The 72,089-nt window shown below is 42.9% G+C and overlaps 1 protein-coding gene across 1 annotated transcript; it reads right to left on the reverse strand.

Moving 5' to 3' along the window:
* Positions 1 to 3,477: 3,477 nt before the first annotated feature.
* Positions 3,478 to 47,025, reverse strand: LAT2 (linker for activation of T cells family member 2). Its single transcript, XM_030185788.1, has 11 exons — positions 47,000 to 47,025; positions 44,817 to 44,860; positions 33,314 to 33,356; positions 32,697 to 32,725; positions 29,579 to 29,617; positions 24,748 to 24,778; positions 22,336 to 22,391; positions 19,850 to 19,912; positions 12,489 to 12,560; positions 8,087 to 8,162; positions 3,478 to 3,988 (listed from the first exon to the last, which is right to left on the reverse strand). Exons 7-10 carry the CDS (start codon positions 22,376 to 22,378, stop codon positions 8,089 to 8,091), a joined length of 252 nt encoding a protein of 83 aa, XP_030041648.1. The 5' UTR covers positions 22,379 to 22,391; positions 24,748 to 24,778; positions 29,579 to 29,617; positions 32,697 to 32,725; positions 33,314 to 33,356; positions 44,817 to 44,860; positions 47,000 to 47,025; the 3' UTR covers positions 3,478 to 3,988; positions 8,087 to 8,088.
* Positions 47,026 to 72,089: the final 25,064 nt, after the last annotated feature.

The raw sequence follows: 72,089 nt of genomic DNA on the forward strand, positions 1-72,089 counted from the left end.
GGGCTGGATAGATTTGGGAGGCAGCAATCTTAGTATACTGGCCACACTGACATCCCAGTACAGCAGTGGGGTACCCTAGGGGACACTGCAGTGAGCTTCGTATAAAAGGTACCATTACCTCTTTGTCAGATGGTGAGCTCTCCAAAACCCACCAAAAACTTACTGTACCCAACTGTACACCATTACAATGGCCCTTACGCCTGCAGGTGTTGCCGATATGTAGGTACAATAGGTATTTAGTATTTTTTTTTTTTTTTTTGGAGGGCTCAAGCTTTCCACCACAAGTGTGCCAGTTAGAGTGGGATAGGGGCCTGGGTCCCCTTCTCAACAGTTGACTACACTGATCACTTGGCTACGCCTGGGACCTGCTTGCTGCTGTAATAGGAATGGCACTAGTGTCTGAAGCTGTCACAGAGGCTGGTGTGTACTGTCAGTAGCTGGGAGGGGGGTCAGTGACCATTGTGGGAGTAAAGGGGGGTTACGCTTTAATCCCTCCGGTGGTCAGGGCACCTTTTGGTCACTTAGTTGTGATTGAAACAGGTCTAGTCAAAAAGTCTTAATTTTGGCCCTAGACGTTTTCATTTTGTTCCATTATTGCAGAAAAATGTCATCTTTTTGATACTGCCCAAAAATATGCCCTTAAGCCCCCTTGAAATTTGGACAAACTGTAGAGCAAAACATCTAAAATCAGGGTGTCAAATCGCAACTTTGATGTTTTTGAGAGAAAAATGATCTTCTGCCAACTTATGTTTTTTTTTGCTGTTGTTTTGAAAATGAGCCCCTTTCTGTAAATTTTCTGATAAATATAAAATAACCACAAAAGAAAGAATTTGCATAGAAAAAATGGCTGATCTCCCCTTGAATGGCCACAGGGGCTATCTTATCCTCCCTACGTTGAGCCCCTGAAAAGACAGGCAGCACCAAGCATCCGTTCCCTTCCGGCCAGGGCCCAAGATAGGGGAGGGGCTGCTATTGGCGCCCGAGGCCCCCTGGCATTATGCTGATGGAGTAGATAGGTGTCTGCAGCAGCGGTAGCGGGAGAAAGCTGCTTTCCTCATCCTTCCAACTGCCAGAGCTTGAAGGAGACTGTTGTGAATGTCTGCGGCTGGGGCTCCACAGTCTTGAGCAGCAGGCTGCAGCGGGATGTTGTCCATCATATTGGGCTCCAGCCCTCTCTGTCTCCACCTGTCTGCCCACCACCACTACTCTGTAACACTTCCTGTTCAGCTTTCAAATCTTCCTTCAAGCCACTACCGACAGCTCCTGACCTCCATTATGGCTGCTCTAGACTTCCTGTAAAATTTCTGTTGCTAAAGGTGGGGGCAGTCCTTTCGGTGCATCTCTCGGGAATGGCTGTGCATCCCTCCCTCAAAATGCACATTTGAATGCTAAAACAACTTACTTGAATACAGTAGCATATGATCCCCGTTGTCTGCTGCCGTGAATGGTATAAAGCCAGCAGAGCCCCTTTGTGCATCTCCTGCTTAATAACCTGCTTGCTAAACTGTCTGGAACCGGTCATAAAAGCACATTGCTGGACCGGTAAATTTGATACATCTCCTAAGTCATTTAATTTAACAACACATTCACAAAGGTAGCACTTCTGCAATCTAGCTAAAAGGATGCCATCAGAAACATAAAAAGAAAGTTTTTCCAGGAAACATCTGGATACATAGACTTTGTCCTCCACAATAGAAATCACAGACTATCAATCATATAAATGAAGTAAAGCTTCTTTGTCCTGAAGAAACACAAAAGAATTGTTGCACAGTGAGACACTTCTTCATGTGATCTCTTCAGCACGGCTGTTAAATTCAACCTACAGGAAGAATTGTCCTGCAAAAAACTTTTTTAAAGGTGAATACAATACAGGAACCTGTATGCCAGGTCTGAGGAAGTGTAGAAGGGTTAGCTCGTTCTTCTATAATTGGGGTGGAATAGTTAACAGTCTTCATTACCTCCTAATCCCTGATCTCAAAAAGGACCCACTCTCTGCCTCCCCAACACCACCCAAATAATCTCTGTTAGTCTTATTGAACCAACAATAAATTCCTGGTAATCTAAGGGACCCCCCACACACACACACATCTTGAACAAAAGGCAGGAGCAAGGCCCACTTCCAACATGGCAGGGTCTGATCCTTTGTGCACAGGGTCAGTCTATCCAATAAGGGAATTTTCCCCTTATTTGGTAGCCTCTGCTGAGATTAGCAATAAGGGGGAAATTCACATAATTAACAGACGACGCAATGCACTGTGTGCCAGGATACACTGCCATTTTGGAAGATGGTGCAGAGGCAGGAGTGAGTTGGAATTGCTCCTGTCCCTTTTTTTAAGTGCACGGGAAGCTGGGGAGTTCAGGGTCCATTAGACTATCAAGGATCATTTTTGGGGTGCTGGATTGTGGGGGATGGCGGTCCACTAGACTACTAGTAGGGATTTTTGGAGTAGTAGTCGGGGATGAAGATATGGGGAGTTTTTTTTCTGGGGTCCACTAGACTACCAGGGATTTTGTTTTTTTGGGGGTGGGGGGAGGGTGGAAGGGACCCAGAGGGGGAGGCATTGGGCCTTTCTTTTTTCTTATTTAAAAAATATTTGCCTTCCTATCAGTTTGTGAGCTAAGCACTTCTCATGCCCTGACAGAAATGGAGTCATTTTTTGCTCTTCAATAGCAAAGGGCAGCATTTACCGCCACAGTGTGTGCTGTTTTTTCTGACAATAGTAATTTGCACACCATTAGTTTACTGCAAAAATTGTGCATTCAGCTTGTGTTAAAAGCTGCGCACTAAGCTCAATATAAGCATTCTGCATCCAGCTCCAGTCGCGAAGAAAAAGGAAAAGCCAGATGGGAGGGGAAAGGAGAAACGGAACTTGATATACCGCCTTTCTGTAGTTTTTGCAACTACATTCAAAGCGGTTTACATAGTATATACAGGTACTTATTTGTACCTGGGGCAATGGAGGGTTAAATGACTTGCCCAGAGTCACAGAACTGGTGAAGATAAGAGCGATCATCTTCTTCCAACCATGTGTTAGTCTGAAAAAATCTGCAGCTGTTTCCCAGCAGTAGGTCATAGATAAGTGACCTGGTATTCAAGAAACCGGCCTGAATGTTAGTGATGGTGCAAAAGCTGGTGGCAGTCTAAGGCCGGCAGAAGAGCTTGGAACTGAGGAAAGAAATCTCACCGAAGGCTTGGAAGAGTTTGACAGTGATAAGAGCTATCACAAATCATAGGAACAGTGGAGAAAGAAGCCATAATTAAAAAAAAAAAAGTTCCTTGATTGCAAGTAGCAACAGCAGGAAAAATGGCAAAGAAAGGGGCTAAGTATCTGCTGGAAGGACCAAGTTAATTCTGGCTTTGGTGTCATCTGTTCTTTCACCTTGTGTAATCATTAAAAGGATGACGATATAGTTTGAGCAGGAGACTGGTTTTGCTGAGCAGATGCATCAGCAACTTCTGGAGAGCTTCACTTGACTCAAATGCTGCCAGAAAATGCAGAACAGAAAGCCTTTGAGTCCTGACCTGCATTTCAGACAAGGCAGACTGTGTTGTGCAGCAGTTTCACTTGACTCATTTGTCACTGCTCAGGAGAAACCAGCAGGAATGGATTAAGCTGAAGGTCTTGTAAAAGCATTTGAGATAGAATTATGGTCAGCATAGCAAATCCTTTGAGTGATTCTGGTTAGATGCCTCTGCTTATGTTAAATTACTTGAAGATTGCCTCTTTCTTTTTCCCCCCACCATATGTAAACCATTTCGGACCAGGTATTGTCTCTCCATTGTACTTCGAGTTCAGTGATGGAAATCAGCTTCTCCTGGTTATATATTTATCTTGGTTAGCAGTAAATCATATCATACTTAAGTGATTCCTAAGATTCTTTTTTTTTTTTTTGTATATTGAAAAAATAAGTTAGCTCTAAATATTAATGAGTTTTCCAGTCTTCAGCCTGGGTTGTAAGAGTATCTTCTCAGAGTTTTTTCAAGTTCCTAAAATGAGAAAGCACATAGTCATGGATTTTGTCCATTTTCTTTTCATAAACTTGTTCTGTAAAACAACTACTTTTCCTCTCTGAATCTGTTTTTCCAGAGGCTTCTGGAGAACATTATTGTCTCTATGAACTTGTTTCAAGTGTTTGTGTAACTAATTTGGAGGGCAGGGAGTCAAATATCTGGGAAAGCTAGGATTGCTCTTGAGCCGTCAGTAACCAACATGTTGAAATCCAGTCTCATCTGGAGTTTATATATTGCTTTTTCTGGTCCATCAAAGGATCACCCAAAACAGTATGCAACAAAGCAAGCAAAATATATGAATAAATCTACTCAAAAAGATACATAATCAAACATAAATAGATCTATATACATTTTAAAATAATACTTAATATGAAACACTAATAAAAAATGAACAAAAAAAAAACTCCAAACCTCAAAAGATTTGGTCAACCTCACTAAAAATCAATGTACAATATAAAAACGGGCTGATTAGATGATTTGTGCTATTCCAACCTACCAGATCCTTCCCTAATAGTGTGATCTGATCCGATCATCCCCTTTTAACTCCCCTCTCCTAAAGATCCGATCGGATTGGGTACAAAGAGTCTTTCTGGGGGGATTGGATGTTGGCGAGGAATTAGATCAGGTGGAAGAGGTCTTTCAGGGGGGGATGAGATCTTGGGAGGGGTTCAAAGGGGATAATAGGATCAGGCGGGTATATATTTCAGGGGGATTGGATTTTGGGGGGTTCAAAGGGGATGATTGGATTATGTGGGAGAGGTCTTTTGGGGGAATCTAGTCTTGGGGGATTATAATGGGATGATTGGATCAGGCAGACGAGGTCTTTCAGGGTTCTTGGATTAGATAGGAGGGGTCTTTTGGGGGGGGGGGATCAGATGTGGGTTTCAAAGGGGAAGATTGTGTTCAGTACTGGTCTCCGTATCTCAAAAAAGATATAGTAGAATTGGAAAAGGTACAGCGAAGGGCGACGAAAATGATAGTGGGGATGGGACGACTTTCCTATGAAGAGAGGCTGAGAAGGCTAGGGCTTTTCAGCTTGGAGAAGAGACGGCTGAGGGGAGATATGATAGAAGTGTATAAAATAATGAGTGGAATGGATCGGGTGGATGTGAAGCGACTGTTCACGCTATCCAAAAATACTAGGACTAGAGGGCATGAGTTGAAGCTACAGTGTGGTAAATTTAAAACGAATCGGAGAAAATTTTCTTCACCCAACGTGTAATTAGACTCTGGAATTCGTTGCCGGAGAACGTGGTACGGGCGGTTAGCTTGACGGAGTTTAAAAAGGGGTTAGATAGATTCCTAAAGGACAAGTCCATAGACCGCTATTAAATGGACTTGGAAAAATTCCGCATTTTTAGGTATAACTTGTCTGGAATGTTTTTACGTTTGGGGAGCGTGCCAGGTGCCCTTGACCTGGATTGGCCACTGTCGGTGACAGGATGCTGGGCTAGATGGACCTTTGGTCTTTCCCAGTATGGCACTACTTATGTACTTATGAGGGAAATTAATCAAGCTTATAACTCACGCAGTGTAATTGGAAATTAGTGCCAATTAGTGATAAAGCCACATATAGATACTTATGTGCCAATTAAGGGCCCCTTAAATACAGAAGTTATGCACATAAGTGGAAGTATTTTATAACTGTGCACCATTTATAGAATGAGGGGGTAATTTTATGTGTTTCAATTTTTGAGTTTTAAGAAATGTGATCATCATAATCAGAGACAAACATTTACACAAAACTAGAAAAATGTGTCAGTAATGAAGTTAAAGTTGGTCAAATATCATAAGGTTAAATATAATTAGAAACATTTATTGTAAGTCAAGGAGTAGCCTAATGGTCAGTGCAATGGTCTGAGAATCAGGGGAACTGGGTTTGATTCCAACTGGACTCTGGCCAAGTCACTTAACCTTCTATTGCCCCTGGTACAAAATAAGCACCAGTGTATAATATTTAAACACCCTTATTGTAACCACAGAAAAGTGGTATATCAAATCCCATCCCCTTTCCCTTCTGTAAGAAAAGGATTGTATCAATGTCAGATTTTAAAATCTCTGAAATCATATTGGAACAGTTACAAACTTTTCTCCCTAACCCTAACTCAGAAAAGTTTCTCCCGTTCACTTTAAATCTTTATAATCAAAGTATGAAGCAAATATTAATATACTCACAAAAGCTGGACAGTTAGATGTTTCTAAAACAAAGTCAGATCATCAAATGTTCATTTCCTCAAATATTTCTGATAAGGTAGTTATATAGTATGAAATTTTTCTGCTTTGTTTTTTTTTATTATTTGATAAGTATGTTTTTTTCATTAAAAAATTTTGCTGTTTATATTTGAGCTTTGTTTACATAATTTAAAACTTTTTTGCAGGGGTGACGATCTGAGCTTGTGAATCAAGCGCCCCCCCCCCCCCCCCGGGGGTAATTTTATAAATGTTTTTCTGTGTGTAAAGGCATTTTATAAAATCACCCCAAGGTAAATACATATAGTGATAAGGCAGCATTTGCCACTTCTGTTTCAGCATTGTTGCCCCATCTCTTTGGAACTCACTTCCAATGGGGCCCTTTTACTAAGCTGCATAGGCGCCTACGCACGCCCAACGCGTGCCAAATTGGAGTTACCGCCCTGTTACCATGTGGCCCTTTTTGCGGTAATTTCAGTTTTGGTGCGTGTCCGCTACGCACGTCTGAAAATTACTTTTTATTTTCTGGCGCACGGCAGCTAAGCGCGTCAAGTGGCATTTGATGCGCATAGACCATTACCACCTGGTTATTTATTTATTGCATTTGTACCCCACATTTTCCCACCTCTTTGCAGGCTCAATGTGGCTCACATAGTACCGTGAGGTGTTAGCCACCTCCGGTGATGAAACAAATACAGATTGATGTTGTTACAGACACATTAGAGAATCAAGAGAAGAAGAGTGATGTATTGTTTATTGCAGGTTATGGCTTCGTTGTGTTGCTGAGTTCAGTTACTTAAGTTGGATCAGTAGTGTATGCCTTTTCGAGCAGATTGATCTTTACTGATTTGCAGAAATTGAGGTGATCCTGCATTGTTACTTCATGAGACCGTTACCACTAGGTCAATGGCATTTGGTAAGGTCTCAGACCCAAAATGGATGCGCGGCAATATTCATTTTGCCGCATGTCCATTTTCGGCAAAAAAAGGGCATTTTTTGTAGGTGCACTAAAAAATAATTCTGCGTGTGCCCAAAACATGCGTCTACACTACCGCAGGCCATTTTTCAGCGCACCTTAGTAAAAAGACCCCAATGTCCCTTAGGGCAGAACTTTCATATCAGAGATTTCAAGATACCCTGATAACGGCTTTTCAAATAGGCTTCCTCACTAGTATAGCTCCCTTATCCTAAAGGTGCCCTGTAACATTTTCCCCACTATTATAGCTCTTTCTTCTTTTGTTATCATCTTGCGTTAATCAGCAATAGTCAGCAGCTTCTTGACTACTACTACTGACCATGTGTCCTTTCCCCTTTCACTTACCTTAATATATTTCTCTCCCTTCTGTTCTATAGGGCCGTGTTTACTAAGCCGTGCTCTAGGCACACTAACATTTTAGTGCACGCTAATGCTAGATACACCATGGGTGTCTCTAGAATTAGCGCGCACTAAAAAGTTAGCGCGCCTACAGCGCGGCTTTTTTAAACAGGGCCCATTGTTTATATCCCTGTTTATAGTTTTAATTGTCTTTGTTTTGCCTTTCTGATCTCCACCACTTATTTTGGATTTCTTAACCACTTAGACATATTTTTATATGATTTTGCGATATATCAAAAATAAATTGATACATGATACTTGATACAACATTGTCTTATATAAGTACTACGCATCGATGTTCCTGGTGGTGTACTTTGGTGCAGGCAACAGTGGTGTTGCAGTGAATACACAGATGTAAATGTGTGTAGCAACATTTATGGGCTACAGTGGCTCGATCTGGGAAACTATTTTACAAAAATGCATAGGCACCTATGTTTTTGTAAAAGAAGCACCTTTTTAGACTTTTTATTTAGGCATCCGGTTATAAAATCAGGCCCAAATTCTCTTACCTTTATTGTGACACAATCACTGGGATCCCTGTTGTATTGGCGTAATCGGGATCTGAATACTCATTTTCTGGGCTGCCTGCTTTTAAAATGAAAAATGTGTAAATCAATATGTACAACTGTTGAGTTAAAAATGTCTACATTTAGATATGCCCAACTTAGCATAGCCTTGGGCCATTGAGTGTATACACATTTACATAATCAACATTTTTAGCCCCCTGCTTTTCTATAAAGTGGGGAAATGATCAAAATAACACTTTAATACATCATTTTACAAGTAGTCATGCCCATAAGCAATTTATTCCTTTTTAGGCCATCTTTGATGCTTTACCAGTTCTGGCTGTGTTGCTTTTCAGCTGCTCATATTTGTGCATAAGTTGAAATTTAGGTTCATAACCTGGAGAATACTGTGCAAATCTTGAAAACAGATAAATTATATAAAAAAACAAGTTTCAATACATACAGCGTAAGTTGAAGACAGGTGTATTTAACAAACTCCATGCTATCCTTGACGGGGGCAGATTGGCATTCGTGGTTTCAGTTAACCTGTCTTCCACTTTTGATCTTGTGGACAACAGCCTTCTACTAACTAGACTTTCTGACTGGGTACTGTGCTCACATGGTTCACTTCCTTTTTTGGCTGATCGCTCCTTTTCTGCCACTCTACCGTTGACTACTTCTGCAGCTGAACCCCTAAAGTACAGGGTCTCTCAGGGTTCCGTTCTTTCTCCACTTCTTTTCAACATTTTCCTTAGTCCCTTGCAACCCTTATATAGTGACCCCCCCCCCCCCCCCCTCGCAGGCTCTTCAGTAACACCGGATGACTCATTCCATTATCTTGGCATCAAAAACTGAAGTAGTAGTGTAGTCAACAAGACACTTCCAGAGAAGAGACTTGGGAGATAATGCTATATCAAACTCAAGTTTATTTCATAAAAAGACAACATGGCACTGTGTTTCGGCTACTGTGCCAGCATCAGGAGTCTTAAGAAAACATAAAATGGTTTTGAAGATAACTTGTGATTTGAACATCAAGTTGTATAGCATAGTTTTGAAAAAGACTTTTAAATGAAGAAATTCTGGGTCTATAAAAGACGTTCTGACAAAAGGATTCTGTCTGTTTTCATGCGACTCCTGATGCAGGCACACTAGCCGAAACACGATGCTGTGTTGAGTCTCTTTATGAAATAAACTTGAGTTTGATAAACTGTCATCTCCCACGTGTCTTCTCTGGAAGTGTCTTGTTGACATCATTACTCCTTCTATTTTTGACCGCTACTCATAGTGTTCTACATTCCTCCAATTTGTGGTTGATCCTTGAGGTTGTCTTGGCGTTGTCATAAACCAATGCCTCTCCTTTGAACCTCAGGTTGTACATATTGTTCAGCATTCATTCCGGTCCCTGCTTTAATTTAGATCCATATGCTCTCATCTTGACAAGTCAGCTCAGCTCACTCTTCTGAACACACATGATATCTCAGATCTCAAGTGCTACAATGTGGTTTGCATCCTTTCAATAACGGAGTTCTGTTTTCTACTTTTCTCTTTTTAATTGTACATCACTGGTTTTTGCCTAAAGAAGGACAGTATATTAAGCCTCAACAAACATAAAAGTATTGGTTGGTTTCTGTTCATTGATCCTGCATAGTTGAGATACAGCTTGGAGAGAGGGAATGAACAGTAACAAGATGAAAAGTCTTATACAAACTACAGTAGAGAAATGAAACAGGACTTTATGTGGTTCTTGAGTATGTAAAAAAAAAAAAAGACTCGCTCTGTAACAAAAAGGTCACAGGATGCGTTGTGGAAGTCAGTTCGGAAATTAGCATGCAGTGTAAACAGAACCTTTGGCAATGTTGTGTATTCTCCTGGAGTATGTCTTTCCCAATCTGGTCTGCTTCAGGAAGGCTTATGTTAATGGCTTAACAGGAATAATACATTTCTGGGTGGAATGGAGTAGATTGAGGGGTGCAGTTTTTGCCATGGAACATTTTGGGAGAAAAAGCATTGTACAGACAAGATGTTTAAATATGCTAAAGTAAAAGCACTTTAAAAGAGGCAAAGTGCTTCTATTTTTACATAGAGGGAGTAATTGTCAAAGATTCTTATGTGAGTAAGTGCAGGTTTGCCTGCTTAAAACCATGGTTTGAAATTTCTCTTCCACTGCAGCTCCTTATGACCATGGGCAAATCACCTAACCCTTCATTGCCTCGGGTACAAAAACATATTATAAGCCCTCTGGGGATTGGGAAATATTTATTGTCCTTGAATATATAGCACCTTCTGCCAGATGCTCAAAGTTCCAGTGCTGTACAAAACAGTACCAAGATATTACTTCCTAATGCTCGATGGTAATAGTATGCAAAGGATATGCAAGCTATTAGCTCTGAGCATTAGGAAGTAAAGAGGAAGAATGGTGCCTGGCTCAAGGGTTCTAGGTCAGTTCCCACCCACCAATTCCCACCTTTCCAGGGAGGACAATTCCCACCCATAACCCCCAAAATACAAAACACACTAGGACAAGTAATCTCCCTCCCTTTTTTCTTCCTGATAATTTGGGGGGGGGGGGCAGTATCCCCTCCCCCACCCAATATTATCTTACACATCCCTTTCCCCTTCCAGACATGCAATTTGTATATTGGGGGGGGGGGGAATACCGATCAACAAAAAGGAATAGTAGAATATATTAACCGTTTGCAGCAAAATTTTACTTTGTTAACCCAGTCACACTAGTATTCATGAAACGTGGAGAAAAAAAGACTTCAGAAACCATAGAGAGTATTCATTATGCAGGAACCACCTTTCAATCTTAGAGTACTCCTCTTCTTCAATCACTAGTCTTCACAAAAAAAACTCTACTCTTCTTATTCATGCAATACATGCACATACACCTTCCACAATACTACATGGTAGAGGCTTATATGAAACACTATACATCTGGTGAACTAATTGTTACTTAAATGCTCTTGATCGTAGGCGGTCGGTGGCCCAACTGTTTGGGGAGGCTAAAGGGGGTGGGGTTAGGGGTGGGGCCAGGGGTGGTGCTTAAAAATATTTTTTGCCACCCTCAAATGTCATACCCAGCTCCCTGACAGCAGTATGCAGGTCCCTGGAGCAGGTTTAGTGGGTGCAGTGCACTTCAGGCAGGCGGACCCAGGCCCATCTCCCCCCACCTGTTACACTTGTGGTGATAAATGTGAGCCCTTCAAAACCCACCAGAAACCCACTGTACCCACATGTAGGTGCCCCCCTTCACCCCTTAGGGCAATGGTAGTGTTGTACAGTTGTAGGTAGTGGGTTTTGGGGGGCTCAGCACCCAAGGTAAGGAAGCTATGCACCTGGGAGCAATTTGTGAAGTCCACTGCAGTGTCCCCTAGGGTGCCCGGTTGGTGTTCTGGCATGTGAGGGGGACCAGTGACTACGAATGCTGGCTCCTCCCATGAGCAAATGGCTTGGATTTGGTCGTTTCTGAGATGGGCGTCCTCGGTTTCCACTATTGCCGAAAACCGGGGACGACCATCTCTAAGGTCAACCTAAATGTTGAGATTTGCGCGTTCCTGACCGTATTATCGAAACGAAAGATGGACGCCCATCTTGTTTCGATAATACGGGTTTCCCCACCCCTTTGCAAGGACATCCTACGAGGACACCCTCAGGAAAACTTGGGACCCCCCCCATTCGATTATGCCCCTCCAAAGGTTCATCAAGCCCAGCATCCTGTTTCCAACAGTGGCCAATCAGGTCACAAATACCTGGCAAGATCCCAAAAAAGTACAAAACATTTTATACTGCTTATCCTAGAAATAGTGGATTTTCCCCAAGTCCATTTAATAATGGTTTATGGACTTTTCTTTTAGGAACCGTCCAAACCTTTTTTAAACTCCGCTAAGCTAAACGCCTTTACCACATTCTCTGGCAACGAATTCCAGAGTTTAATTACACATTGAGTGAAGAAAAATTTTCTCTGATTCGTTTTAAATTTACTACAGTGTAGCTTCATCGCATGCCCCCTAGTCCTAGTATTTTTGGAAAGCGTAAATAGATGCTTCACAAAGAGTGTAAAATATAAAAGTGGTTAACTGTGCCATATAAATGGTACAAAACTGCAATTAAAAGCATGCACTTTTCCATGATTTCTGCTAATGCTACAAAAAATAGCATGATATGTAAATAAATATCAAACATCTATACAGAATATTATTTCCATGACTTCCCTGACAACTGCTGGAAATGTACAGATCTACTCATGATGACCTTAGTTTGAAAGGGGCTAATTTTTTAGTGAAGTGGGGTTTAGCTCATGCCTTTTTCAATTGCAGTTCAAGGCAAGTTAGGTCAGTTTTGGGGCTTTTCAAAGTAAATACTGGCAGTCCCGATTAAAAAAAAAAGAAAGAAAAAAGATTACCTGCAATTTCTATTGAATTTCTCCATTTCTTAATATTTACAGCATTCTCATAGTCAGAAGAATCATCTGTGGCTGGTAGAGGGATTTGAATAGGAAAATAATTGAATAGCAAAAGGAGTACAGTTGCATCCTCAAGTTTTGCTTTGCAAAATTCTACAGATCCTTGTATAGTTTTCACATTCTTCTGTCTAAGCAAGATGATTTATTTAGAAAGTATAAAAGTAGCAGGTTGCTTCCCTCATCAACACAACATACTCTCTCTATATTTTTTTGTTACATTTGTACCCCGCACTTTCCCACTCATGGCAGGCTCAATGGGGCTTACATGGGGCAATGGAGGGTTAAGTGACTTGCCCAGAGTCACAAGGAGCTGCCTGTGCCTGAAGTGGGAATTGAACTCAGTTCCTCAGTTCCCATTTTCAGTGTGAAAAAACAATTATTGAAATATCCAAAAAGACTTGATTGCACAAATCTTCAAATCCTTTGACTCAGTACTTGGCAGAAGTTCCTTCAGCAACAAAACAGCCATGAGCAGTTTAGGATAAGTGTCTACCAACTTGCATAATGGGATGGTACAGTGTTTGATTATTCTTGGCAAAAAAAATTGTCTTTCAAGTTTTTCTATATATTTTATTTACAGAATATTATTAAGCCATCCATCCAGAGATCATCTGTGGCCTGCAGTCTTCAAGACTTGCCAGAGGTTTTCTGTTGGATTCAGTTCTGGGCTTTGTGTTACTCAAGGACATGCACCTTCTTCTTGAGTCACTCCACTGTTGCCTTCTCTTTGTGCATGGGATCATTGTCCTGCTGAAAGATGAATCCTCTCTCCAGTTCCAGGTCTGTTGTAGACTGCATCAGGTTTTCCTCCAGGATCTGACTGTACCTCTCTCTCATATGAGGAAAGGCTAAAGAGGTTAGGGTTCTTCGGCTTGGAAAAGAGATGGCTGAGGGGAGATATGATTGAGGTCTACAAAATCCTGAATGGTGTAGAACGAGTAGAAGTGAATCGATTTTGTATTCTTTCAAAAAGTACAAAGGGAAAAGGAAATGGTACTTGATATACTGCCTTTCTGTAGTTTTTGCAACTATATTCAAAGCAGTTTACATAGTATATACAGGTCATTATTTGTACCTGAGGCAGTGGAGGGTTAAGTCACAGGAAGCTGTAGTAGAAACTGAACTCAGTTCCCCAGGCTTGAAGTCTGCTGCACTAACCACTAGGCTACTCCTTCACTCTACAAAGACTAGGGGATATTCAATGAAGTTACGTGGAAATTAGTCTAAAACCAATAGAAGGAAATATTGCTTCACTCAATGATTAGTTAAGCTCTAGAACTCTTTGGAGGAGGATGTGGTAATAGCGCTTAGCATATCTACTACTACTTAACATTTCTAGAGCGCTACTAGGGTTACGCAGTGCTGTACAAATTAACAAATAAGGACGGTCCCTGCTCAGAAGAGCTTACAATCTAAAGGACGAAATGTCAAGTTGGGGTAGTTGAGATTTCCTGAGAAGAGGTGTAGTGATTAGGTGCCGAAGGCGACATTGAAGAGGTGGGCTTTGAGCAATGATTTGAAGATCTGCATTTAAAAAAGGTTTGGACAAGCTCCTGGAGGAAAGGTTTGTAGTCTGCTATTGAGACAGACATGGGGAATCCACTGCTTGCCCTGGGATTGGTAGTATGGAATCTTGCTGCTATTTGGGTTTCCGCTAGATACTTGTGACCAGAATCGGCCACTGTTAGAAAGGAGATACTGGGCTAGGTGGACCCAGTATGGCTATTCTTATGTTCTTATCTTTCCTTTAATCTTCATGAACTTTCCTGGCCTTACTGTTGCAAAGTGTAAGAATTTAAGAATAGCCACATCCTCCGACAATGAGTTCCAGAGCTTAACTATTCATTGAGTGAAGCAATATTTCTTCAAGTATCAAGTTAAACCAGGTCTCGACATGGAGCCGTGTTTCGGCATGGAATGCCTGTTCAGGAGTCAAAGCTTGTTAGTGACTCCTCTGTAAAATTATTGCTTGTTATGCACTGAAAATGCTAGCAGATATTACAGCAAGAAGAAGCAATGTATGTGTACATCCAAGGGACTTAACAAAAGCAGAACCTTCAGATGTAAGGGTCAAAGTCACAGATAGCATCTGATTCTGTCAGTGTGGGACTTAAAACATCATAGCATAAACAAATAAAAGGAAAGGAACTCCAGTAAAGAAAAGTACATAAGCAAATGCACAGAAACCATATATTCTGAAATTACCTAATAGAAAGTAGGTACTCCTAGCAAGACACAGGGCCCCTTTTACTAAGGTGTGCTGAAAAATGGCCTACGCTGGCGTAGGCGCGTATTTTGGGAGTGTACAGGTCCATTTTTCATTGTGCCTGGAAAAAAGGACTTTTTGTTCATGTCCGAAAATGGGCGTGCCCAAAATTAAAACCAGTGTGCGTCCATTTTCGGCCTGAGACCTTACCGCCACCCACTGACTTAGTGCTAAGGTCTCATGCATTAACTGGGCAGTAATTATCAGCACGTAAACTGCCGATTACCGCCGGGTAAGCGCCACACAGTAGAAAATAGAAAATATTTTCTACCGCGTGTTTTGGACATGCATCAAAAATGGAATTACTGCCTGGAGCATGCGGTAGCTGGGCGGTAGTTCCAATTTGACACGCATTGTATGCGCATAGGCACCTACGTGCAGTGGTGTGCTGGAGCCGGTTCGCAAGAGATTTAAAAATTTAACAACGTTGTTCTGGCAGACGAGCTGGCTCCTAGGGGCGGCACAACCCGGCGGTAAGTGAGGTAAGCATGGCAGGAGGGCGCCACAAGTCATGCTTACCTCACCTCCCGCCGCTCTGGGGGGTTTAAATCTTTGATTTACCTCCGTCGCAGCAGCCGCAGTGAAAGCCTGTCCCTAATCTTCTCATCAGTGTACCGCCTTCTTCTGACATCGTTTCCTCTTTCCGCGAGGGCGGGACACTGACAGGAAATGAAGGGAAGGCTAGAGACAAGCTTTCACTGCAGCTGCTGTGACGGAGGTAAATCAAAGATTTAAACCCCCCAGGACGGCAGGAGCAAAAAGAGGGATGTTGGGGGGAGAAGAGGGCGGGCAGGTGGACATGGAAGTGGGAGGGCAGGGGAGAAAGGAGCATCAAAGCCATCAATGGATATGGATGGGAAGGCAGGGCCCAGGGAGAGAGGAGAAATTGCTGGACATGGAGGGGAGGGCAGGGGAGAGAGGAGAATTGCTGGATATGGAGGGGAGGGGAGGGGAGAGGACAGTTGCTGGACATGGGTGGATGGAGGGGAGGGCAAGGGAAATTCTGGATATGGATGGAGGGGAGGGAAGACAGGAAGGAGATGCACATGGATGGGGGGAAGGGAGAGAGAAAAGAAATGTGGACATGGATGGAGGGGAGGGAAGAGAGAGGAAGTGAGATGAACATGAATGGAGGGGAGAAAGGAGAAATGCTGGACATGGATAGAGGAGAGGGAAGGGAGAGAGAAGAAATCCTGGACATGGAGGGAAGAGAGAGGAAGGAGATGAGATGAGGGAAAAGGAAGAGGGGAGAAAAACTGCACATGGATAGAGAAAATAGGAAGAAGCTGGATCCACTGGACAGTCACGTCTGTGGAGGACCAGAAATGAAGAAGAAAGGAGGAAAGAAAAGAAATAAATGAAAAAGAAGCCCTGGAAATGGAGTCAAGGGAACAGATAGAGAGCAGCAGAATCAGATACTGGGCCAGCATGATCAGAAAAACAAAGTCACCAGCCAACAAAGGTAGAAAAAATTATTTTCATTTTAGTGTTTGGCACATGTCCACTTTGAGAATTTACATCTGCTATCATATTTTGCACTGTATAGCAACGTGTTTGTTTCTGTTTTTCTGGTATTGTGCTGCATACAGAGTCTAACTTCTTAGGATTTCAGGTTAATTTTTGAAGAATTTGAATAGGGGCTATCTCTATCCTGCATGTATGACTGCAAGGCCAAGTGTCTGAATAGGGATCTGTTTGTTAGGTTCTGAGATTTTGATAACACATTGTTTTTCAGAGTTGGCAAGACTGTCTGTTCTGCTTTCCTGGTCTGTATGCTAATTTGGTTTGTGTCATTTTGGGTATACTGCAGAGATTTTTTTTTTGCCTGTTAAAGGGCTTCTAAAACAGACATCATGTTATGAGAATCAGGTTCTCAACGTTAAAAGTTTATATTTATTTACTTATTTATGACATTTTATCCCACATTAAACATGAATTAGATTGGAACCTGGGAGCATTTATTTTTTTCCTGGAGAGAGTAATGCATTGCTGCCGCCCCCCCCCCCCCCCCAGGCTCTCTCCAGCTCTGCAATTTGGGGGGGGGGGCAGAGGTGGACCGGGGAGAGAGCATGTTAAACATTTATCAGCACACCACTGTCTACGGGCCTTAGTAAAAGGCCCCCACAGTCTTCTCAGGGATAAAAAGCTCAAAGCTGCCACTAAAACATGGAATTTCAACAATATCTTAAATTTCTTCAAAGAATATTCACTCCTGAGCTCAAAAGAAAGATTATTGCACAATGTTGGCACCAAAAAATAACAAATGCAGACTTATGCATGGATTCCCAACAAGCCCCTAACAACTCAGGAGCATCCAGTCTACAATCAAAAGCTGAAAGTAGCATCTGACCAAGGATATAAGACCATTTAGGTGGTGCCAAACTGTTTCCATTCTACAGTGAAGGACCTGACAAGTGCCTCAAGGCATATTCAAACACATTTACATATTCTTGCAGCCTTTCCCCAGTCTGTCTGTACTTTTGAATAATTTTATCTTGGCGTTCTTTTGGCAGCTCCACGTTTTGGCATATTTAGACCTTTGCTTCAAAATTTACAGCTTGATTCTTCATCCAGGAATATTGAGGTCAACCAACTGCTGTGACTGGATGCACTTGGGATCAATTTAACTTATTTTGGGCTTTGTAGGGCAGTTTTTGGAAGTAGAGTTAATTTGGGTTTGTCATGATAGTATGAAGGCTTATGCAATCAAGAGTTTGATTTCCTATTCTTGATTTCTTTTTGAATATTTCTAATAATTTTCCTTTCACATTGATAGTGTAGCACATATTTGGGAAGATTCTATACATGGTGTCTAAAACCAGCACCGAGATCAGTGCTGACTAAGTAGTGACGTTCCTAGGGGGGCTGACACCCGGGGCGGATCGCCGATGCGCCCCGCTCCCCGGGTGCAGCGCCCCCCCCCCGGTGAAAGGACACCCTCCCCCGTGAAAGAACCCCCCTGGGTGCATGCCGCTGGGGGGGTGCCGCACGCACCTGTCCTTCATTTGTTCCATGCTCCCTCTGCCCCGGAACAGGAAGTAACCTGTTCCGGGGCAGAGGGAGCATGGAACGAACGAAGGACAGGTGCGCGCAGCACCCCCCCAGCGGCGTGCACCCGGGGCGCACCACACCCACCGCCCCCCCCCCTAGGAAAGCCACTGCGACTAAGCGTATTCTATAAGCAGTGCCTAGATTTAGGCAAGGTATAGAGAGGGCTTATGCCTTAAACACAGATTGTTTAAATTTGTATCTAGACCTTACATGCACATGCTATTGCTTGTTAAACCCAAAGAGAAAACCTAAGGGTGGTTAAACAATTTGGTATAAACTGTGTTGTTTATGACTTTACTTGTTTTGTACTGCTTTGGGTTTTACCAATCTATACATTTGTTGTCTTATTTTGTTGAGTAGAAACAGTCAGGTGGGCTTATAGGAAGAGAGGGGAGTACGGGAGGGGAAGGGTTCTTGGGGCTGTGTGGCCATATGGAATTTACAGTAAAGAATATTGTATATTTTAATACTGTAAATTGGTTGCTACATTGTACCTTTGTACCAATAAAAAGTATAATAAAGTTAAGTAAATATATATTGCTTTTTTTTTGGGGGGGGGGGGGGGGGGAGAGCCTGTTAAACATTTACCAGCACACCACTGGGCACATCCTTTATCAGCAGAACACAAACAGAATGTTGGGCGATAAATTCTTAGAGATCTGCCAATAGTAATGGAGATCTCGTTATTCAGGATCTTATGAATGAAAGTCAACCCTTCAAATTTCACCTGCCATTGAATAAGCAACCAATGCAATTCTTTAAGTACGAGAGTGATATGTACCGAGTGAGATAAGCCAAATAAAAGGTGAGCAGCAGCATTTTGTGTTATTTGAATGCACAAAGCATACTAGAGAAACCTTCTGGTATGTCTGACCCAAATAATCTTATTGACAAGTAATCCAATTTCTATCAGGCTTTGTATCTAACTGTACAGTTGTTGGCTTATATTGACTTTTCAGTAAGTAGCTGGTGCTGGTCCAGGGACTGGACATAATGATGTAACAAATTTGGTTTTGTGCCCCAGAAATTGTAATTAAAAATCTATTTATATGTGAAAGTGCTAGTTTTACATGTTCCCTTAAAATATCAAAGTCAGCCACAAACCAATTAAATGAAAGTCACAGAAAAGGGGGAAAACACCCAAAGAAGCAAATTATTCTTATACCAAAGAAGAACTTCAACAAAGCTGATAAAAATTTGCCATTGCCTGCTAACTGAAAGTTAGTCATTTTGCTCAATTGATACCGATTTTGACATGCTGGCTATTGGATAACTTTCAAGATTGGGGACACCTGAGAGAAAAAGGAAACATTATATAGGGTCTTTGTGTAGATTAAATATTTTCTATTGAAATGCACTTTCAAATTAACCGGAATGCTCAAATATGGAGGAAATGCCCACAAAGCACAAGCCACCAGATTCTATATAGGGTGACTAGAATTAAATGTGTAAATTTGGCTGCACGGCTAAAAACGCATAATTTAATTGAGTAACGAGGTAATCAGTGCCAATAATTGGACACTAACAATTATTGATACTAATTGGCAATAATTAGAATTGATACACATTATTTGCTAAGCGTATTCTATAAAGTGATGCACATAAATTCTAATGTGCGGATCTGAAAAGGGGGCATGGTGATGAGGAGCATGGGCGGGTCATGAGCATGTCTGAAATTTATACGCAGTGTTCGGTTTTTACACCAGGTTTTACGTGGTGTAAATGGACAGCCTAGATTTAGTCACAGGGATGGCCGCTAGGCGTATTCTTTAAACCACACCTAACTTTAGGTGAAATTTATAGAATACGCTTAGGTGCATTTTTTTCAGTGCCGATTTTTTTAGGTGCCATACATAGAATTTAGTCCAAGATGCACAAAGCTTAATTTAAAAACGAACAAAACAAAGAAAGTAATTAAGCTTAAGAGCTCTGGGGACTACAACAGCCAAAGAGAGAAAGCAGTTAGCGGAACTTTGAGACTTACCGGCGTCAGACTTAGTAGTGGAAGAGATCAAGATGTTTTCATATGAGGAAGCAGCCTCTTCATCTGCAAGTATTCAGTTTAGTTATTTTACAGTACACTATTTGATACAGTACTATTTGTAAGAACAGAAGCAATTTAGGGGAAGTTATCATCATGTGCTACCGTTAAGGTGGGCTACTTTACTATAAGTCATGCTATTTTACAATAATAACAATACCGAAAACTTATAACCCGCACTAGCCTTTCAGTTCAGAGAGGTTTACAGAATAAGATTCTGGTCAATAGCCAGGAATTACAAAAAAAGTAAAACATTCCCTATAACATTACTAGCTTAAAGCTCATTACAACTTACAGAGAACACATATAACCTAATCCTCAAGCATCCATTGAACCCTATGCTGAATTTAATACATATTTCCTAAATAGAAATGATTTTATATTGCAACAAAATTCCAAATAGGAGCCAGACTCATATTTGGGAAAGCAAAATACGAAAGCGCCAAACCCCTAAGAGAAAAACTACACTGGCTCCCACTAAAAGAACGAATTACGTTCAAAGTTTGCACCCTAGTCCACAAAATCGTACACGGGGAAGCCCCGATCTATATGTCAGACCTTATAGACTTGCCTAGTAGAAACGCAAAAAGATCAGCACGCACATTCCTCAATCTCCACTACCCTAACTGCAAAGGGCTAAAATCCACATAAGCAACCAGTTTCTCCTACATTTGCACGCAGCTATGGAACGCACTACCGAAGGTCATAAAAACAACGCAAGACCTAACTATCTTCCGAAGGCTACTGAAAACAGATCTGTTCAAGAAAGCATACCATAAACAGCCATCTTAAATACTAAATAATAAGACTATACAAGACCTAGACATAGCCAAAATCTTATCATTTGACTGATTAACCTCTTTGCTATTAATGAACAAGCATTACCACTTTAATCCTTATGTCGAATATGTTCTCTCCATATTCGATGACCTAATGTATGTTACAATCCAATTCATTACCCAGGAACCTTCATGCACTACCACAACGTATTCTTCTTTACCATGTATGTATGCACATGATATACCATGATCTATTCCATGTATGTTATGTTCCATGTATGTTACCATGTATGTATGCACCTTAATGCAAAACCATCTGTAATTTTGTTACCCGGAAAGGGCAACTGCCACCACGGCAAATGTAAGCCACATTGAGCCTTAAAATTGGTGGGAAAATGTGGGATACAAATGCTACAAATAAATAAAAATAAAATAAATAATTATAGTTGAAATTCCTTTCCCCAATCTAACTGCCTGAAAAGATAGCAGATATTCAAAAACTGTTAACCTTTTTATACCCTTAGGAGAAAGAAAAGAGAACACATTATCATTTTCCTTCCTAATATCTCTGTTGTTTAATACTAACTTAAAATGACCATGAAAATATGATGAGACCAAGCCATATAAGGTTTTGTATAGAAAACATGATGGTTTGAACAAAACTCTGGCACCCATCAGCAACCAGTGCAACTTAATGTAATATTGTGACAAACTATCACATTTCTTTATCGTAAAGATCAGAGTGTCATATTCTGTATAGTTTGAAGCCTCTTTAAAAGTTGTTTTGAACATCCCAAACATATGATGTTACAGTAGTCCAACTGACTCAAAATAATTGACTGAACCATGATTTTAAACTGATCTTCCTGAAAGTATTTATGTATTTGTCTTAATTTCCTAAAGAGCAAAAATGTTTTCCTAATCAAGCAATTTATTTGTGTTTCTAATGTAAAAGTATTATCTAAATAGATCCCTAGAACTTTAATACATGTTGACAGTTCATAATTGTTATGTCTAAAAACAGCACAATTTGTGGTAAAAGAACCTGTGTTAATGGTAGCCCACACAACCCAGCAAACGCTCTCACCCCTGAAACCTACCCCCCCCCACAACTGCCCCCACCACCCCACACACACTGCTTCACTCACTAAAGCTATCCACCTACCTCACATACTGCCCCCAACCCCCAAAACTACACCCTAACTGCCCAGTATCTGGCAAACTGTCCCACCCCAAACTACCCTACCAACCTGGAAACTGCCCTGCAGTTAAAAAGTACCACCACGACTACCCCATCACCTCACAAACTGCCTCAACCCCAAAATCTACCCACTGCAACTGCCCCACAAACCTGCAAATTGTCCAACCTAAAAAACTACCCCAACTGCCCTCCCCAGCAAAAACTATCTCCTGCCACTGCTCTCCCATCCTGCAAACTTCCCCACTCCCATAAAGTACTCCACAACTGCCCCACCACCCCACGGCCATTTTTCTGGTTCAAAAAGCACTGTGTTCACCACTTGAATTTTGGCCATTTTCAGCAAAATGTCCAAATCGGATTTAAACATCATATCAAAAATGCCCCTCCACATACTACAGGGTATCAACATAAGAACCTAACAAAAATTTATCTCCATCTTGTTAACATACCTGTTGGTGGCCTTAAGAATTGTCCACAGTTGTAGTAATCCATTGATATGGGGTCACTGTAAGACAGTAACAATACACCAGATATCAATCTATATAAATGACAAGTGACCGACTCACCCGCAAATGCGCAGTAGAGCCTGAATGTTCAGACAGCAACAGTCCAGAGGTGGGGCGAGCAGGGCCAGTCTTAGGGCGAGGCTACCGCATAGGGCCTCGCATTCAAGGGAGCCCCGCGCGGCGCGCCTGAACTCCGCCCCGACCGGCCATCCGGTTCCAGTCCCCCTCCCTCTGAATTTTAAAAGTCATCTAAGTTACGTCGTCGGGGTTGTGGTGGCAAGCGGCAGCAGTGAAAAGCGTGTGAGCTGCTCAGCGCTTCAGGAGTCTTTCCTTCTCTGTCTCAGCTGTGGTACTGCCCTTGCGGAAACAGGAAATGAGGGCGGGACCACAGCTGAGACAGAGAAAGAAAGGCTCCTGAAGCGCACAGCTCGCAAGCTTTTCACTGCTGCTGCATGCCGCTGTAACCCGACGAGGTATGATGACTTTTAAACATCGGAGGGCGGGGGACTAGAGCTCGGAGGGAGGCCTCGGAAGGAGGGAGGCCTTGGAGCTGGGAGGGATGTACAGAGGGGAACCTTGGAGCTGTGAGGGAGGGGGGCCTTGGAGCAGGGAGGGAGGGAGGGAATTAGACATGAAAATAGAACAGACCAATACTCGCCCGTTTTAACAGGCTTAACGGCTAGTTGCTATATTGCACAGCGATGACTCAGTGGTATTAAAGGGACCAATGCTTAATTCTTAAGATCGGATGATAATAATTAAAAGTCAATCTGCAAAATTCATTACCATGTGTAGCCTGCATGAGGAATGGGATTCAACACAACTGTATGTGCTTAGCCAACAAGCTCAAGAGTCATTTTTGACAAACCCTATTCTTTATGCAGACTATGTAGGTTATGAATTTTTCAGTCATTATTAGCCTAAGAGCTGGCTGCAATGGTAGACTTGAAGAATTATACCGTTAAGCAGAATGTGTTGTTTCCTATCGTAAGTTTTTAAGCTGCGTTCATTTCTGTTCTCATCACATGAGTGGAGGAGTGGCCTAGTGGTTAGAGTACTGGTCTTGCAATCCAGAGGTGGCCAGTTCAAATCCCACTGCTGCTTCTTGTGATCTTGGGCAAGTCACTTAACCCTCCATTGCCTCAGGTACAAACTTAGATTGTGAGCCCTCCTGGGACAGAGAAATATTCAGTGTACCTGAATGTAACTCAACCTTCAGCTACTACTGAAAAAGGTGTGAGCAAAATCCAAATAAATACTTTAGCATGCCAAAAATTTCCATTATTTTTCATAAATTTTAGAAATACAAAGTTTATATAGCTGCACTATGTATATATTGCAAGGGAAGAGCATATGGACTAAAATCTGCGCATACAGGGGTCCTTTGACTGAGCTGTGCTGAAAAACGGCCTGCGTTAGTGTAGACGTGTGTTTTGGGCGCACGCAGAATTATTTTTCAGTGCGCCTACAAAAAATGCATGTGGAGCAAAATGAAAATTGCCGTGTGTCCATTTTGGATCTGAGACCTTACCACCAGCCATTGACCTAGTGATAAAGTCTCACGCAGTAACCGGGTGGTAATGACCTATGTAAGCCAAATGCCACTTGGAGCGCATCCGATACGCACGGCAGAAAATAAAAATTATTTTTCGGATGCGCACCAAAAATGAAATTACTGCAAGAGCCACGGAGTAGCCATGGTACGTGTAGACACTTGGTACGTGTAGACACTTTCGAGGCTTAATAAAAAGGCCCTATAAATCCCTATTTCAAAAAGGGATTGCATGTGTATGTCCTAATATTTATTTATTAGGATTTATTTACCACCCTTTTGAAGAAATTTGCTTAAGGCAGTATACAGGAAGAATAAGTCAAACATAGGCATAGACAATTACAGCAGTAAAATTATTCAAACAACAGTATATAGTATGGCATACTATGCTACTTACAATATTAACACAATATGCAATACAACCTTTTAATAGACAGCATACAGTAGGATGTAGATAAGAATACCCGTACTGAATCAGACCAATGGTCCATCTAGCCTAGTATCCTGCTTCCAACAGTGGGAAAAGACTTGATATACTGCCTTTCTGTGGCTACAATCAAAGCAGTTTACATATTAGATACAAACACTTATTTTGTACATGGTAATGGAGGGTTAAGTGACTTTCCCCAGAGTCACAGGGAGCTGCAGCGGGAATTGAACCCAGTTCCCCAGACCATTGCACTAACCATGAGGCCACTCCTCCACTTGAAGTGAAATGAAGACAGTAGTTCCTTGGAGCAAGGCTCATTATTAGCATCAGACAGTCTATTAACAAACAAATTTGACTGAAGGAGAAAACTTACACGTAGGTGGCATCAGACTCTGGTTCATTGGCTGGAAATGAAATAGAATATATTCTTTTACTACTACTAATCTATCTATCTATATACATATGGGCAACTACAGGCAATCAATCAACAAACACAATTAACACATCTACCCACTCAACTTGTTTTGAAGAAACCAAGACAGAAAGGGCAAATCACTTTTCCAAGGCAATGAATTTCTCAGGACTATGATGGTTCTCCTAAAGCAGGGGCCACTGCCTTAAGAGACAACCAAGCAGTCCAGTGATACTAGACGCTGATGAATTATTCATAAGGATTTGTGTGTGAGCAGAATTTGATCACTAACGCAGGAGCAGCCTACTGGTTAGAGCAGGAGGCTAAGAAGCATCTGAGGCAAGTCATGTCACCCTCCATTGCCTCAGATACAAATTAGACTGTAAGTCGAGCTGGACAGGAAAATGACATGTGTACTTGATTGTAACTCATATCTTGAGCCTGGATTTGGAAAAGGTTAGTAATTAAATCTAACATTTAAATCCAAGCAAAATCAGAACTGCTAACCTGCACAATTTGAGGAGGGAGACTTTTGCTAAGCTTCAGTTTTGAACTTACATTAAAGTGCATTGTGTGATTTGTAGCTCTGTTTCTACTCTTTGAAATCAGAAGCTGCAAGTGTCAAGGTGGGATTGTCAGAAAGCCAAGGCTAGCCTAAACCTCCCTCCTTGAACTGGGTCAGTTAGCATCTTTGTGATGTGACCTGAGGCAGAATTTATAATCCTCCATGTTTTAGAGAAGTTGGAATAGCAAGCCCATAGAAGCAATGGGTAAAAATCAAGTTTGGTTTGCTCTCATATCACAAGGGACAGGTTATCCAGACAAGGTGATTGTACGCTGTCTCAGATACCTGCTAGTCAATAAATAGTTTAAATGCAGGATATATTCCTTCATGATTAAACTCTGGCTTAGAAATAGAACAGTCAGCAATTTGTCACCATGACAGCCAAATATAGCAGTTGAGAAGTAAGGCCAATGCTGAGTGGACGACTACAGTCTGTGTACCATATATAGCAAGACAGATTAGGATGTGCTGAAGAGGGCTTTGATGGCAAGTCCAGTAGCTGGAACATAGATTTCTATAGCCTGTATCGTGTAAATGACAAGACAGATCAGAATGGGCTTGATTGGTTTTGATGACAATTCCAGTAGGTGGGAAGTAGGCACAGTGCAGGGCAGATTTTTTTTAATGGTCTGAACCCTGAAAATGGCAAGGATAGATCAAGATCAAGAAAGCGTATTTTTTTTATACTGCATTCATATCGCATGCCATCAATGTGAGTCCTGTATATCTCAGTGGGGGAAGGGGAAGACATTGTAAAGTGGAACTTAGCAAATAAAATGCTGTAATAATATTATTGGATTGTTGGCTCAATAACAATTTGATAATGAATGGGCAGATTGGATGGATCATTTATATATATTTATAAATGATCTGGAGATGGGAATAACTAGTGAGGCAATTAAATTTGCTGATGACACAAAGTTATTCAAAGTTGGTAAATCGCAAGAGAATTGTGAAAAATTACAAGAGGACCTTACGAGACTGGGAGACTGGGCTTCTAAATGGCAGATGACGTTTAATGTGAGCATGTGCAAAGTGATGCATGTGGGAAAGAGGAACCCAAACTATAGCTACTACTACTACTACTACTACTATTTAGCATTTCTATAGTGCTACAAGGCATACGCAGCGCTGCACAAACATAGAAGAAAGACAGTCCCTGCTCAAAGAGCTTACAATCTAATAGACAAAAAATAAAGTAAGCAAATCAAATCAATTAATGTGTACAGGAAGGAGGAGAGGAGGGTAGGTAGAGGCGAGTGGTTACAAGTGGTTACGAGTCAAAAGCAATGTCAAAGAGGTGGGCTTTCAGTCTAGATTTAAAGGTGGCCAAGGATGGGGCAAGACGTAGGGGCTCAGGAAGTTTATTCCAGGCGTAGGGTGCAGTGAGACAGAAGGCGCGAAGTCTGGAGTTGGCAGTAGTGGAGAAGGGAACAGATAAGAAGGATTTATCCATGGAGCGGAGTGCACGGGAAGGGGTGTAGGGAAGGACAAGTGTGGAGAGATACTGGGGAGCAGCAGAGTGAGTACATTTATAGGTTAGTAGAAGAAGTTTGAACAGGATACGAAAATGGATAGGGAGCCAGTGAAGCGACTTGAGGAGAGGGGTAGTATGAGTAAAGCGACCCTGGCGGAAGACAAGACGGGCAGCAGAGTTTTGAACCGAGTGGAGAGGGGAGAGGTGACTAAGTGGGAGGCCAGCAAGAAGCAGATTGCAGTATAAACGAGAGGTGACAAGGGTGTTGATGAGGGTTTTGGTACAGTGCTCGGAAAGAAAGGGGCGGATTTTATGGATGTTGTAAAGAAAGAAACGACAGGTCTTGGCGATCTGCTGGATATGATCAGAGAAGGAGAGAGAAGAGTCAAAGAAGACCCCAAGGTTTCGAGCTGAGGAGACAGGGAGAATGAGAGAGCCATCAACAGAAATAGAAAACGGGGGGAGTGGGGAGGTGGGTTTGGGGGGGGGGGAATGAGAAGCTACATAATATAAGGTTCCACATTAGGAGTCACTGATGAAGATAGGGATCCAAGTGTCATCACTGATGATATGTTTTAAACCCTGTGCTCAGTGTGCGGCAGTGGCTAAGAAAGCAAATAAAATGTTAGGTATTATTAGGAAAGGAATGGAAAGCAAAAATGAGGACGTTATAATGCCTTTGTATCGCTCCGTGGTGTGACTGCACCTCGAATATTGTGTGCAATTCTGGTCACCACATCTCATAAAAGATATAGTGGAATTAGAAAAGGTGCAGAGAAGGGCAGTGAAAATGATAAAGGGGATGGGACGACTTCCCTATGAGGAAAGGCTAAAGCAGCTAGGGCTCTTCAGCTTGGAGAAAAATGGCTGAGGGGAGATATGATAGAGGTCTATAAAATAATGAGTGGAGTGGAACGGGTAGACGTGAGCCACTTGTTTACTCTTTCCAAAAGTACTAGGACTAGGGGACACGCAATGAAGCTACAAAGTAGTAAATTTAAAACAAATCGGAGAAAATATTTCTTCACTCAATGTGTAATTAAAGTGACCACTAGGCTGCCCGTCTGTTCTGCTAGCATGTCTGTGTGGCCAGTTTACTAGGAATTGTGCCACACAGCCCTCCCTATGGCTTGTTTTTGTGCATTTTTCTCTAGGACTTTTTTTTTTTTTTTTAATGGTACCTAAAGAAATACAAACTGAGCACAAAAATGTGTGGAAAATAGCAATTTTTAAAACAAAAAAAATAAGACATTTTTCCGGTTTGAAAAATTGCTCTGTTCAGGATGAGAACTTTAGATGATTTCAGCAAAACATCTCCAATTGGACTTGGATGTCATATCAAAAATGCCCCTCTACGTTCCTATGTTCTATAGACTGGTATATATAATGCAGACTTCGAACACTATACCACAACAACATGCCAATAGTAGTTCAAAGCAGTGGCATAGCTACGTGGGGCCAGGGGCCTGGGCCTCCGTAGATTTGGCCCTGGACCCCTCTGCCGATGACCCTCTCGACCCCCCCCCCCTCCCGCCATGCAGGACATCAGAAACAGAAGGAAGCCTTGCACGGGAAGAAGAGAACCTCAGCTGGCGGGGGTTGGGGTCCCCCGCCAGCAAAGGTAAGCAACGGTGGGTTGGCGACGGGAGGGGGGTCGAGAGGGTCGTCGGCAGGGGGGTGCAAAGTTGGTGGTGGCGGCAGCGGCAGGGTCAGCAATGGCGGAGGGGGTCGGTGGTAGCTTGGGGGGGCTAAAATGTGCCCCCTCACCTCGGGGTCTGGACCCTCCTCCCACCAAAGTCTGGCTACGCCCCTGGTTCAAAGAGTGCTTTTATTATTATTACTAGTAAAAAAGCCGCATTTCTGATGCAAATGAAACGGGGGGGCTAGCAAGGTTTTCTTCAGAGTGTGCATGTGGGAGTGTGTGTGTCCCTGCCCTCTCTCCCTTCCCCTGTGCTGTCTGTCCCCTCTGCTCTGTCCCCTCCCCCCTCTGAGTCGAGTCCTTCAGTGTTAAGTTTCCTGCTGTGCTGTGTTTGTGTTACAGAGAGAGTGAGGGGTTTGCCCTCTCTCCCCTCCCCCCTCTGAGTCCTTCACTGTTACAGAGAGAGCGATTTCATGCTGTGCTGTATTTTCCTTCACTGTTTGTGTTACAGAGAGAGCGAGGGCGGGGCAGACACTCATGGGGAAACCGGATCTCTCTGCCACTTCACACTTCCGGCTGGAGGCTTCATTTAGAACGTTGGTGGTGCCTTTTATATATAGAGATTATGGCTACAGCATTGACACATTCATTATCAATACACTAGTAAAAAAAGGCCCGTTTCTGTTTGAAAGGAAACGGGCGCTAGCATGGTTTTCCTCTGAGTGTGTATGTTTGAGAGAGTGTATGTGAGAGTGACTGTGTGAGAGAGGCTTCTGTTCCTGCTGCTGTGCATTCCCTGTGTTGTGCTGATTCGCTGCTCCCTGTATCGTGGCTCCGCCCCTCTCCCTTCTACTGGCCAATCTGGTGTGGGTTGTGTGACATCACTATTATCTACTCCAACATGATCCACGGTTCCATGCAGCCTCAGAACGTTGGAGGTGAGAATTATTATATAGGATGATAAAACCAACAATCCAACAATATTGCTAACTAACATCATTTTACTCTTTAAAAAAAAGGGCAATGGCAAAATCAAATGCAAAGCTACTGTTTCAACGCAAGTGTTAGACCTTTCGTGTCAACATAAAATGAGTGGTAATTATGCAAATACCTGTTGTGACATTTAGATATCTGGGCTCCTCTCTGTAAGCTGTGGAATAGATTATGGAAAACAAATCAATGACATTCTTGAAAATGATGGAGTTGCTGTAGACACCATTAGCAACCTGACGGTGCACCAACATTTTGTTAATAAGCACGCTTAAAGATCAATGAAAAATCTTTTAATAGCACAAACAACTAATCTACAGCATTAGTTTATTTGACATGCTACAAACCTCCTTTCCTTTATTTACTTTTTAAAAACATTTATATGTGGTACTATGGGTGGTGAGCCCTGGGCCTTTAAGTAGGATGGGCAGATGCAACAAGAAGCTTTACTAGATTCTGTAGTTCAAACATAAGAGAAGTCTGCGGTAAGACAGAGGGGGGCGGGGCACAGGGGCGGAGCTGGGGAGAAAGAGAGAAAGGAAGAGAGGAAGGGAAGGGGGCCGGGGCTGCTAAAGTTTTGATTTTTATGCAGGGGGAAGCAGGGACCAGCGGCGACCTCGGGCGGGGCGGGCTGGGGGGGCAAGGCTGTCCATAAAGGACGCTCCTGACGAGCATCTTTGCCCCCTCCCGATCCTTTTTTTTTCCTTTTTTTTTAATGCAGGGGGAGCGGGGAGCAGCGGCGACCTGGGGCGTCAATAAAGGACGCTCCTGATGAGCGTTTTTGCCCCCTTTGCGATTTTTTTTTTGTTTTGACATTTAAGTTTTTTGACATTTAAGCTAACGAGAGGTACAGACCTTTCGTTAGCTTTCCGGTAGTTTTCCAGCATTAGGGCAAGCGGAAAACTTTAGTGCATCTCATTTCAATAGGGTTTCTACACAATTTGCTCATCTGCACTCCGTTTTCGTTTGCTGCTACCGTCCTCGGAAATTGGGCTTTAATGCATGCCAGGGTAGGAAAACTGTTCGTTAAAGGCTTGTTAAAGCCTCGTTAGTTTAGTGCATCTTGCCCCAAGAGGTTATTGCTCAGAGAACCTGGTTTAAATCTTAAACATATAGAAAGCCTGTTCTGTCCTGTGCAGACTATACAGTGTTAAACTTCTCCATAGAAGTCTCTTCTAATCATGAAAGAAAGTTTGTCCTATCCTGCAGGCAATTAGCCATCTAAGTGCTTCCTCAGCAGTGTCAGGGTCCATCCTGGAGGCATGTCCTCTTTCCTGCTGAATTTCTTAAACTCCAGGCTTGTACAATAGCTAGGTTGGGACCCCGCCCTGCTAATTAGGGATTTCTGATCAGGCTTTCTTAAGGTGGCCCTGCTGATTAGGGCTTCCTGATCTGGCTTTCTTAAGGTGGTCCCATGAGCAATGTGTTTAAGGAGGACTAGCGTTCTGTTATGCATTCCATCACAAATATTGCAATATAACACGTATGACCTGGCTTATATAAAGGAAATAAATATATGTTTGCATTGTACAGTGCTCACGTTTTGATGTTAGCACCCTCAAAAAATGAAATTTACATGCAGAATTATACTGCAGACCATTTCTTAGACTCAAAAACACTGACTGACCCCACTCGCTCTCATTCACACAGCAGAATTCAGTACAGGTGAAGACCATGAGTTACTAAAATGGCATATTATTATTACCATTAGTATTTAATTCATCCTTGTTTTTCTTTTTTTATGGTTTGACTTTTATTAACTTTTATTTTTATTTTTCTCAGTGTTTTATTACACATTTCTATTTTCATTTTGTATTTCTGTATTTATTTTCATTCCCTTTTAGTCCACATTCATATGTGTCTTTCCCTTCAGGATTATATGCTTGAACCATATCCTATACCTACAAGGTTAGATTTTATTTTTACTTCTTATGGTCATTCACATAAGAGATGCATGTCTCAACTCAAAAATGCATCTATACATACATTGCAATGGACATTTTTATTTCTTATTTCCTTGTCCCTTATTGTACTCATTTATCCCTACCTTACCTGACCCTTTTTCTAATTGTATTTGTTTAATACCTACCGTACTTGGCGTTCACCATTACGGTATTTTGTAAGCCACATTGAGCCTGCTAATATGTGGGAAAATGTGAGATACAAATGTTACAAATAAATAAATTTATATGACTGAAATTTGCTATAAAGAAGCATTATTTTCTTTTAATATTACACCAGATGATACCTGAATTTTTAATATATTTTTTAATGTAGAGCTATAGTAAGTTCTAGTAGTTCATTATAATTTTGGTTTTAATGTTCTCCTTTCATATGTTATTTCCTATTTATCATTTTCATTTTTTTTGCTGCATTTGAAAGGTTTTTTAAATGTTATTGTTATATTTGTAGTGTTTCTACGACCCCTGAAGCAGGCTGGTTATCCTGCCGAAACACAGTCCCGTGTCGGGTCCATTTTGGTGCCAATAAATGTTTCCTTCCTAGACAATCACCTGTCTGGGACATTCTTACATATACTCCCAGAGCTGATACTTCTGTTGTCTTCTCTACTTTTTTTTGTTGCTTTGCTGAAGCATTTACATAGTAACATAGTAGATGACGGCAGAAAAAGACCTGCACGGTCCATCCAGTCTGCCCATCAAGATAACTCATATGTGCTAATTTTGTGCATACCCTACTTTGATTTGTACCTGTGCTCTTCAGGGCACAGACCGTATAAGTCTGCCCAGCACTATCCCCGCCTCCCAACCACCTGCCCCTCCTCCCAACCACCGGCTCTGGCACAGACCGTATAAGTCTGCCCAGCACTATCCTCACCTCCCAACCATCAGCCCTGCCTCCCAACCACTGGCTCTGGCACAGACCGTTTAATGCATCATCTCCTGCCGCCAGGGCCAAGTATCATGATAACAGATGCATATCACATCACAGCTTTTGTTATGACGCTTGGCCCAATGACAGCATGTAAATCTCTTTCATGAATATTCATTGAGGATAACTTGGCTGGCTGGGGTGCCTCCAGGACTAGGTTTGGGAATCCCTGACTTAAGCCGTTGACTGTGCCAGCTGAATATCGAGCTGATAATAACTACCACTGCATAGTAACATTTCATATCATAATTCGCCTTGCATTGATTGCCTGCTCTATTAAAGTGCTATTAATAGTGGATATTATAGAAATGTTTCTGAGATAAGATTTTACCTATCATAATACTTACAGAGTGTACTGGGGCACTTCAAGGTATTCCTGGAAGGGATAAAAGATTCTTTACTAACACGATTATATTTCTATTTAAAAAATCAGTATGCATGAAGAGTCCAATCTAGTTAATGTCATACTGGGTCAAGGAAATATGACACAATAACCATTGCACCATCCTCAACATGTATATGCTGGAAGAGAAACGGGAGAAAGGGGACATGATAGACGTTTAAATACCTCAGTGGCATTAATGTACATGAGGTGAGCCTTTTTCAAATGTAGGAAAACTCAGGCATACGATGAAGTTAAGAGGAAATAGGCTTTGGAGAAATCTAAGAAAATACTTGTTCTTGGAAAGGGTGGTGGATGCATGGAATAGCCTCCTGGTGGAGGTCATGGAGAGAAGGAGTGTGTCAGAATTTAAGAAAATGTGGGACAGGCATGTGGGATCCCTTAGGAAAAGGAAGAGTAAGTGGTTACGGAGGATAGGCAGACTGAACGGGCCTTTAGGCCCTTATCTGCCGTCATGTTTCTATCAGAAGTCTGAGGTGTTTAATGACAACTCCATTAGTTTTTTTTTATACTGTAACTAAAGCAGGGATAGGGCAAGGATAGGAAAGAGATTTCACCCACCTTCTTGGCTGGTTCTTGTCTGCTTTTTGCTCGTGTCTTATCGCTAAAATTGGTGTGGAGGAAGAAAAAAAAGCCAAAGTTGAATTTTAGTTCTAATATCAGGCTTTGCAGAGAAATCCCAAATATCACTAGCAAGAAGATTTTTCAGATACTACCCTGTGGGAAAATCTTTTTTTTATTTTGTTTCTTTTTCGTGTTCAAGGACCTACCTGTGAATAATACATTAAGGATGCAACAAAAAATTAAGTGAGCTGAATACAGAAGTAATTTGCACATGTCCCTCCTCAGCAAAAATGGCTCAGTGAGAAGATTCAGATGCCAGCTTTACCAACCAAGATGTTTTAGTACATACTATTATCAAGAGGTTATTTCTTTTTGTAACTCAGCCTTCAGTTTCCTGCTGCCTCTTTAGACTTCCAGCTCAACTGGACCTGGTTTCTGTTGGGCTACTGAGTACCGGCACCTTTTCCATTGTCTGCTAAAATTGACCCATGGAACCCAAGTTTTAATGAAAGAACTGAGGCTCTACACACCAATTCTGTCTTGTCATAGATTCTATGACTGGTTGCAGGTGGCCTTGCTATTATGGGGTGGGTCCCTCGGTGATTACCCTGCTCCTGAAGGGTCTCCTAGCATTTGAGTAGCGGCACCTTTTTTGCTAGAAAAACAACACTGGTCAGAAGTCTTCATTTGCAACTACCCGATTCACCCCCCCCCCTACTTTATACCCTCTCTCCCTGCTTTCTAATTCAGTCATCCCCGAGTCTTTAGCCAGGGGCCAGAGCTCATAGTGCCTTCTAGAGCTTCGCACATGTGAACTCTGAATCTGGTCTCGTGTCACCAACTCCAGTGAATGCTGCATTTTTGGCATCCTCTGAGTTTTTTGGGCTAAGAAGCAGAAGCCAGGCTCGGGCATTTACCAAAACTGGCTCACTGGAAGGTTCACTTTGTTCAGCTTGAATTGGTGCAGCGGCTTTTCCAAATGAATGCAATTATCATTAGCTCAAGACCATAGCACAGGTGTAGTCTGACTGTCTTGTTTTGAGGGTGAAAGAAGTAGAGAGGTCTCATCTCACCTCTCTACTCCATTACTTTCACTTGTCTCTCATCTTTCTGCTTCCTCTCATTCTCACCTCATATATCTCTTCCTCCTTCCACCTCCATCACCTTCTTGTTTTCTTTCCACCTGCCCCTCCCCCTTTTTTCCTTGCTCTTTCCACCTGCATTATCTTTTTGTCTTCTTCCCCAACTGCCCCCCTTTTCTCCCTTTCTCCTTCCTCCTCCATCACCTTCTTGTCTTCTTCCCCCTGCCCACTCCCTCTTTTCTTTCTTCCTTCCTCCTCCATCACCTTCTTGTCTTCTTCCTCACCTGCCAGATCCACCACCCTGAGGACATACCCTGCAAAATCACCTATATTCAAGAGAGTGATGCCAAAATGGATCCCCAAAATTTCCTGATGTGTTCAAATTGAAACCCACAGCAATTATAAATCCAAATTTAGAATAATGAAGCTGCGTTCCCCCCAAACCAGCACGGTAGGAAGCTACCGTACCAAGGTGACAGACGTTTGTGTAGTAATTCTGAGATTGAGGTGCCCAATGGGTACCACAAATCTACCCGAGCATACCCACCAACAACAATGTATTGCAAGCAGAATCAAAGTGCCTGGAGCAGCTTCATCAGCATGTCAAGAAAGTGTCAATGGTGTGCCTCACCTTTTGGTACATCATACCATAGAGTGGTACAGAGGCGTCATGAAATTTTGTTTGATTCACTATTCTTCTCTTAATAAATCCTAATACACTGTTTGACACTGAAGAGTTATGCTAGCCCTTGCTCTCAGTAAAATACAGGCCAATGGCTCATAATAAGAGCTAGGCTTCTTAAAATCAGAATCATCTCTGATACAAAAGAGAGCTAGCTTGTAAAAATCAGAGATCACCTTTGACACAGTTACATTTCACTGTGGCAAGTGCTGAACTGGCAAGGGTGGGGGCAATCTACTCTATAAACAATCCTGAGATTGGCACCTGCAAGACGTCATAAGCAAGAGTTGCTATGGTTACGTAGAGATAGTGCTGGGTCAGCTGCACCCCGGGTGAGAACATCCAAAGGGGGGGCTACAGGAAGGTTTGGGAATATGTGAAGTCATTCTGATCAACTGATAAGGACTAGGAGCCCTGTTGAGACAGCTGGGGTCCATTGAAATGAATAGGGCCAAAATTGTATATAAGCAGCAGTTTGAGGAGTATTAGTTCAGTCGAGACGAGACGAGATGAGAAGAAGAAGGAGACTAGAGGAGAAGACGAACAGAGAAAGGAGACTCCAGAAGGCTAGAGAGAGAGGACGTGCCATGATATGCGGTTCCATTATGTGAATGCTTAACCTACCTGTATTACCATTGGTAAGATTGTAATAAACTATCTTATTATATCTACTACATACTGGGTTCCTTTCTAATTACAAGAGTCCATAATGCCTGATGGTGTAAGCCTGTCATGAGCAGATTCAAGGTTGGGAAAGCTAGATATTTGGAGGGCATATGTAACTTTGCCCAGAGAGAGATGAGATGGGCCACTGCTTCCGCTGCTTGATTAGCAAAGGCAGATTCAGAGAAAATAAACATATTGGTAGCCAGAGGATGGTTACTCCCTCTTGGGCTTCGAATCTGCCTTTGTAAATTTATTTAAAATTGCCCAAAAAGCTGTAAGTTCTAAACCCTTTTTCTCACATTTTTTAAATATCCTTATCCAGGGTCCCAAAACTGCCATTTCTTTCTGTAGCTTTTAAAAGTTTTCCCTAACAAGTGCTGTAGTTTACTATCTCAAGGACATGAGAATCAGTGTTGCCAGGTGGGCGGTTTTACCGCCCAATTGGGCGGTTTTCCGCGACCCGCCGCGGGAAATTTTTGCCCGCGGCGGGTTGCGGTTTTTTGGGCTGGTTTTTGTGCTTCGGGCGGTTTTTTTAGGTGGCTTTTTCGGCCGCGGTGGGCGGGGTTAGTGACGTTTTTGGGCGGGGTTAGTGACGTGGGAGGCGGGGTTAGTGACGTGGGAGGCGGGGTTAGTGACGTGGGAGGCGGGGTTAGTGACGGGGAAGGCGGGGTTAGTGACGGGGAAGGCGGGGCCGATGACGGCGGGGGCAGGGTTGATGACGGCGGGGGCGGGGGTGTCAGGGGCGGGGTTTGAGTTTGGGCGGGTTTTGGGCTGGATTTTGGGCTCCTTTAGGCTGGAAAAATATTTTCCACCTGGCAACCCTGATGAGAATCTGGGAAGCTTGCCCACTTTAGCTGCCTTATCAGTCCAGCACTGCTTTGGCAGAGGAGGCTCTACAGTTTACTTTTAAAAGCTCAGAAAGTGATTTTTTTTTTCCCCCTTTTCCGTTCGTTTTTTGTCCCTGTTCTATGCTGAAGTGGTACAAGTTAAACAGTCATTTACACAGGTATTCTTTTTAACCTCTCGCTGTCTATCCTCTGTCAACTGTATTGCTCCTAAATCCATCTAACTAACTCCCTCTCATATCTTTTTCATATCTTTCAACTCCGGTTTCATCTCGAAACTGGTACAACTTTTTTTTTCAACATATTCTCGACGGTGGACTTATGCAAGGGTCCTTCCCTTAACGCCGATGAGATTTATGATTCCCTATCTCTAGATTTTCAGTCTGCCTCCTTCGGCAGCACTTTCTGATACACAAACAGCCTTCCCCTGGCTGCGGTCCCAAATTACCACCTTTAGCTGGGTTATTTTTTTTAGTTAGCCAGTTTCCAATTACTGGAGACTGACCCCACCCTTTGTGCAGGTTCCGGACTTCTTACAGTCTGTGGGTTGCTGCGCTTTCCCCAGTACTAATAAAGGGAGTAAGAAGCACCTTCTAACCTCTACCAAGGTACTTTTGAAGGTTTTGGGCTTTGTGCAGGACAATTTTTTGAGACTGGCCATTGCACAGTACATTTTCTTTGTCTTGTTTCTGGGCAAGTGGCCAACCATACATTGTTTACCGTTTCAGCCCTGCTTGTGCTGTCTAAAGACACTCACTGAAGCAGGATAGACAAGCTGATTTCAAACACACTTTTTACTGTCCTTGTGCACAGCTGTGGGTTTCTCTTAGGGTCCCTCTTTAAATCTGCCACCTTTAAATCTGGGCATCTTTAATATTGGGCACCGAACGGAACACTTACTTTGTTTTCAGGGTTTCTTGTTTCTGGGAAGACTGCCAATCCTAGCTTGCTTACCAATTCAGTCCTGCTGAAGCAGCATAGCCACGCTGATTTTAAAAGTAGTTTTAGCCTTACTGTCCCAGCCCGTTGTAAATATATAGAATTGATTGTCTAGGTGCCTCTATATGGGGTACTTTCCAAATTGTCTCCCACATTAATTTTTTATTGTGAATACCAACAAGTGTTTTTTTAGGGTTGCCCTTATTCAGGTACTATAATTTTAGCTGACCATTTCGTTTTTTTTTTTTTTTAAATAGGTTTTTTTTTATGTTCACCGGTCTACAGTTTGCCAAGAGGTTTTATATTGGTCAAGGTGACCAAGAGTTCCAGTTTAATACTGAGGGATATTTTTGTATTCCAGTCTAAATTGACTGAGGGTTATTCCAGTTCTAGGCATGCCAGGTAACAGCAGGTCAGGTGTCCTTTGGTCCTGATCTCACCCTGCCACTGCGCACCCCGGATGCATTAAACCCACCCCATACTCCACCTCTACCCCCTCCTTCCTATCCCCCATCAGCCCCCCCCCTTCCCCCTCAGCCCTCCCTTTCTCTTCCCCCTCAGCCCTCCCTTTCTCTCCCTTCACAGCCCCCCCTCTTCCCCCGCAACCCTCCCTTCCTCTCCCTCCTCTACCCCTCCCCTATCCCCCCTAGCCCTCCCTTCCTCTCCCTCCTCCACCCCTCCCCTATCCCCCGCAGCCCTCCCTTCCTCTCCCTCCTCTACCCCTCCCCTATCCCCCGCAGCCCTCCCTTCCTCTCCCTCCTCTACCCCTCCCCTATCCCCCGTAGCCCTCCCTTTCTCTCCCTACACAGCCCCCCTCTTCCCCCTCAGCCCTCCCTTTCTCTTCCCCCTCAGCCCTCCCTTCCTCTCCCCGCACAGCCCCTCCTTCCTCTGTGCCTCCTACCCCCTCCCCCTGACGTCCCCTCCACCCCCCTTCACAAGATTTTTTTTTATTTTTTTTATTTTTTTCTCTATTTTGCAGTCTTCAGTTACACAAGCAAAACTTATGCAATGGAAATGAACAGGCTGCTTTCTCAATCCTGCTCATTTACTCAGTCCATACTCTCATTTCTACTGCACTCATTCCATATGACCAAGTTGATGGGTTCAAAGCCTGCCATTCAACTTTATTTATTTATTTATTTTTATTTATTTTTATTTTTCTGACTTTGCAAATTGTTTTTTTTCCTTCTTTTTAGCCACCATGGGGCTACCATGATACACATTTCCAGTATAGTTTTGATTAAGTTGTGGAGGAAGGTAATTGGATGTGAGAATCCCATTCATTTTTGGGATAATTATAAAGGTTATAAGGAAATGATATTTTCAAATATGATAGGTTTCAGAAATGTTTGCAATGTAAAATGGTTTAGCTGTTCATGTATCATTGGATGTGCTTTCTATAAGTGCATATAAGTAGACATTCGCATGACAGACCCTTAAGAAAGATTTTCGCAAGTCGCGATGGTGCAGAGAAAAGTCGTAGAAGGTCCAGAGGAATTTTGAAAAGTTTGAATGTGGTAATGTATCTGCTATCCTCTGTGCTCTATGTGTGGCCTTCTATTCTACCTTAAGCTTTTTGAGTTATAATGCTTTTTGTCTGTCTACACAATAACAACAAACAGTGTTATGCCCATATAATATTTATATCTTGTTTCTATTTCTCTGTATATGCTCTCAAACAGATCATATTTATTTACACAACAATAGTTGAAGTCTCTACACAAACTGCTTATTTCTTTTTCATAATAATAAGTACCCCTACCTGGATTAGGTATTTCACAAGAATGGGTATCCCTTAGAATTTACCCAATACTGAATTTCCCTAATTCTCTAAATTTTTCTGTTCATAATGTTTTTCTGTTTCTCCGGCAATGTATAAGAATTGCTGGCAACAAATTTAAACACCACATGAGCAAGCTTCTCTATCTAATGTCATTCCAGATCAGTGTATCATCTGCTGTATACCTACTGGTCACTTGTGCAAGGGCCAGGCCTATGCTGATTTTACAGATATGCAGATACCTGTCAAAGTTAAAAGGTACCTGCTTGTCTGCGTGGATGCTTTCTAATCAAATTTAAAATAATAATAATAAATAGAAGATTATCCTTGCATCAAAGAGATTATTCCCATATTTGGCAATCCCTGCAAAATTACTACAGACAATAGTTTTCATTTTTGATGAGTTCCTAAAGTCTTTTTATTCCTGTACTATGTATTTCACATCATACTATTTGTATTTACAAACCTACTAGCAATGGCTAGTTGAGCACTACAATGCCGCTTGCCTTGTTAGCTCTTCAAGCCACCCCATCTGCCTTTTTAAAGCTAATCCTGATAACAACTTGCCTGCCAATATTCTGTTTATTATCATTACTTTTTCTGTCTTCGATTGTCACAGGAAATCTCAGTCAGAAGAGGGGAGGGTAATGATAACCCTTCCCCTGCCACCAGTTATCCAAAAGCTCTCAAAGTTGGAGATTTGGTTCACCGGAAGTACTACATCCCTATTTACGTAGGACCCTTCCAAATTAGTCAAGTTGCAAGACCACACATCCTGGGTCCACCTAACAGACATCTGCATCTACAAGGTTCCTGATTCAGTCCCTTTCAAGCCATCCCCACCAGCTCAGCAGTTACCACTGGTTCTGCAGCCTCCGCCACCACTTCAAGTTGATGGACTAAAAGAACATTTTCCAAGCATCTGACAACTACAGACGTTACCACCTTACCTGAATGGAACATTTCCCATCAAAGAGAGCCTACTACTGCACTTGCCATCTTTCCAGTGGAACCGTGTGATGCAAGTCCACCTACCCACAAGAGGACACTGTACTCTGTACTCCAACAACTGTATTGGGACTTGTTGTACTTCTATTATTCCTAATTTTGGTTCCAGGACTAATCTATTATACATTTGAAAAGACTCACAGGTTTTTTCAGTGTACATAGTAATAATCACAAAAATCTACCCTAGGTATCCCAACAGTTGACTTACCTTGTTTTAATTGAAACCCTATATCTAATCATTACTTGCCTTTTTAATTCTATTTAATTTTATAATTCCTGACAATACCAATCATCATTTGTTTTGTTTGGTAACTTTGAAATTTTCCAGGGATGTGGACAAATTAAAATTAACAGAGTACACATCCAATAATCAGACTCTCTAATAGAGAACCTGTATATTTTTGGTATGTCACCTATAACATTGGTCAAAGTGGGTGGCATCCTTGGTTTTTCATCCTCTATTGTCACTATCAAGAGGGGTAATTGATTAATTTAAAACCAGAAATTATTGTTATACTTACATTCCCAGTAATATTGACACTGATAGGTTCCATTATAAAGGTATTACAAAACCTTTTTGCCTTAGCAGACAAAATTAGCTACTAAATCAGGTGTTGATACTGTTATCTGGTGCATTATTCCCTATGTTCAGAGGTTTGTTTTAAGCCTCCTTGTTACTACTCTCAGTACAAGACACACTACATTTCCACCATAAAAGTCTGTGTAGGACCACTGCTATTTATTTTACCTATTAATGCCTGTAACGCAAGTGTACCTCTTTTATTAAGGAAGATATTTATTCTGCTTATGCTGTTTAATCAAACTATCATATGTTTCTTTCTAGTTTGTTATATTTTGCTAATTTGTATAGACAGGTTTAGATTGCTTTCCTTCCATTTCTAAACTGTTGTACCTTTCATCTTCGCTATACCTCAAATAGTAACTAAGTAGACTGTTTTCTACTGTTGATTTCTTACTCATCAAGAGAGTGAAGCAGATCAATTCATTTAACACATATTTGCTTCATATTCTGTATAAAGGAACAAAAAGATTATGTTCCTATGTATTTTCCAAAAACACTATAATACAACAGTGCCTTCATATATGATCTAGATCCATTACACCTAGCAGCAAGAGAGTGCCAAAACTATTATCCTGCTCATAATTACAACACTATTATCTTGCCCATAATTATAAGACTACTGCAGGTTAAGCAGCAGGCCCTTCATATATAATGTAGGCCTATAACACCCATAGCTTAGCCTTTTCAATACTTGTAATGCGCATGAGTTTTCAGTAGTTATTCATTATTTGGCCAAAATTAATCCTTTTTCAATGCTAAAATGAAATATTTCTGCCCTATCAACACCAGTTTTGGCTATATTTACACATTCAAAGTTTGACTAATGATAAACTTTGATTGAAAGTTTTCTTTCCCCCGCCTTCCAACATCAGCTTTGTAATCATGATATATTAATCAATCACAATCATATGCACTTGACCTTATTGATTCCATTATATGGTACCTAGACTTAATTGACTTCACATGTTTCCAAGTCTAGCTCCGCCCTAGAGGGGTGGGTGTAAGAAAGTTGGGCCCCTTGGGTTGGTTATGATAAAAGGGGAAACCTAATGCTGCATTTCATCCAGCATATAATTATGTATCCACATACTGACTCTTGCTATGGCCTTGTCCCTTATTGTGCCAGAGCACCCATGTCACCTCAATCCTATACATTCCCCCCCACAGAACTCTAAGAGCCCTCTGGAAAGGACGGCCACACCCACTAGTAGTCATGTGTGCCAGCCCCCTCTGAGGGGCCTGGCAAGAGGGGAATGAAGAGTTATGCTAGCCCTTGCTCTCAGTAAAATACAGGCCAATGGCTCATAATAAGAGCTAGGCTTCTTAAAATCAGAATCATCTCTGATACAAAAGAGAGCTAGCTTGTAAAAATCAGAGATCACCTTTGACACAGTTACATTTCACTGTGGCAAGTGCTGAACTGGCAAGGGTGGGGGCAATCTACTCTATAAACAATCCTGAGATTGGCACCTGCAAGACGTCATAAGCAAGAGTTGCTATGGTTACGTAGAGATAGTGCTGGGTCAGCTGCACCCCGGGTGAGAACATCCAAAGGGGGGGCTACAGGAAGGTTTGGGAATATGTGAAGTCATTCTGATCAACTGATAAGGACTAGGAGCCCTGTTGAGACAGCTGGGGTCCATTGAAATGAATAGGGCCAAAATTGTATATAAGCAGCAGTTTGAGGAGTATTAGTTCAGTCGAGACGAGACGAGATGAGAAGAAGAAGGAGACTAGAGGAGAAGACGAACAGAGAAAGGAGACTCCAGAAGGCTAGAGAGAGAGGACGTGCCATGATATGCGGTTCCATTATGTGAATGCTTAACCTACCTGTATTACCATTGGTAAGATTGTAATAAACTATCTTATTATATCTACTACATACTGGGTTCCTTTCTAATTACAAGAGTCCATAATGCCTGATGGTGTAAGCCTGTCATGAGCAGATTCAAGGTTGGGAAAGCTAGATATTTGGAGGGCATATGTAACTTTGCCCAGAGAGAGATGAGACGGGCCACTGCTTCCGCTGCTTGATTAGCAAAGGCAGATTCAGAGAAAATAAACAACACTTAGCTGTCAATACACCCTGAGTGAAAGACTTACAAGGTGTCAGTGAGAAATAAACAAAGTCTAAATTTAATAATGTGAAAGAAATGGATTGTTAAGCCCAGGCTGTGTTTTTTCCAGCTCTGATATTTTTGAGTTGTCAGAGGTGACAGCAAAAAATGTCTTTTTGTTGAACCTCCCTATGTTCTTTGGCCTTGTATTCATTCAAAGTAAATGTCTTGATGCCTCATCTTCTATTCCCTACTTGATTTTTTTTACCATTTCTCGGTCTGCTGTAGGATAGTGTTTCCTGCACTAAGACTTGAATCTCATCATGAGATTCCCCTAAGGGACTGATTGTTGTGGGGGGAATAAGGTCCCCAGTTTCAGAAAGGCAAGATGAAGCCAGTCGTGACTCTCTGGCAACCCCCACCTCCTACCCTTTCTGAACCAATTCCTAGCCCCCTTGTTTACCTAAGGCCTTGAGGTATCCTGCAGGCCTTCTTTTAACTGAGTGCAATGTAAGGATATTTAAGTCACTACCTCCTTGACATATAGATAATTCCTAACAGCATAGGTGACAAGCTGAAGTCCCATGGATGAAAGGTTAAGTTAAAATTAAAAGGTGGGTTATATTTCTGTTTCCGTTGTCTCAAAATAAAACGTTAGGAAACTATGCACAATCTCTAGCAGTCTAGGTAAAAATCTCTAGCAGACTAAAAAAAATAGAGTTAAATAAGTAAACAAATATATATATTTGTTTACTTATTTAACTCTATTTTTTTAGTCTTCTGAAAGCCAATTGTGGGCATTTAATATTGGTCATTTAATAAACATCTTATCGCAGGACACAGTAGCAAAGACTGCAGATAACCGGATAGCTGTTATCTTTGTTTAAAAGAGCAGGTTTTCACATCAAGAAAAGCATATCATTTTATGCTGCTGCTTTTTTTTTTTTTTTAATTTACAAAGCAATACAACAGTTAAATGTTTCTAAATCTGACACACTACCTCAATAATCTCACTCTTTGGCCTTCGGTCTCAGTTTTTGGGGCAGTAAATCTTGGATTGTCTGCCCTTGGCATCTCTACGATGGAAAAGGGTAAAGAAGGGTGATGACCACAGCTAAAAAACAAAAAAAAAGGACGGGCCATCAAGCTGGTATGGTTGACAGAAGGCTACATAGCTAGAGTGGTCTAGGCAGAGGCCTTCAGGGGTACTGAACGGACTAAGTGGTCCTTATGGACCAATATCTACTATGTTATGCTACTATAGTTGCGTTAAACAACACCGGATTTAGAAACTTAATAAGGATGAGCAGACCTTATGTCATGATGACCAGCTGAATGCTTCTGATGCAATGTTTACGGTGATAAGGCCTAAGCTGTGGAACCAGTTGACAGCCTTTTTACAGCTGGAACTGTTTTATTGACCTTTAAGAGGCTGCTTAAAATGCACTTTTTTCAGGAGGCCTTCCCTGAAGCTCTGAGCTGAGTCTCTTTCTTTTTTTATCCTTCTCTCCTGCTCAGCTGATGGATTTTGGGCATTATGTGCCGGGATCTGGGGCTCCGGTGATCTAACATGCTCTTGCTTTTGTTTTTGGTTGTTTTGTTTTTTGGTTCTTTTTGCTTTTAATTTTGTTTTGATTGCTGTCTTTTACTCTGTTCCTTTATCCTTTTCTTTCATATGGTTGTCATTCCTTTTCTGATTACCTTGGTTGTATTCTTATTTTAGTTATTATGTACTACAATTAAATGGTTTCCCTTAAAGTGGTTTATCACATAAAATAAACTTGAGCCTTATTAAAAACAATAGGAAATGTGTCAGTAAGTAGGCTTTATTAGTAAAGAGATCTGAAATCTTACTCACTTGTATAGGATCTTACGACTTGAAATCTTGGTTCACCTTCATTCCTGAAAACATAAGGAAATCTGCAGCAACTAAAATGGTCAGAGAGGCTAGACAATAAATTACAAGGCGGCAGACAAGGAGCAGGTGGTCTGCAAGTGAGCATTTTATGCAAGGCATTGGACAGTTCCCCAATATAGTTCTCAGTCATCAAGACTGCACCCATTATTTATTTATTTCTTGCATTTGTATCCCACATTTTCCCACCTCTTTGCAGGCTCAATGTGGCTTACAATACATCATGAATAAGGGCTGGATTCTATATTTGGCGCCTGAAAAATCCGCACATGAAAAAAATACACCTAGGCATATTCTCTAAAGTACACCTAAATTTTACAGAAGCAGCTTAAATTTCTGCACGTTATATAGAACACGCTGTCTCTCTGTACACCCAAATTTGGACACATCCATTTAGGCCATGTTTTACTTGGCATAAATCCCGATGCCTAAATGAGGCGCAGAGCAGGTGTGTTCTATAAAAATGCACATAGATTTTAGAAATACCCATCCCCCACCCTTAGCAACATCCTCTTTTTTTTTTTAACTATGCGACTTAGAATTTATGCACACCACATTACAGAATACACTTAGTGAGTTGTGCGTGTAAATCTCAATTAATGCCAATTAGTGCTGATAATTGCTTGTCACCATCCATTTAACAGTGCTGATTATCTAGTTAACCAATTAAATTATGCATATTGTTATAGAATATGCTTTGATTTCTATGCGGAAATCAAGGCGTGATATATTGAATTTGGGGGTAAAAGTGCAACCTGGAGGTGACCTGCTGTTGCCTTTACTCTTGAGGGTAATTCTATCACAGTCTGCCTTGTAAAAGCGCTTTTTAATGTGCCTAAATCACACCTATTTTATCAAGACAAGTAGGCACCTTTTTGACTTTATAAAACACTAGCATTTGTGGCAGAGAATATGCCATTAATTAAGACATGATCACACACACCAGCCCTAGAGCTGGGGTAAATGAACATTTTGCAAGTACATGCTTAAATTACTATTGTGGCGAAATTGTGAATTTTTCATGAAGTGTAATTCTTTAGTTTGGCCAGCTCGTACCGCTTGTTTATGTTTAAATCTGTTACAGAGAAATAACAGTTTTTTCTCTTTAGTCTAACACAGATAGGAAGTGAGATGCAGTATACTTTTGAAAACTTGTTGTTCTGGGCTCTGATTGACCCAGAAGCTCAATTCATTTAGGATGTACTGGCTTTTTTCTCCAGTCTTAGCCAGGGAAAAGAGAGACAAAGATCTCTTTGTTGAGGCCTTGTGAACACCCCGTGAACAGTTATATTTGATAACCTGTGAGCAACTATATGTCCTGATCTCCCCAGGTATTATTTAGATAGTAAACAAATGTTTAGATAGTGTTATAATTGATCCATATTTCAGTTACCTGTTATTGTTTTGCTGATTGTACCTGTTCTGTTCATTGTTCTAATTTTTCATGACAATAACATTTTTAGTTTATTGCCTCTGCTTGTGTGGACTGACTAAGAATTCTGGTGGTTTATATGTTGGGTCTGCGAGTGCTTTCTAGGAACTGTGGGACCACTGGGAGTGTGGACCCAGTAACCTAGAAATCAGTGGGGAACACCTTGAGAGCGGGAGACTCACCCAGAGGCAGTTGGGTCCAAGTCGGTAGGAAGAGGGTGCTAGTGTAGAGCACAAGCAGCAGGTGCAGGTGGACCTGAGCTATGTTGGGGATAGACCCTCTAAGTGGCTACGGGGTAGCCCCAGGTGGGTGGCTAGGCATTTTGTGACAACAACATGCTTACTTGCTTGCATCATCCATGCCTTCCCCCTTTTTGATGCTCAACTTGTCCCATTTCACAATGGCACAGAGGCACCAGCAGGTAAGAGTACTACTCTCATGCCTTTTGTCGGCAAAGAGGTTGGGGGGAGATGGGAAAGGAAAGGATTGTTCTGTGAAAACTACCGCCAGTTGTAAGGGATAGAGCTAGATGTGGATATGGAGAAGGATGACCCTGCATCTGGTTAAAATGCACTGCTAATGTGCACTTGTGAGGCCCCCAGGGAACAGAGCATAAGGAAAAGAATAGAGAATGGATACGTTTTAAGAAAAGAAGTCCAGCTGCATGATACAGTTGAGACGAGAGATCACTTACAAGTTACTCTGTCCGCTGCTGGTGTTCTGTATAATCTCTGTGAACAGAAGAAACAAGTCAGACAAGGACCCTGAAAATGAGGATGGATCTCTGACTTTCTAAAACAATTCCAAAAGAAAAACTGGGATTGCTGGAAGATGCTCAAATAACATACATGTTACCCTCTGCATGTTTTCACAACCACATGGATTCACTTTTTCCAGGATTTTTTTGGCACTTTGAAAGAAGGGTGCAAAAACTAACATGCCATAACTTATATTAAAAAAAAAGCAAGCCTCACATTGGAAGGGGTGGGGTTACCTTTTCTTTTTTTATTAATTAAAAAAATTAGAAGATAGACTCTTGGGATAATATAATAAAGTTTTTTTCTGTTTAAAGTCTTTTGTAAAATTACCCCATGGTATAGATGGATTTAAGCACCAGGGAGAGGCAGCTGGGAATTTTTCATTACATGTCATTTCTGGGAATGTTTAAGTTTTCCAGGCTTTTGTTCATTACAGGAACTATGGCTTCGAGAGGGCACACTCTTTGCAAACAGGGTGAACTCTTTAGGAAGAGTGTGTGTCCTCTTTGCAAAAAGTGTGTGCTATCATTGCAAAATGCTCATTTTTATTTGTTAACAACATGCAATGACCATGGAATTTCCCAATGATTAAGGGGATGAAATCCTGAATGGAGTGGAACAGGTAAATGTGAATCAATTGTTTACGCTTTCAAAAAGCAGAACGCCTTGGGGTCACTCCATGAAGTTACACATTTAAAGCAAATAGGAGAAAAACTGTTTTCACTCAATATAAAGTTAAGCTCTGGAACTCATTGCTGGAGCAAGTGGTAAAAGCAGTTAATGTAACTGAGTTTAAAAAGTGTTGGACAAATTCCTGGACCATTATAAACCATTATTAAAGTAGACCTGGGAAAAGCCATAGCTTATCATTGGGATTAAGTAGCATGGAATCTTGCTACTCTTTGGGATTCTAGAATGTTGGTACTCTTTGGGATTCCTGAATCTTGCAACTCTTTGTGATTTTGGAATGTTACTACTCTTTGGGACTCTACCAGGTACTTGCAGCCTGAACTGGCCACTGTTGGAAACAGGATACTGGGCTAGATGGATGTTTGTTCTTATGATTTTAAATAGCCATGTGCCATCATATCGCAATATAATACAACACAAACCAAAAGAATATCACACTATGATTGGGAGGGAGTGAGTGGTACATGACCAGGCTCCCATAGGACCACTCCCTCATTGAGACAGAGTGAGCCACCTTAGGATAGGTGGAGTTACACCTGCTGAGAAAGAGGGCAGGGCTCAGGCAGGGAGTTGGTTAAAAACCCTGAGATCAGGGTGGCCCTGAGTCAAAAAGTCTCCAATGGGAAGACCCCAAGGCAAGAAGTCTTCAAGGGAGTGGCAAGTAAGGCTACAGTACCTGTGGGAAGTGCCAGAAAAGAGAAGTGGCCAGAGCCCGGTAGTTTCCCTGGGGTGGGAAACTGTGTTTCATTTTCAGCTTCCAAGAATTAGATGTACATGTAAGGAAGATGGCCAAGGTAGGAGATACCTTGAATTATATTTACAGAGTACTTGATTTTTGTGTGTGTCCGGATGGGACCCAAGATGGCATTAGTAGCCACTGCGTTGGGTTAAGCTAGGAATCAGCCCCAGGAAGAGACTATTGACAGTGATAAGTGAAAGAAACAGAGAGAAATAAAGAAACTTTACTAGTGCTGGACTAAAGCCTGTGAAGTAACAGGTGTGCACATGCTGACTCAGAGCAGTCCAGTACATTTTTTTTTACTTGTAACCCATGTTTGCATGATTGTCTTTGTGCAGGCTCCAAGCCAAACCCTCTCACATTACCACAGTGCTGTATTAAACACCCTTCTATCATAGGCTATATGTGGCAAGAATTATGTATGCTCTACCCTCACTCTGGGCTGCCACCATGCTCCAATGGTTTCAGGCAGGCTGATCCACTCCTGGTTTTACCTCACTGCACACATGGGCTTGCGATTCAGATTTTGTAAGGAACGTTAACAGGGACATCAGAACTACAAGAGCAAATGTACATTGTGGACCCTAATAACATGGAGACCTTATCCCCATTGCCCCAATGATAGATTAAGGGTAAGGAGGCAAATAGGGCAGTCGCCTAGGCCCAAGACTCAGAGGGGACCTTAATTGGGTCTGATTAAGAGTATAGGAATACTTTATTTATATAAGCAATGTAGCAATGCCAGAGGTAGAGGACCCCCCCCCCCCCCCCATGCATGGGCTATTGCCCAGGCCCCGACACACCTTTCACCTATCCCTGAGAAAGTTGTTTATTCCTGCTCAGAAAGCAAAGTCACCTTGCTTGGTTGCAAGTCTGTGTAAGGTCCACAAGAAGCCAGAGGCCAGCCGGAAATGAGACAGACCTGATGATTAAGAGATTTCACCACAGAACAGTTTGTTTAGAAGTAAGAGAGGCGTACCAACCACAAGCCACCAGAAAGAGAAAACAGGGAGATCAATAAGAAAAAGAAATACAATTGATTAAAACTTCGAATTGTGTTAAAAAAAAATCAATATACACCTAAAAAAGGGCCCTGTTTATTAAGCCGTATTATAGGTGCACTAGCGTTTTTAGCGTTAGCGTGCGCTAAAAACGCTAGCACACCTTAGTAAGCAGGACCCAAAGAGACATAAATATACACAAAGACCTAAAAGACTACCATTGAATTAAAAACCCAGCATGACTCTTTGTTGTTAGGTCACCTGCATCAGGGATGAAATGAAATTCACTCTCACAAATCTCCAGAAGAACAAAAGCCCTCCCCAAGCAAACAAATATTTGGAAAGGCTTCAGTCTCAAAAGAACTTGCACAACATCCTAATGTAACTTGGGCTCACAGCAAATTCACAATCCAACATTAATGAATTATATTTGGATTTATCGTATCTGTATTTATGGCCTTGTTAGTTCTCCACTGCTGCTCTCGAACAGACTAAAAAAATATAAATGCTTCTTACTAGATTGCCTGCACTTCATACAGAGAATTGCCACAGCCCCGAGTAGCATGAAGAATGCCACAGCACAGAGCAGCTCCACTGGACTCATGACTCTGCCGAAATCTTGCCTGAAACATGACAGAACAGAAGCATTCATGTATTCAATTGTACATCAGGTAATTAGACAGAGGTCAGCTGTAGCCTATTTGCAGGCCCAGGAGGATGGAAGGAACTGGAGGCTCAGATCAGACCCAAAATCTTTGAAGGGAAATGGGTTGCACTTGGGTTACCTTGGGTGCATGAGGAGATAACGCCAACCCACTGTAAGGATGCAGTGCAATTAAATATAGATTTTCTTTCTCAATCTATATGTGGCTTTATTTGACAGTTCAGCTGGCAAGGAGAGTCACTTTGTTAAGTAGCGATATCACCAGTGGCAAACCCCCCGTCTGGCCTCTAAAAGTTCATGTGTGTAATGGAACTTTCCTTTCCACTGTAAATACTTAGCAGACAGACACCAGGCACAAATTTTGGTTCCTAGCCAAGAGGGGTGTGTATGGAAAAAAAACTGTTTTTTAAAACTTTCTTTTTCTTTTCGTGTTGTTGCGTTGTGTAAATGGTCTCCCTCCACCCAGTATAGCCCTTCTGCAAAAAGCACAGTGTGCCCTGAGGAGTTAAATTTATAAATCAGCCAAAAATGTAAACTATTTTTTGTTTATCCTTTTGTTTAATTATTATTCCTGTGGAATTTGTCTCCCTTCATTTCAAAAACTGGCCTGCGGCAGTGTGGGTCCAAGAAAGCAAAGGGGCAGACGGTCTGCAAACTCCAAGACGGAAAATCAACAAAGCAGATCGTGATGAAAAAAATGTAATTTATTAATAGATATATTAAAATTATTTACAGTACATCCCGACACAGGCCGTGTTTCGCCCAGCAGGGCTGCTTCAGTGGGCGAAACACGGCTTGTGTCGGGCTGTACTGTATATAATTTGTAATATATCTTTTAATAAATTACATTTTTTCATCACGATCTGCTTTGTTGATTTTCCGTCCTGCGGCAGGTGGGCATGTGTTTTTGGCATCCGCTGGACCCTTATTGTACCAAGTCTGGAACAAAAGGGATTATTTTAATGGGCTGTAAAATGGACGTGTGGCAAAATGAAAACCAGAACGCGTCCATTTTTGGCCTGAGACCTTACCATCACCCACTGACTAATTAGTAAGGTGTCACGCAGTACCCAGACAGTAAGCATGCAGCGCGCGCCAACTGCCATTTACGGCCGGATAGGCGCCCCCACGGAAGAAAGTAGAAAATATTTTCTACCGTGTTTTTGGCATGTGCCAAATTAGAAATTCTTGCCCGGGGCACACGGTAGCCAGGCGCTAATGACAATTTGGTGCAAACTGGACATGCGTAGGCCCTTACGCACCTTTGTAAAGTTTCATTAAGGGCCCAATATTCATCCAGTGATGATCAGCATTTTGCTGACCCCCTCTGGTGTTAAACTTGGAAATTCAATGCCAGGCCAAGTCGGGTCTTCAGCGTTGAAATTAAGATGAGTTTTCAGCTGAAAAATTATGCTCCTAAATTTTGCTGAAAATAGGGCTCAAATTTAGGAGGCTAACCCCCTTGTTTACAAAGCCGCGCTGCAATGCTGACATAGCCTATTCAAAGTGAATGGGCTGTGTCAGCATTACTGCACCGGCGCTTTGTTAACAGGGGGTAAGTCAGGAGCATAAATTTAAGAACTCAGCATTTTCTGAGTATTGGGTTCATCATCAATTTTAATAAAAATGAATTAATTTTGTCCTGCTTCTATCTGAAATGCAAGTCTAACCCAGAACCTTTCTGGAACATTCCAGGCCCTTTTTGTAATTCTGCCCAGCTCAAGTGGTCTTGCAGCTGGTTTTGGCAGTTACCTGCCAACAAAATCTAAGTTCTTGCCTCCAAGTGTGCTATGAACTTCCCCCCTCATTCTATAACTTGGTGCCTGTCTACCACTAATTCTATAATCTTTTACGCATATTTCTGCACTTAGCATACAGAATTGTGCACATAGATTATAGAATACTGGCAGAAACATGCATAATTTAATTGGTGAATTAGATGCTAATTAGCATTAACATCCAATAATTGGTGATAATTGGCACTAATTTTCAGCTATGCTCAAAATCTATAACAGGTGACTGCAAGGGGACGTGTATGTGGGAGGCGCATGGGCGAGTCAGCGGCATGCCAAACATTTACACACTAAGGGCTAGATTCTATATACAGTGCCACAAAAATTGGCGCCAAAAAGTGCAATTCTATAAGCCACACTTAAAGTTAGGTGCGGTTTATAGAATAGCGCTCACACCTGGGAATCACGCCTAAATTTAGGTGCAGCCATTTGCACCAACTGAAATGTGGTGCAAATGTACGCAGGAGCAAAAGAGGGGTAGAAACGGAGCCAGGCTCTTCAATGAACAGACTGGAAGTATAATTTATTAAATGAAGACTCTACAAGGTACCCTGTTTCGGCACTGCAAGTGCCTTCCTCAGGAGTCTTAATACTTTGTCTAAGCGTACTAGCGGTGTCTAGTTTCACATCCCCAAAGGTCTTTTTTAAGCACGTTCACTCCCAAGCGACTCTATTCTGTAGGCTTTGTCCGCTAACTCCTTTAGACAAAGTATTAAGGTGCCTTCGGAAGTCTGTTTTGGAGAGGGCCACTCCCTCTGGCGACCCACCTTGCTATGCCTCTGGTAAGGGGTCAATGCTCAAAGTGATTTAACCAGCTGGAAATGGCTCCTGATCAGTTAAATCATCTTGTCTGGGGCTAACCACTAAATTTCAGCAGCACTTAACTGGTTTGTGCCAAATTGAAAACCAGCTATTTGGGGGAGGGGGGGCATTGCTGGGTCAGAGTTGACATTTGGCCTGTTAAATGATAAAATCCAGCACGTAACCAACCACATTAACCACATAAAAGTCAGGCCTATCTTTATGTGGTAACCTATAGCCAGCTCTGGAAATCCAGAAATTCAATTCTGGTGCCCAGACGTAACCTGGCATTGAATTTCTGGGTTTAATGATGGTGACGGTCAGCAAAATGCTGATCACTGCTGTCTGAATTTCAGGCCTGAGCTTCTAGAATCACATCAGTTATTCACACAAGTGCAACATTTAGTTGTGGACATTTACAGCAGCCATTGACATGGCCGTTCCTAAATGTTAGCTCATAATTACCAGCTTAAACATGTAATTAGTGTAACTGCTGATATAGATTTCGTGCTTAGCGCTCAGTAATTTAGGTGATCTGTACACAATTTACCCCAAGTATGCATGTAGTTCATAGAATGTTTGCACCGTGTGCATCAGAGGCCCTAATAATTAGCATTTATGTGCAAAAATACTAGGCGCTAATCTATAGAGAAAGCGCCAAAGTCACTTAACGTGTCACTGTGAGGAGGGCGTGATCAACAAGACATTTCCAAAATGCCGAGGAGACAGAGGGTGGAGAAATGTTCTTTAATAGTAGCTAAGACTCGACACGACACCGTGTTTCGGAAAACAATACCTGCCTCAGGAGTCTGTATGTGATGGTCACTTGGAGGTGAAACTGGAGGATGAACAAACCAAAGGAAGTCTTTAAAAAGACTGATAATTGGTGAGCATGAATGATGCGATTGATAGACCAAAAACTCTAAAGCAATGGAAAGTAGGTAGATGCAAAATAGGAAATCACTGTGACCATCACATACAGACTCCCGAGGCAGGCATTGTTTGCCCAAACACGGTGCCGTGTCGAGTATTATCTACTATTAAAGAACATTTCTCCACCCTCCGTCTCCTCAGCTTTTTGGAAGTGTCTTCTGGAACACGCTACTCCTCCTCTGAAGCACTGTTCCTCTTGTAGCGGATCCAGTTTCTCCACCTTGGTGGTTGCTCACTATGAGAAGGCCAACACATGGGTAGTGAATGGATGGTCTATGGGTGCGTTAGCAAGCGAGGCCTGCAACTTCTAGCATACTATCACTTGCATGTTTTACATGGTGTTCTTAAGCATGTCAACTTACACCAGCCATTGACCTGTCATAAGTGTCATCCCTAAATTCTGATGTGCCAGCTATTTGGGGATGCATTGCTGGGGCAGAGTTGACATGTAATGGTTTAGGCACGCCTAAGTGCCATTATAGAGTTGGAGCTAAGTGCATCCCATTGTGGTACCTACATTTTGGTACCAGTTTCTAGCTTGCCCCCTTTGTGCTTGCTTGTGTAACTAGCCTCAGTTTCCAGGTGTCAGTCTGGGAGCTAAAAAGACAGATTTGTCTGAAAAGAGCATCAGAATCCCAAAAATGCCAAGGATGACCCAGCCCAAAGAGTGAGACTTACCAACCCAGTGAATGAGATTGAAGGTCAATAAGTGAGGTTTTCTTCATTGTGCATTGAGGGTACAAATTTGGCCTTGATGGTACAGACAGTGAGGCTTGAGGAAGGGCTGCTAGCTACTCTAATTGACAAGTAATGTATTCATGTGCAACTATAAATGGTTTTCTGTATCATGAGTGACACTTTACATATTTTAAACTCCATTATTTCAAGCACTTACTAACACTAAACCACATATACATCTATGGAAACATCAACAGTATTTAAAGATTCCTCAAGAGGTAAAGTCTTACAGGGAAATTTGTCTAGGGAAATTTCTGTTTTGTTTGGGGGGGGGGCTCCCTTTTGTCATCAGGGGAGATGACACACAATGAAAATATTCTGGCCCCCGCCCACCCCGTGATCCAAGGGCCCCCCCTTTGGCCCAACGGTCACACCTTCCAATTGCCCTTTCCCATAAGACCACTCCTACTCTTCATGGGTCTTCCCCAGAGGCTACCTCGATCCTTGGTGGTCCAGCATGTGTCCATTGGGGCAGAAGTGATGTGCATTCTCTCCTGCCCATGACCACAGCTGCATCCAATATGGCGATCAAGACCTTTCACACTAGTCTCTCAGCGTGCAAGACTAGGGTAAAAGGTTACCACCGCCATATTGGATGCAGATGCGGCCATGGGCAGAGGTAAGTGGGCATTGATTCTGCCACAACAACCCCTGGGATTGAGGTAGGCCTGGGGGCCTACAGGGAATGGGGGGAGGGAGGTTTGACAGGGATGGGGGTCAGAAGGGGCAGCTGCAAGGAGAGTTGGCAGAAGGGAATGCCTTGGATCACGAGAAGGGGGCTGGGAAGTCGCAGGAAGTCAGACATTTTTTCTGCCATTGTAAATGATTGCCCATCCCTAGTGCCTTATAATTTAAATCTGATCAGACATGACTGTCATAAAAATAACACCTCAACGTACATCAGATCTTCAAAATGTTCTGAAACCCTGTCTAATGTTATGACAAAGCTAAAATTGTATTAAAGTGTTGATGTCACCTCAGCAAGGCCAATACACAATCCCTCTATTGCAAAATAATATGCACAAACTTATGCAAATCACACTCAGAACCTTACCCTACCACAACAGAACTAACTCCAAAGACTCACAGAGCAACAAACTTAGGGGGCCTTTTACAAAGCTAAGCTAGCGTTTTTAGCTTGCGGTAAAAATCAGCTGGTGGTAAACGCTGAGACGGCCAAAGGAATATAATGGTCATCTCAGAGTTTACGCCAGCTGATTTTTACCATGAGCTAAAAATGTTAGTGTAGCTTTGTAAAAGACCCCCTTATCTGTGAAAAGGCAGGGCTGTAAATATTATACTGGGCTCTAAAACATCAAGACATCACCTAGCAAGGAAACAGAAAACAAGAAACTATGTGCTAGAAGAATATTGCACCTTGGTCACACACTAACACGGACAGATCCTCAACAAATATGGAACAAGGGACCACAGATCAGTAATAGAGACAAGAAAGCAAAAAATAAAGAACTTGAAACCTCAGGAAGTCGGACTCTTGCACGTACAGCATTACTATAGAAATATTGAAATACAAGATTATCAGACGTACATTTCTCAAAGCTGGCGTATTCCAATTAATAAATTAAAAATGCAATACTTTTTTTCTACCTTTGCTGTCTGAGCATTTTACTTTTCCATTTGCTTTGGTCCCCGTCTCTTTTCTGCTTTTCTCAGTTTTTTTCTCTCTTTCCAGGATCTCCTGTCCATTTGATATTTTTTTCTCACCATGTCCACCATCCATCTTCCCTCTCTGACCCTATCCGTCCTTTCCAGTTCTCCCCTCCATGTCTCTATCCCTACCCATGTGTCCAGCATCATCCCTCTTTGTCCCTAACTCCCTTTCCTATATCCAGTATTGTACCTCTGTGTCCCTATCCTCTCCTTGTCCAGCATTGCCTCTCTGTGTCACTCACCCTCCCTTTTCCAGCTTTGCTCCTTTGTGTCCCTATCCTCTCTACTTGTCCAGCATTTCCCTTCTGTGTGCCTATCCTCTCCTTTTACTGCATAGTTCTTCTGTATCCATCTCCCTTCCCTGTTACATTACATTATAAGTATATAAGTATTGCTGTACTGGGACAGACCAAAGGTCCATCAAGCTCAGCATCCTGTTTCCAACAGTGGCCAATCCAGGTCACAAATTCCTGGCAAGATCCCAAAAAAGTACAATACATTTTATGCTGCTTATCCCAGAAATAAGTAGTGGATTTTCCCCGTCCATTTTAATAATGGTCTATGGACCAGGGGCGTAGCTACGGGTGGGCCTGGGTGGGCCCAGGCCCACCCAGTTTAGCCTCAGGCCCGCCCAAAAGAAGATCCTTACCCTCTGCCACCCCTTCCGCAGCACTTCTTTTAATGCTGTCGTGCACTGTCTCCCACCTCCGCGGCGGCGCTTACATTTCGCTATGGCGCTGCCTGCCAGCAACTCTATAGATGCGTCACCGACGTCCGACGTCCTGCTCCGGGGCCTTCCGCGTCCAGCCTCCGTAAACAGGAAGTTACATCAGCGCGTCAGAGGGAAGGTCCCAGAGCAGGACGTCGGTGACGCATCTGTAGAGTTGCTGGCAGGCGGGCAGCGCCATAGGGAAGTGTAAGCGCCGCCGCGAGGGTGGGAGACTGTGCACAGCAGCCGGCAGCATTAAAAGAAGTGCTGCAGGGGTGGGAGAGGGTGAGGAAGTCAGGGTGCTGGCCCAGGAAGGGGAGGGGAGGGAAGAGAAGGGTGAAGTGTGCTGGACTTGCCAGGGGCAGAGGGTTGGAGGGAAGGGAGAGAGGTTTGGTATTTGCAGAGGGGAGGTTGGAGGGAAGGGGAGAGGTTTGGGATTTGCAGAGGGGAGGTTGGTTGGAAGGAAGGGGAGAGGGTTGGGATTTGCAGAGGGGAGGTTGGTTGGAAGGAAGGGGAGAGGGTTGGGATTTGCAGAGGGGAGGTTGGAGGGAAGGGGAGAGGGTTGGGATTTGCAGAGAGGAGGTTGGAAGGAATGGGAGAGGTTTTGGATTTGCAGGGGTGTTGGAGGGAAGGGGAGAGGTGCTGGATATGCAGGGGGGGGTGGAGGGAAAGGGGAGATGTGTTGGATACACAGAGGGTTGAAGTGAAGGGGAGAGGTGCTGGACATGTAGGGGGGCTGGATGAAAGGGAAAGAGGTGCTGAGCATGTAGGGGGGGCTGGATGAAAGGGAGAGATATGCTGGACATGTGGGGGGGGGGGGTGCTGAAGGACAGGTGCTGGATATGCAGATGATGGCTGAAAGGAAAACAGACAGATGTGGACCTGCAAGGAGGGCTGGAGCGAAGGGAGAAAGGTGCAGGGAGAAAGAGCCAGATGCATAAGGGGAAGCAAAGAGAGGAAGAGAAGCTGGTTGGGGGGTGGGATCAGAGAGGAGAGGGACACATTGGTGTGGAGGAGGGAGAAAGGGGACAAAGGGAAGTATACAGATACAGAAGGGAGATGGGCATTAGGTGGGAGCATGGGGACAGGGACACAAATGTGAGATGCTGTATGGGGATGGCACATGGGCACAGAGGGGCCTGACAAGGGGGGGGGGGGACGGGGATATGGAATAGAGATAAAATGCTGGACACTGGAGGGGGTTTATATGGACACAGAGGGGGGGGAGAGATACCAGACAAGGGGGGAGAATAGGAATACAGAAGGGATATGCTGGGCATGGGGTGCATAGGTGCACAGAGGAATGATGATGGATGAGGGAATATGAACACAGGGGAGATGCTGGACAAGGAAATATAGGAAAACAGAGATAGGAGATGGATGATGGACATGAAGAAAGAAGAAATGTCAAATAGGAGACACTGGCAAATGAGTTAAGAGAAGACAGAGGGAAGGAGAAACCAGAGACTGGGACCAATATGATTTGAGAAAAAATGACCAGACAACAAAAAGGTATAAAAAATATTTTATTTTCAATGTTGTGAATATAACGGATTTGAAATGTACATCTTGCCAAAGTTGATGTTAAACATGGCTGGGGTCCAGGACAGAAATCTAGGAAAGGACCCCAAAGTCCATTACCAGGCTGCGCCTTCAGCTTCCAGCATGCAGGCTTTCTCTGGCCAAGGAACCAAGCACAATTGCCCTAGTTCCATCCCCTAACACCATCCCTGGCATGTGCCATCTTTATATTTTGCACAGAAGCAAATGCCTTTCTTTCTTGTTGCTCTGGTGTTGATACCATCATCCAATTAAACAATATTGGCGACGTGGGGGAAACCCTGTGGGATTTCACAGCCAGGGTTCCATGCCGGAGATAACACTCCCTTCATTTTCACCTTAAATGATCCACTTATCAGGAAGCCCCTAAACCACTCAAGCACAGCTCCACCAACACCATAGTAGTCCAGGATAGACAACAAAACACTTTAATAAACCAGATCAAATGCGCTAGACACATATTGAACTGCATTAAAAGAACCTTCTTGTCTAACCTCTGCAAGTAATGTCGCTGATACTGTCTCTGTACCCGTTCAGCATTACCACTCAGTGTCCCTGTCCCTATGCTCCCTCTATGCCCAGCATCTATTCTCGGTGTCTCTGTGTCCTTATCCCTCTCTGTGTCCAGCCTCTCCCCTCTCTCTTCCCTTTTCCACATCCCCCAACCTGGGGCCAACATCTCTCCCTCTCCCACCAGTCTGGTCTCTCTCTTTCCCTCCCTCCCCCTGCTCCTCAGATCTGGCATCTCCCCCTCCCTTCCTACCTACCCCCCCCCCCCCATGGTCCTCCAAACCTGTGTCCAGTCACCAGCAGCAGCAATGATTAAGACAGGCTGCCTCCAGCTCATTCCAGGGCCTTCCCTCTGCCACCCATGTCCCACCCACAAAGGAAACAGAAACTTGCATCAAAGAGGGTGGGATCTAGCAGAGAAAGGGCTCTGGGGATGACCACAAGCAGCCTGTCTTATTTGCTGTTGCTATTAATGACCGGACAGAAGCTTAGAGGATTATGGGGCGAGGGGGGGGGGGGGGAAGCAGGGCCACCGAGGGGGTGGGGTAGGGGAAAGATTGCCCAGGGTCAGTCTCCAATGGGGGCCTGGTGCTGGGGTCTGTCTCTCTCCTGCTCCTGTGTGTTGGGACCTGGGTGATTGCATTAATGTGATTACCCGGGTCCCAGCACACAGAAGCAGGAGAGAGACAGACCAAGGGAGGAGCAGATGCAGGAAGGTAAGGGGATGGGGTGGCGGCTGTCCAAATGGCAGGGAGAGGGTGGCGCTTGCTAGGGTTACCACATGGCTCCAGAAAAAGGAGGACAGATTGAGCCAGTCTGGCTTTTACTTCCATTGCTTTTAATGGAAGCAAAACCCGGACTAGATCAATGTGTCCTCCTTTTTCTGGAATATAAAACACTCTGGGGTTCAAAATACTCCTTTTTCTGGAGCCATATGGTAACCCTAGCGCTGGCAGCTGCAGCAGCCCTGCCCCAGGCCCAGCTTTGTCTCTCAGCAGCCCTGAGAGGAAGGGATAGAACAGAGAAAGATGCTAGATTATGGGAGAGGGGAGCAGAATCAGCGAGAGAATGCATCTGAGGAGGACTCTTTGGCATGGAAACTGGAGAAATGGGTCAAATACATATGTCACACGCCTAATGCATTTTACTTGGCATTTCTGGAATCATATTCCAGGGCTGGAAACCACTCAGTGTAAAGCAGGCTAGGCTAAGGCATACACGAACTAGGGATGGGCATTTGTTTGACATGATATGGGAAATGTGAACAACATGTCCCATGTCATTTGTATCATTTTCACCTGAAATGGCAAGAAAAAATTTCACAATTTTGTATTATTCATGCATTGTTAATAGTTCTTTGTATTCTTCCAAAAAAGTTTGCCTTCTTTTCTGAAAGAGTGCACAATACCATCAATTTAACTTCCTTAACAACCGAACAAACAGAGAGGGTATACAGCATACATAGAAAGTATACAGACAAAAAAAGCAACACTGGGCCTTCAAGACTGAGACAACAGAAGTATCTTAATGTCAATAAAATACTCCTGTTGTTTCAGTCTTGAAGGCCCAGTGTTGCTTTTTTTGTCTGTATACTTCCTTAACAACAACAAAAGACAATTCCTGTAAATTACATGTGAAAAGATACAAGATGAACGTTTTTAGAATGAATGTTTAAGAGGGGCAGAGGCATAGCTACCATTGAGCTACCAGCAAAAAGCTTTGGACCACTTTTGAATGTAGTTGCAAAAACCTCAGAAATGCGGTATATAAAGTCCCATTTCCCTTTCGATGGTAGGAGCCAAGAAGGTTTAGTTGACAGCAGACGGCGTCATGTCACAAGGCTGTAGCAGTAGCCACACTCACACCAAAGCAAAACTATTGGTCCACACCAAGCCACGCATAGACATTCCTTATTTCTAATAAGCGTTTGTTATTGTTTTGGGTGACTCAATACAGTGATAAGCTCTGCCTATTGGCTTCAGGCCAGATAATGGGCCAAGCACACTCCTGCTGTCTCCTCTTTGGTAGGAGCCACCTCTTCTGCCCCAAATGGCAAGCAAAGGAATCTCCCCTCCCATCAAAGAACAGAAATGCAGCAGAAAACACAGCAGCATGGGGACTCAAAGTCCATACACACACTCTGTGTCTGTCAGTTCTCCCTCCTCTGACATAAAACATTGCATCAGAGAGGGTGGAGCCAAAGATGCAGAGCATGTGTTTGGGCTGCGAGGCTCCATGCTACTGTATTTTTTCTGCTTCAGGCCAGAGGGTGAAAGCGGCAGTACAGAAAAGAAGGTGAGGAGAGATGATGGTCAGAGGGGACGGAATAGAAGGGAAGATTTGGGAGAAGGGAAGATTGGACATGTGGAAAAGGAGATTTGGGGGAGATGCTGGATATGAGAGAGGTGGATACAGAGATCAGATGGAGATGCTGAGCGTCGGGGGAGGAAGAAGAGGAGATCAGGGGGACATGTTGGGCATATGGGAAATTGGGGGAGATGCTAGACATGAAGAAGATGGAAGGGGAGATTGGGGGAATTGTTGGACTCTTTAATTTACCTTTTTTTTTTTTTTAATTTACATGGAATTGTTGGACTCTAAGATAGGTGGAAGGGAAGATTGGGGGAGATGCCGGACATGGGGGAGGTGGAGGGGAGATCAGGAAGATGCCAGACATGGATGAGATAAAAGGGTAGTTTAGGGGGAGATGCAGGACAAGGGAAAATGGATGGGAAGATCAGTGGCGATGCTGGACATGGGGAACAAGGAAGGGGAATAAAGTGAGATGCTGGACATGGGCAGGGCAGAGATGGAAAGCTATAGATAGCAACAGTAAAAAGAGGAAGCATGAAAACTGGATGGTTAAGAAGAATGGAATTTGAATGGATTGAGAGACACAGATAAATTTAGTGGAGGACGTGAAGAACAAAGAAGGAGAGAAAAGAAATGGCAATTCGACAAGGGGATAAAGGAAAGAAGAACAAGAGACTGGGGCAATAGGATTAGAAAAATGAAATCGACAGACAGCAAAAGTAGAATAATTTTATTTTCCATTTAGTGTTTGGAATATGCCAATTTTGGGAAATGGCATCTGCTATCTTTATATTTTGGACAGTACAGGAGGAAAAGAATATCTTTCTATTTTTGTGGTATGGTACTGCATGCAGTTTGACTTCTTGAGGTTTCAGCTTAGTTTTTATCTACATATATATTTCTACTTTTAGTTTATGGTCACTTATTCTGTATTTGAAGATGATGTATCTTTGTTCTGCATATGTGACTGAGCCCAGGTATTCTGTTTGCACTGAGTGTCTGTAGGGATCTGCAGTAATACGGCTTATTCAATTTTCCCAATAGAAGTATTGATATTCCAGGGCATACTGCAATATTTGCGACGCCACTTTTTCCTAGGAAGATCCTTGTTGCTGCGGATATGGAATGGCAGCTTTGCTTCATAGGTCCTGAATGACTTTTGCAGGGTTTTGTATTAATTCATAATATGGCTGCTACTCGAGAGGGGGTTACTGAGATGAAACCAGAATCAGAATTTTTTGTACTGTGAATTCAATGGGGAAATGTCCTAGTTCTGCTCCCATTGGAGTTGCATGAGGAAGGCATCTGTGAATACAGAGTACATTTTTGCATTTAACACCGTGATAACACAGGGTCTGGTGTATATATATATATATATTTTAAATATTTTTTTTTATAAGAGTTCCCAGCTAAATAATTTAACAAACAATTTTTGATGCGTATAACCAATAATTGCAAAGTTGTCGTTTTATTTTCTAGGTGTTGCCTATTTTGCTTATAATGTCTTCATTTATAATGCCAGGTACAAGAAACTAGCTGTTTTGAGACAAATAGCAGACATTTATTCTTAGATTGGGATAAAATGCAGGTAACTTATATCTAAGGGGCCAATTATCATGATCAAACCATCTTTATTCAGTCAGGTTGTATAGCACCCAGTTGGGTAATTCCAAAATATAAGAGTCTTATTTTAGAAACATCATTTTGACTGATAATGGTAAGATTCTTTCAATCTATAATTGTGATGACTGTTCTTTTAATTTCACTTATCTCCACAAGTTATTTTTGCTTAAGTATCAATGTTTTTACATTTGCTTATTTTTACTTTGACCTATAATTGTGATGAAAATTTTATTTGCCTGTAAGTTGTTTTCATTTAAAAGTGGTACCAATATTTTAACTTTTTTATTTTTATTTTTATCAATTTTTATGATATGTTTACCTTTTTGATTTTGACGTTAATTATTTATCTGATTGTGTCTTTTGTGCAGTTTCATTTAATTTTGAACGTATATACTTGCTGACATTTTAAGCTATTTATGTGTTTTAAGTTAGATTGCAAAGACTCCAGAGGCAGGCCAGTTGGCCGAAACTCAGCCATGTCGAGTCTTTTGAGCCATACAATAAATGTGGAGTTTTTAACATCACCTCAAGAACATATTCTTGTGTCATCTTCGCTGTGTTCTTTGTGAATACATATTGACTGCCTGATATTCAAACAATTTAGCCAGCCGATGACCAGTTAAATCACTTAGTCAGGGCTAGCCATTAATATTCAGCGGCATTTCACCGGCTAAGTGGTGGTTAGTGCCGAACAGAAAGCCGGCTATCGTGGGGGTGTTCTGGGGGTGGGGTGGAGTCAGCACTTGGCTGCTTATGAGCTGATATTCAGCACTCAAGCGGCCAGGTATAGCACATAAATGGGACCGCATAAATGTTCCAATTTTATATTGTATCCCATGACCTCTTAAGTGATGACTATAGACTTAAGCGACTGTGTCTTAACCAGCTTAAAAATAACTGGATATTCAAAACCGAAGCCCACACGGGTCCTGGTTTTGAATATCCAGGAATAATTTATTTATTTATGTCATTTATACCCCACATTATCCCAAAATAGTTCAATGTGGCTTACAAACAATAAAGTGAATAAAACATAATAATGTACAGAACACAAATTACAATAAGTTCAAGGAGCAAATTAATACATGTGCAGTAAGTAACCAGGGATTTAGACTAACTGAAATAATTAAGGGTAGATAGGTGAGAGCATAATTAGGCAGGACTACATGGGAAAGAAGGAAAGAGGGTGAAATTAAATTAAGAAAAGGGAATGGATAAAGTTCAAATAGAGGTCTTTGTATTCATAACTTGATTGATTTAGGAAGAGAATTCCAAATTTTGGTGCCTTGATAGGAGAAATTAGCAGGGTGAATTGATTTATATATCACATTCTTACAGATAGAGAAATGTAAGACAAGATATTCTCTAGATGATGAAACAGCATTACGAGGGGGTAATTCAATAAGATTATTCATATATGATGAGGCCTTGACCAAACAGAATTTGGTGAATGAAAATGCATAATTTGAAAGATATTCTATCTCTTATTGGTAACCAATGTAGCTCATATAAAAGAGGAGTGGCTTTGGCGAAGCGAGGAGATCTATATATAAGGCGAGCAGCAGTATATAAAAACAATCAGCGTTGACGGCTGAATACTGACCCCTGAGTTCTATTTATCTTGGGCCTAAATGCCTGACCAGTGACCAGAGTTTCAGAGAGCCCTTCTTTGGGTGCCTTAGAGAGGGGGTACCATCTCATTCCTCGCAGTGATGGATGGAGGTGAGCTGTGATGCAGTGCCACTTCCCAGTTAGTCTTTAAACTCTTCCCCATGTGGCCCGGCAACAAGTAAAATGCTAAAGCACCGAGGGGCCCTTTACTAATGGGTTGACGCGCAGCAACAGACTTGCCATGCGCCAATCCATAACTACTGCCAGGCTACCGCAGGAACCCAGCGCTAGTTCCCACCCCCAGTGGGCGCCATTTCTGGTGCTACAAAAATATTTTGGTTTTTGTAGCGCCAGTGTTTACCCAGCTGCAATCACTGCTGCCCAGTTACCGCCAGGTTAGCGTGGGAGCCCTTACCGCCACCTCAGTGCTCCACCCCAAAATGGCCGTGCAAGTGGTTCACTTTCTTTTCCAGCACACAAGACAGCCTTTTACCCGCTGTGGTAAAAGGGGGCCTTCAGCATGCGTCAAAAACACATGCTTACGCTAGCACAGGCCCCATTTTACCACAGCGGGTAAAAGGACCCCCTAATTCCCTATGAGGAAAGGCTAAAGGGGCTGGGGCTCTTCAGCTTGGAGAAAAGGCGGCTGAGGGGAGATATGATAGAGGTCTATAAAATAACGAGTGGAGTTGAACGGGTAGATGTGAAGCCTCTGTTCACGCTTTCCAAAAATACTAGGACTAGGGGGCATGCGATGAAGCTACAATGTAGTAAATTTAAAACGAACCAGAGAAACCTTTTCTTCACTCAATGTGTAATTAAACTCTGGAATTTGTTGCCAGAGAATGGTAAAGGCGGTTAGCTTAGCGGAATAAAAAAAAAAGGTTTGGACGGCTTCCTAAAGGAAAAGTCCATAGACCGTTATTAAATGGACTTGGGGAAAATCCACTATTTCTGGGATAAGCAGTATAAAATGTTTTGTACTTTTTTGGGATCTTGTCAGGTATTTGTGATCTGGATTGGCCACTGTTGGAAACAGGATGCTGGGCTCGATGAACCTTTGGTTTTTCCCAGTATGGCAATACTTACAGTGGGGGAAATAAGTATTTGATCCCTTGCTGATTTTGTAAGTTTGCCCACTGACAAAGACATGAGCAGCCCATAATTGAAGGGTAGGTTATTGGTAACAGTGAGAGATAGCACATCACAAATTAAATCCGGAAAATCACATTGTGGAAAGTATATGAATTTATTTGCATTCTGCAGAGGGAAATAAGTATTTGATCCCCCACCAACCAGTAAGAGATCTGGCCCCTACAGACCAGGTAGATGCTCCAAATCAACTCGTTACCTGCATGACAGACAGCTGTCGGCAATGGTCACCTGTATGAAAGACACCTGTCCACAGACTCAGTGAATCAGTCAGACTCTAACCTCTACAAAATGGCCAAGAGCAAGGAGCTGTCTAAGGATGTCAGGGACAAGATCATACACCTGCACAAGGCTGGAATGGGCTACAAAACCATCAGTAAGACGCTGGGCGAGAAGGAGACAACTGTTGGTGCCATAGTAAGAAAATGGAAGAAGTACAAAATGACTGTCAATCGACAAAGATCTGGGGCTCCACGCAAAATCTCACCTCGTGGGGTATCCTTGATCATGAGGAAGGTTAGAAATCAGCCTACAACTACAAGGGGGGAACTTGTCAATGATCTCAAGGCAGCTGGGACCACGAAAACCATTGGTAACACATTACGACATAACGGATTGCAATCCTGCAGTGCCCGCAAGGTCCCCCTGCTCCGGAAGGCACATGTGACAGCCCGTCTGAAGTTTGCCAGTGAACACCTGGATGATGCCGAGAGTGATTGGGAGAAGGTGCTGTGGTCAGATGAGACAAAAATTGAGCTCTTTGGCATGAACTCAACTCGCCGTGTTTGGAGGAAGAGAAATGCTGCCTATGACCCAAAGAACACCGTCCCCACTGTCAAGCATGGAGGTGGAAATGTTATGTTTTGGGGGTGTTTCTCTGCTAAGGGCACAGGACTACTTCACCGCATCAATGGGAGAATGGATGGGGCCATGTACCGTACAATTCTGAGTGACAACCTCCTTCCCTCCGCCAGGGCCTTAAAAATGGGTCGTGGCTGGGTCTTCCAGCACGACAATGACCCAAAACATACAGCCAAGGCAACAAAGGAGTGGCTCAGGAAGAAGCACATTAGGGTCATGGAGTGGCCTAGCCAGTCACCAGACCTTAATCCCATTGAAAACTTATGGAGGGAGCTGAAGCTGCGAGTTGCCAAGCGACAGCCCAGAACTCTTAATGATTTAGAGATGATCTGCAAAGAGGAGTGGACCAAAATTCCTCCTGACATGTGTGCAAACCTCATCATCAACTACAGAAGACGTCTGACCGCTGTGCTTGCCAACAAGGGTTTTGCCACCAAGTATTAGGTCTTGTTTGCCAGAGGGATTAAATACTTATTTCCCTCTGCAGAATGCAAATAAATTCATATACTTTCCACAATGTGATTTTCCGGATTTAATTTGTGATGTGCTATCTCTCACTGTTACCAATAACCTACCCTTCAATTATGGGCTGCTCATGTCTTTGTCAGTGGGCAAACTTACAAAATCAGCAAGGGATCAAATACTTATTTCCCCCACTGTATGTAATTTCCTGCTGCCAAAGCCTCACAATAAAAGCCATGAGATCTTGCAGCTCATACAGGAAGACTTCAGGTCTGCAGCAGCCTGAGATGAAGCACTGGAATGCTTTATTAGTACCTGACGGCATTGGGGGAGAAATTGAAGCCTGATTGGTAGGTAGTGCAGAATAACAGCTAGAGGTAAGAGCAGCATGTGCTGTGGTGCAATGAGGAGTGTTCCCTGAACACTCCATGGCAATCCCTCAGCTCATCCCTGCAGACTTAGGAAATCACCCCTCTAAATCAGACCCACCTTGGATATTTCTCTCTACTGTGCCCACCCATGCCCCTCCTGCAGACCTCGGAAACCTCCCTTCTATTGCACTCCTGACCACACCATCCTTGCAAGCCCACATCAGATCAGGGCCACTGAGAAGAGGGGTTGGGGAGGCAAAATTCCTCAGGCCCGGCCTCCAAGTGGGGGGGCCCGGGCTCAGGTCCAGTGCCGGCAAGCTTCTTCCTGCCTGCTTCTGGGTCTGTCCTCTCCTGCATTCCACCCAGGACCCGGATGATTACATTAACGCAAGTCTCTTCCCGGCACACAAGAGCACTGGAGCAGGAGAGGAGATAGTGAGGGTGCAGCGCAGCAGTGACTCAGAGACAGAAAGTGCAGGGGCGGGGGCAGCAGCAGTCCAGTCCTGCCCTAGGCCCGGCTGTGTCTCTCGGCGGCCCTGCATCAGATACCTCCCCCTCCACTATACCACCACCACAGGCAGAACCCTTCTCAGACCAGGCCCCCCACCATATCCTCACTGTGCACCCCTAGTCTCTTACAACATAACCCCCCCACACACACACACATACACTGATCCACAGCTCCAGACACCCCACATGCCATATCACATACACACACTCCCACTGCACCCTCAAAGTCCCTACGCCCATACCATAGACGTCTTACCCACATATTCCTACTGTCCTAGGTACATTCTACGCACCCCATATATATCATCTCTGCCCTACATACGAAACCCTCAGACCCACACACGCTCCTTACTCCAATATTCACTCACACGTTCTCCATACCAAACACTCTTCAATTTTTAAACAGACCCTCCCCCCACTTCCCAAGGGACCCTTTTACTAAGCTGCACAAGTGTCTATATGCGCTCCACATGTGCCAAAATGGAGTTACCGCCTGGCTACCATGTAGCCCTTACAGTAATTTCATTTTTGGTGCTCGTCCGCTACGCGCATCTGAAAAATGTTTCTTATTTTCTGGCACGAGTCAGCTACGCACGCCAAGTGGCATTTGACGCGCATAGGTCATTACCGCCTGGTTACCGTGTGACTTTACCACTCGGGCAATGGCTGATGATAAGGTCTCAGACCCAAAATGGGTGCGTGGCAATTTTCATTTTACCGCACGTCCATTTTTACAGGCACGCTAAACAATGGTTTGGCGTGCGCTCAAAACCTGCGCCTACACTACCGCAAGCCATTTTTCAGTGCACCTTAGTAAAAGGACCCCTAAAGCTCTGAAGGGGACCTGTGCTTGGTCCCCACCATCTTGCAATCCTAGATATGGCACTGAGAAGGGGACCCCAAGGCAGGGTTTGTTGGGTGCAACAAAATAAAAACTGCCATTGCACAACTCAATCAGGCAGATTACCTGAATGTCACAGAGTGGAGGCTGGATCAGATCATACAGCACACCACAAGAGATGAGACTTTGCTAGCACTGAAGTCTGTAGCCCTGGCTGGATAGCCAGACTCAAAGGAGGAGTAGCCTAGTGGTTAGTGCAGTGTGCTTTGATACTGGGAACTGGGTTCAAGTCCCACTACAGTTCAACCCTCCACTGTCTCAGGTACAAAATAAGTACATATGTAAACTACTTTGCTTGTAACCACAGAAAGAAGGTATAGCAAGTCCCTTCCCTTCCTTCCAGCTAAAATTAGGGATTACTGGCCTTTCAGGGATGAAATCAGCTTACAAAATGTCATCCAGTACAAAGGGTTCGGGGTTATTATACCCAAATTACTGTGATCATCAGAGATGTGTCAGCAGGTCTCCCTTCCACTCCTTGGCCACAGCTGACCCTGCTTAGCCTGGCTATTCCAACACCGGTTCCTGCTCAGTCTGCCACCAGGTAACTCTCCCTTCTGACCTCCACCTCCGTAGCCTCCTTCAGCTAGGGGATCCCCATGGGGTTTATAGATAGTATTTCCCCCAAAGGATGACCCAAGACCAGTCATATCATTAAAAGAATTCCTCTTTATTTCTCACATATCAGAGTTCATCTTTCTTGCAATACTTGACACTATTCCACCCTTCATCATTAACCCTTGTTAACATTCACAGGGTTCCATAAGGGTTCCTCCTCCAGCTTGCAACATAGAGTTCACATTTCAATCATTGACTTTTGTTAATGTTCACAATGATCCAGCCAGGTTTACCCGCCAGCTTATTGCATATAACTCACAGCAATTCAAAGCTATCTTCCCTTCTCCCCCAGCAGTTTTCATGTCAACTTGATGACAACGTTCGCCCAGCAGGCAGTTTCACTCTGTCCTCCACCTCAGGCTCTGGATTACTTTCTGCCACAGCTTCTTCCCCAGCTGCCTCAATTCACCTCTTCCAATTCCCCTTAGTTTAGGAAAGACAGCAGCCAATAAACCCCTCACCTTGGCTCCTCTAGTCTGAGCCCATGCAGACACCTCCATCCTCCTTCCTCCCTCTCCCTGATTCTTCCAATTTATCCCATTCCATCACCTCCTCCTCCACCTCAGGCTCCCCCAGCTGCTCATCATCACCCTGATTGGAAATCATCTCCCAATCCTGTTCCTCCTCCCTCACTGCTTGCCAGTGCTGTCTTGGGTCAGATGCATTATGGGGACGGTAGTTCCTAGCCTTATTCCTCCCTTCCCCCAATCCTTTATCCACCAGGGGCAAGCTTCCTGCTCATACGGGACATGCGCTTGCCTCTTTCGCTCTGTAGATAGATGGGCTGCTCTTGCTTTCCCTGCGACCGTCCTTTCAGTAACCCCTCACAGATGCTAACCCATATACATTCAAGCCACATCTATGGGGAGGCATATTACTGGCTCACTTGTCATACCCTGTACTGGCCTAACATGGAAGGTGAGATCAAAGACTTTGTGTATCACTTGTTCCACCTATAATGCATATGCACGTGAGAAACAGAAGGAAACAATGATGTCAAATGACATACCAGTGTTGCCTGAGCAGATTGTCAGCATGGATTTACTCAACTGCTGATAGGGGATCAAACTTCTGGGAAACTGAACTGCTCTACTGATGCCACAATCAAGTGTTTGAAGATACAGTTTGCACCTTATGGCCAATCTGATCAAATGATCTTAGATAATGGCCCTCAATTTACTTGCATGCAATTTCAACAGTTTTTTTTTTGCTGAGTGAGAGTTAGAACAAGTTATTACATCACCATAAGAAGGGGAAAGGGAAGGGGACTTATATTCCACATTTCTGTGGTTTTTTTCCATTCAAAGTGGTTTACTTATTATATACAGGTACTTATTTGTACCTGGGACAATGGAGGGTTAAGTGACAAAACTTGCCCAGAGTCACAAGGAGCTGCAGTGGGAATTGAACCCAGTTCCCCAGGATCAGAGTCCACTGCACTAACCATTAGGCTACTCCTCCACAGCATTGCCATACTGGGACAGGCTGAAGGTCCATCAAGCCCAATAACCTGTTGCCAACATTGGCCAATCCAGGTCACAAGTACATGGCAAGATCCCTGAACAGTAAAACATATTTTGTGCTCCTTATCCTAGAAATTAGCAGTGGATTTTCCCCAAGTCCATCTTGATAATGGCTTATGGACTTTTCTTTTAGGAATCTATCCAAACCCTTTTTTTTAAACCCCATTAAGCTATCTGCTTTTACCACATTCTCTGGTAAAGAATTCCAGAGTTTAATTACATGTTGAGTGAAGAAATATTTTCTCCGATTTGTTTTAAATTTACTACTTTGTAGCTTCATTGTGTGCTCCCCTAGTCCTAGTATTTTTGGAAAGAGTAAACAAGTGATTCATGTTTAACCGTTCCACTCCACTCAGTATTTTATATACCTCTATCATATCTCCCCTCCGCCATCTTTTCTCCAAGCTGAAGAGCCCAAGTCACTTCAGCCTTTCCTCATAGGGAAGTCGTGCCATCCATTTTATCATTTTTGTCACCCTTCTCTGTACCTTTACTAATTTCACTATATATGTTTTGAGATGCGGTGACCAGAATTGCACACAGTATCGAGGTGCAGTCGCACCATGGAGTGACACAAAGGCATTATAACATCCTCATTTTGTTTTCAATTCCTTTCCTAATAATTCTTGATATCGTATTTGCTTTCTTAGCTGCTGCTGCTGTTGCAAACTGAGCAGAGAATTTCAGCGTATCATCAACGATGACACCTAGATCTTTTTCTTGGTTGGTGACTGCTACATGCATCATTTTGCACTTGCTCACATTAAACGTCACCTGCCATTTGGATGCCCAGTCTCCCAGAATCGTAAGGTCCTCTTGCAACTTTTCACAATCCTTTTGTGATTTAACAACTTTGAATAACTTTGTGTCATCAGCAAATTTTATTACCTCACTAGTTATTCCCATCTCTAGATCATTTATAAATATGTTAAAAAGCTGGTCCCAGCACAGACCCCATCTTTAAAAAAAAATGCAACTTACGATTACATACAATCTTTAAAGTACAAATGGTTCCCATCAGCTTCTGTGGAACATTTTCACTGCAGGGAGGAACCTGGGCTTTCCTTTCTCTGTTTTTGCTGTGGGTATCCAGGAAGGGTGTCTCTTACCTGCTGTGTCCCTGGCTTCTTCACAGCTCCTTCATGGTACCTTGGCTGTGTGTTGAAAGGCAGGAGCATTCGGTGACACTGGGGCAGGTCGTTCAGGAGGGCTCAGAGCTGATCTTTGGTTTCCTGTCCCCATCTGAATCACCACCACATCCGCAGGCAGCTC

Source organism: Microcaecilia unicolor, chromosome 13, assembly GCF_901765095.1.
Source record: "Microcaecilia unicolor chromosome 13, aMicUni1.1, whole genome shotgun sequence".
Taxonomy (NCBI): Eukaryota; Metazoa; Chordata; class Amphibia; order Gymnophiona; family Siphonopidae; genus Microcaecilia; species Microcaecilia unicolor.

Coding starts and splice junctions, on each gene's coding strand:
- LAT2 (XM_030185788.1), bottom strand. CDS start 22,378: ATGGATTACTACAACTGTGGACAATTCTTAAGGCCACCAACAG. Junction 19,913..22,335: donor ATTCTTAAGGCCACCAACAG/GTATGTTAACAA, acceptor GAATACTTGCAG/ATGAAGAGGCTGCTTCCTCA. Junction 8,163..12,488: donor AAATTCAATAGAAATTGCAG/GTAATCTTTTTT, acceptor TTTTAAAAGCAG/GCAGCCCAGAAAATGAGTAT.